At 50.2% G+C, this 60,948-nt stretch overlaps 1 protein-coding gene across 1 annotated transcript; it reads right to left on the bottom strand.

Moving 5' to 3' along the window:
* Positions 1 to 2,952: 2,952 nt before the first annotated feature.
* Positions 2,953 to 43,984, bottom strand: LOC141191742 (microtubule-associated serine/threonine-protein kinase 3-like). Its single transcript, XM_073661670.1, has 8 exons — positions 43,958 to 43,984; positions 43,294 to 43,459; positions 43,089 to 43,187; positions 42,724 to 42,846; positions 42,470 to 42,579; positions 42,276 to 42,367; positions 41,743 to 41,879; positions 2,953 to 3,044 (listed from the first exon to the last, which is right to left on the bottom strand). Exons 1-8 carry the CDS (start codon positions 43,982 to 43,984, stop codon positions 2,953 to 2,955), a joined length of 846 nt encoding a protein of 281 aa, XP_073517771.1.
* Positions 43,985 to 60,948: the final 16,964 nt, after the last annotated feature.

The following is a 60,948-nucleotide window of genomic DNA, read 5'->3' as shown; positions in this document are numbered from 1 at the left end:
ACCACCCTACAGCCTGCTTCCAATATATTAGACAATTTGTCATCCTGATATAATATGGGTAAGTGACTTGGAAATATCCAATTTTGCTACATCCAACGAAAGTTATTATCCCATTGCGGCGAGGATACCAGCTATGGATTCCTTTCAAGCCGCAATGGAAAGGGATCTAAATAATCTCTTGGATGATGGAAAATTGAGAGTATCAAATAATCTTTCCAAAAGGGAAAGGGAAGCAATAATTTCCCTAAGGGCTAATTCTACCATTGTCATTAGACCTTCAGACAAGGGGAGTTCGGTGGTGATTCTGGATTCAGGATTATATAAAAAATTGGTAGAGGATATATTATCTGATTCCACCACCTACCGCCCCTTAGTCTCTGATCCCACAAAGAATTTTACTATAAAATTAAACAGGCTACTGGAGGAAGGAGTAGCTCTTGGAGCCATTGATTCCAAAATGAAGGAATTTTTGTCTCCAGATCAGCCTGTTATTCCGATTTTTCATGCCCTCCCTAAGATGCATAAGTCAGTGTTTCCACCTCCCCTGAGGCCAATCGTGGCGGGTATACATTCCCTCCATGAGAGACTTTCAGGGTGGGTGGATTCCAGATTGCGTGTCTTACTGGAGGGATCACCAGGTATGATAAAAGATACTAAGCATTTAATGCAGGCCATTAATCTTATGTCTTGGCAGGAGGACTGTAATTGGATAACATGTGATGTTGTCCAGTTGTATTCCTCAATACCTCACGATAAGGCATTGAGGGTTGTGCAATATTTTTTGAATCTAACTGACATTTTTACTGATGGTGTCAAGGAATTTTTGCTTTTGAGTTTGGAATTTCTTTTGAAGAGTAATTTTTTCATCTTCAATGATAAATTTTACTTACAGCTTTGCGGTTGTCCGATGGGCTCTAAGTTTTCCCCTTCACTGGCCAATGTTTATATGAAAAGATGGGAGGAAGAATATATTTTCAATGAATGTTGTCCATATAGGAACAATATTCGGTGGTGCGGGAGATTCATTGATGACATGATCCTCATATGGGGTCTGTCATCGGGGTCTCCCGCACCACCTGTTACTGAATTTCTAAATTATTTGGAGAATAACAACTACAATTTGAAATTCACTATGGAGATTCACAAGGAGTCCACTCCGTTTTTGGATGTCGTATTGACTGGTTGTGTGAGTACAGGGAAAATTGCCTCTAAACTTTACCGCAAGCCCCTTAGCAGCAATTCTCTCTTGAGAGCTGAAAGCAGCCACCCAAAACATGTTATAAAAAATTTACCAGTGGGTGAGTTCATTAGAGCTAGACGCAATTGCAGTGAACAAGAGTGTTTTGAGGAGGAAACTAAAACCATGTCAGCGAGACTGAGGTCTAGGGGATATAAAAAATGGATGATCGATAGGGCTATATCTATAGCTATATCTAAAGATAGAGAAGGTTTGTTGACACAATCAGTAAAACATAGTTCCAATAAGGCTAAATCTTCATTAACTTTCTCTACGCCATATAGTGATCATTTTTACAACATTAAACAAATCTTTCTCAAGAACTTACCCATATTATATCAGGATGACAAATTGTCTAATATATTGGAAGCAGGCTGTAGGGTGGTTTCAAGGAAAGGTCAGGATCTACGCAATATGTTGTCACCCAGCGTATTTTTGGATAATAAAGTACAAAGTCCCACCTGGCTGAAATATGTCGGCATGTATAAATGTGGTGAAAATAGATGCTGTATGTGCAAATATGTCGCTATGGGTTCAAGTTTCTCTGATTTACATACAGGTAGAAAATATGACATAGAGTCTTATATAAATTGTAACACCTCCCATGTTGTCTATATGGCAACTTGTGCCAGCTGTTCAGAATATTCTATAGGCCGCACTACCAGAGCCCTTAAGGCAAGAATATCAGAACATATTACAGGAGCAAATCCTGCCTCAAAATCCATCAGGTTATCAGGTCTCTCCAAACATTTCAGAGAGGTACATGCGGGCAATATAAGCACATTAAATATTACAGGCATAGAGAGAGTACCACGTCCCCATCGTGGCGGTAATTGGGAAAAAATGCTCCATAACAAAGAAAAATTGTGGATATTGAAATTAAATGCACGGATACCGCAAGGTATGAATTATAGATCAGATTTAATGTTTTTTTATTGAATTATATATATATATATACTTGCATTTATAATATTATATGCATATTCTGTTCTGTGCATCTATATGGCAAATTATTTACAAAAAAGTTTTTTTTTTGTTTTTTTTTCCCCCTAAGTCTATGTCTGTATATTCTATGAGAATTTGTTGCACGCAAATCTTGTCTAAGTAGGAGTTAATATCCTAATGTGTATACTAATCTATCACACATGCTTAGGGGTGGTCACAGTTTTTATTATAAATGTGTTGTTTTTTAATTCATTTGTATACTGACGATTAAGGGGCTGTGTCCTCGAAACGCGTCCAGTTGTTCCCCTCCTAGGGACATGTGATTTTTAATTTTTGGAATAAAGGATTTATCGCTTGTGGCACCGGATTTTACTTTTTCTATATATCTTTACAAGTTTATGCTGGACACTAATCCGTGAGCCTGGGATTCCTGTGAGTATCAGGTGATATGAGCTAATTACCTTTTTTTCAGTCCACTAGCTAACAAGGACCTGCCCTGGAAATTAATAACAGGATACCAGGGACGTATATGAGATAATAACGTGAAAATGTTATAGGAGAATATATATCATATGAAAAAATTATATATCTATGATATATGATGGATAGTGTGACACCTATCATATAATATGACCCATACAGTGCAATTGTGCTAGTGAATATATAGTGAAAAATATGATGAGATGAAAAATATATTTATATAACAAAAAGGCATGGGGCACATAAATGCATGACATTATACATATATTACTAGAAGATATTTAAATTCTTTAAAATATAAAAAGAGGTTCAAATGCACTGGTGATGATGACGCTCAAGAAGATGACCAACTCTGAAAAATAGCAAACGTCAGGCGAAAGAACTAAGAAGAGAAGGAAAGAAGAAAACGTAAGTATAAACGAATAAAAACAATTAAAATAAGATTAAAAGTAAAATGACCATAATACAATGCACTCCACTAGGAACCACCCAACAATATTAAAGAAATGAAACAAAACTATTTGTCTCATTGAGACCATGGAGGGTTAAGGTGTTCAACACAGTGATCCCCCTTGCCTCCTTCTGTGCCAGGATTTTTTTCCAGTTACCTCCTCTAGTGCCTGGGTAGACCCTATCAAAACCACTCAACTGGAGACCAGAAGGGTCACTGTTATGAAACTTCATAAAGTGACGCGGTAATGTCTTGAGCTCATCCACATTGTAAATTTCTTTTGCTGCCTTGATATCCAAGACGCGTTCTCTAGTTCTTCTTCGGAGTTCTCTTGATGTAAGGCCTACATATATTCTGTTGCAAGGGCATTTTGCACTGTAGATCACCCCAACTGTGGTACATGTGATGGTATGAGTAACCTTATATTGCTTCGTACCATTTGAATTTGTAAAGATTTTCGTAGACTCTATATTGAGGCACGCCACGCAAGAGCCACATGGGTGGCAGCCCCAGCTTGGGCCCTTGGATCCAAATAAACCCTTAGCTGCTGGCCCCCCAAGGTGGCTGTTTACCAGAAGATATTTTAATTTTTTTAAGCGTCTATATGTAATAGCAGGATTGTTTGAGAGATGAGAAGAGAGAAATAGACTTCATCGCAAGAACTGCCGGTGTTCAGTCATACATGTGAGTGGCTGCTGTAAGCACACCCTAGCAATTTGACCTCTCGCGATGCAGTGCATCACTGTAGAGTCAGCTATCAGTCAAAGTGCCAGGGCGTGTGTGGCGCCCCTGAGGGTTCGGTCGCCAAAGGGGTACTGCATCTCTTTAATGAGGTGTGGTATCTCTCCTTCGAGGTAAGGATGGTGCAGCTGTCAGGACCCCACCTCTGCATTCAACACTACATCTCTCCCACCTGTAGGGGGGCTTTAAGGCACCAGGGTGCTGCCCCAGCCGGGATAAGTGGAGATGGGGGAACCAAAGTAAGGGTCAACCTAGTAGTGGGTGAGGGTGGAGGATACACTTAGAGGTTACACGTACTAAATTCATATTTAATAGCCAGCCATCTTAAGTTCAAGGTCTTTGATTGTGATCTTCATCGCTGAACGTGGCTTTCTGTGTGAACCTGCAGTTGATGGGGACACGGTCCTCGAACTCTGGCCTTGAGTCGAGGAACGGGCAAGAGTTAACGGCTGTCTCTACCCGGTCAAGGTCCTTACTTAAGAAGGTCTGGAGGGGAGCGGAGGAGTATAGCTCCGCAGGCAAAAGGATCCCAGGGGGATGAAGATGGAGCGGTATACGCCACCTGTCCTCACTATTCTGGCCTAGTCTGAGGGATTCCTGCTGCAAAAGGGGTACCGGCCCCCGATATCTGACTCTGTCATTACAAGTCTTAGTCAGAGAAGCCCGGAGGCTCAGTGGATCCCACCGGGTAACGGAGCGGAGTCGCCACCCGTACCCTTGTTCTGTGCATAGTCCAGAGGGAGACCCGGCCTTAGTAAACGCACCACAAACGGACAGGAGAGGACCTAGTGGGAAAGTCTAGGAACACTCTGGTGCGGGGTCCTGACCAAAGCACCTGAACTACCCGGAGGTTGTCGGACCCCCGGTCCTGGTGGCCGCAGCGCGCCGTGAGGAGCAGGGAGAAGCCTTGCAGCTGAGCATTCTACCGTGAGTAAAGCTTGGAGGACTACCCCTATGGCCTCCGGTTTCTTATTGCAACGCGGCACCGCACTACACCGCACAACATCTTCCACAACAGCTCCCATCCTCTTGTCCTCTCTGCCCTGAGGCCCTGCTCCGCCTGTGGGGAGTAGTACCATCTTCTGCTGCCGCTACATCCCGCTTCAGAGGACTGAATGCAGAGCTGGTGGAGAATCACCAGGCACCACAGGTGGTGTAGTCAATACAACCACTCAATTAACACCAACCCTGAAAGCCCATTAAATCTTTTAATGTGACGGCCCTGGGCACGGAACGGGTCCAGGCCACGGCTACATCCCCCAACATCTGACCCGGCTCTGAGTACCCCCCCATCTTCCCAGGGAGGGCTGTGAGCGTCACACGTGCTTGCAGGAGCCACTCGCAGTGCTATGGGCTGCAATTGTAGATGCTTTGTACACACCTGTATGACTGAAGGCCAGTAAAGGTTCTTGGAATGATTTAAATTCCATTTTTTTCCCATGAGCTGCACGTTCAGTACAGCGGTTGGGCACTTTTCTATACTATTAACCTGCACTGCAGGTCAATAATGTGGCGCCCCTGCGGGCTCAGTCGCCACAGAGTTATTGCACCCCACTTAAGGGTGTGATATCTCCTCTTCCAGGTAAGGATGGAGTACCATACAGGACCCCAAACACACACTCAACACTACACCACTCCAGTTCTGAAGGGGGCCTATATGCACCATAGTGCCGCCCCGGGCCAGAATGGAGGAGTTGGGGGGAACCATGTAGTGAGTGAGGGTGGAGGAAGCATTTATTTTGAGCACTTAGCTGGATCATATATATATGGAGGCCATCTTGGTATCATTGTCTTTGGTTGTGGGTCGTTGGTCGGTAGACAGCACAACGCTGCAGCCAGCTGAGGGTCCACGGTCCTCGGTCTCAGGCCTCGAGACGAGGAGCAGGGCAGAGTTGCTGTAGGCTCTGTCTCGGTCAGGGTCCTGAGAGTAGGAGGCCCAGGAGGGGAGCAGAGGAGTCAAGCTCCACAGGCGAAAGGATCCCAGGGGATATGGACGGAGCGGAGCCACCACCTGCATACCTTATTCTGGCCTAGCCAGAGGGACCCGGCCGCAAGAGGGGTAACCGGTCCCCAATCTGACTTTGTACTTCACGTCTCTGTCGGAAGAATCCGGAGGCTTATGTGGATCCCAGGGGGATACGGATGGAGCGGAGTCGCCACCTGTATGCCCTAATCTGAGTTTACCCAGAGGGACCCAGCCTTACGCCTCAGCCTCACCACAAGTCACCAAAAAGGGCGCCCAGTCGGTCCGGGAACTACACGTTGCCCATAGAGAGATTGCAGCACCCGTACGGGACTCAGTGGGGAACACACGGCGGGAGAAATTGAGCAAGAGAGGAACACACTAGAGCGGGGTCCTGGCAGGTGCTCCTGAACTACCTGGAAAGTGCTGAGCCCCACCCTGGCGGCCGCAGCTCGCCGTGTGACAGCAGAGAGAAGCTCTGAGCTGATAAAAAGTGAGTAAAGACTCGGATGACTTCAACCGCTATCTCTGCCTGTTCTTTCTACAGCGGCACAGCACCCGCCACCACTCTACATCACATCTACACTGCCCTGAGGCCTACTCTACCCGTGGAGAGTAGCACCAACTAAGCTGCCCGGAACACCGGCCTCAGAGGACTGTCGCAGCGCCAGTAGTCATTACCGGGTACCACGGGTGGCGTCACGAACATTTACAAACCTACCCTACTTCCCCTTTTTGGTTTACATTTTTATCCCCCCTTTTATTTTTGGACTGACCACCCTGGGTCACGGAATGGGCCAGCCACTGTGACATCCCCCAAATCCATCAAGGCCCGGTTGGCGAGTACCCCGCTGCCCAGGGGGCGCGTCAATAGCGTTTGAGGATATGGACATACTAGGTTCTCTTCACATGCCACTGTCATTCTGTGGTTGGGCTTCACAGGCAATAGTGATTTTATATGTAGCAATGCAAAAGTACTTTTGAATATAGACAAGTGATCTAACGTTCAGTTTCAAGTTGCCTAAGGGGACTAACAAAGTAAAAGAAATGTTAAAAATCCACAGCCATTTTCTCACGTTAAGAGAAGTAGAAGTAGACGTTCTGAGAAAAGTAGATGACAATCTGGTCAGAAGTGACTCGCATTATGTTTTTCAGGGTTTGTCTGCAGGAACTTCTCTCATGATTTGATCAATGGAACACGTGTCAGGACCAAGAAGCTCTTGGAGAAAGACAAAACAGAGATCCAGTGACTTTCTAGTAAGTGTTTCTCAAGTACACTCGCATTTGACACACACTTTCTTATCAATTTCACTCGGGGTTATTTAGTTTGGAAAAACGAAGGCTTAGGGGTGATCTTATTACTACCGTGTTTCCCCGAAAGTAAGGCCCTGTCTTACATTAATTTTACCCCCAAAAGTCCCACCCTGCCTTACTTTCGGGGGAGGCCTTACATTGGGAAAAAAAACAGGCTGAACAGTATGCAGCCTCCCCATACAGTGGTTCTGCCCCCCACTCTGCCACCACACACACACACACACACAGCCCCATACGGCACCCATACACATACCGTACACATATCGTATACACACACACACACAGCCCCATACGGCACCCATACACATACCGTACACATATCGTATACACACACACACACAGCCCCATACGGCACCCATACACATACCGTACACATATCGTATACACACACACACACACACACAGAGAGAGTTTCGGAACTTACCGTTACTTTCCTTCTGTTTCGATCTCCTCTGCGGTGCCGGGCTGACGATTCGGATGCCGGGGAAGCTGGACCAATCGGAGCGAGCCTGCAGGCGGTGACGTCGCAGCTGATTCGGCCAATCAGCTGCGAGCCGGCTAGGGAGCCTGTGGCGAACAGGCTGATCGGCCAATCAGCTGCGAGCCGGCTAGGGAGCCTGTGACGAACAGGCTGATCGGCCAATCAGCTGCGAGCCGGCTAGGGAGCCTGTGACGAACAGGCTGATCGGCCAATCAGCTGCGAGCCGGCTAGGGAGCCTGTGACGAACAGGCTGATCGGCCAATCAGCTGCGAGCCGGCTAGGGAGCCTGTGACGAACAGGCTGATCGGCCAATCAGCTGCGAGCCGGCTAGGGAGCCTGTGACGAATCAGCCTTACATTCCCCGGCCCCCCCCCCGCTACCCTGCCTTACAATCGGGGGGTGCCCTACATTGGCGGACCCCCCCGAAACCCCCCACCCTGCCTTACTTTCGGGGGGGTCTTACTTTCGGGGAAACACGGTATGTACAAGTATATGAGGGGACAGTACAAAGACCTTTCTACTGATCTTTTTACTCTGAGGCCTGAGACGGGGACAAGGGGGCATCTTCTACGTCTGGAGGAAAGAAGGTTTAATCATAATCACAGACGCGGATTCTTTACTGTAAGAGCAGTGAGACTATGGAACTCTCTGCCGCATGATGTTGTAATGAGGGATTCACTACTAACATTTAAGAAGGGCATGGAGGCCTTTCTTGATAAGTATAATATTACAGATTATATACAGTGCTGTGCAAATTAATTGGGACAAAGCATTTTTTAAGTAAAATCGTAAGTTGGTTACCAGTCAGTGATTCAAACCAGTTTTAACTTTTTTGAACAGGTGTGAGTGTACAACCGTGAGTAACAAAATGTGGTTTGACTGGTTTTAGTCAGAAAATAACAGCTAGCTGCCCCCTCAGCTTCAGTTGAGAGCTTGTTTCTGTGAGGAGTGGTTTAGTGTACTTTTTCTCCATGCCACAATTCCAAGTGTGTGAAGAAATTCCTGGAAGAAAATAAAGTAAAAGTGCTGGACTGGCCTGGCAATTCACCAGACTTAAATCCTATAGAAAATTTGTGGAGCATTGTGAAGAGACGTCTTGGCAAAATGGACTGTACAACCAAAGAACGCATGATAAACAGTGCCATACAAGTGTGGTTCCATGATGAAGAATTGAAGAATTTATGCAAAAACTTGGTAGAATCAATGCCAAAACGCATTGAAAATCTCATATCTGCTAAAGGAGGACATATTTCTTACTATAATTTGTATGTAACAGTGCATTATAACATTTTATTATTAAATATTCAAAAATATGGGTTTTTTTGGCTTTGTCCCAATTAATTTGCACAGCACTGTATACTAGATTCCTTGATAGGGCGTTGATCCAGGGAACTAGTCTGATTGTCGTATGGAGTCAGGAAGGAATTTTTTTCCCCAATGTGGAGCTTAGTGTTTGCCACATGGTTTTTTTTTGCCTTCCTCTGGATCAGCATGTTAGGCTATGGCTTGAACTAGATGGACTTATTTTTTAAGGTTGAAGGATGACTGTTACTATGTATATGTGTAAACAGATGTTAAGAAAAATTATTTTTTGCCTCATTTCTTTTAGGTATTGAAAATTCAAGCACAGCACATACCATCGTGTGTTTCCTCTTCAAAGTACCAGCCAAACTGTAAGTTACTCACAAAACACACAGACTGACACAGCAGCCATTTTTAGTTTTTACAATTACTTGAAAACTTTATGCCAATTTCCCCTTCAACTAAGGGGGCATTTACTTTTTTCCCTGTATGATGTTACCCAATAATGTGCAGGAGGTGTCAGGCAGAGGATAAAGCGCACAATCGCAGAGGATATGAGAGCTGGCTTTCTCTGTATATAATACTCATGTCTAACTAGTTAAAAAAAAAATCTGCCTTCTATTGATTGCTGTGCAGTGGTGTATGATTCTATATACTGCTCTGCATCCATCCCAGGCTTTGGGGAATAAATTTCAGGCACCTGGGCTAAATGCTGAGCGCTGTTTGTTACAAGTGCTGATGGCACATTACAGTTCTTGTCTCACAGCAGCAGGACATTACTGAGATGAGAGCTGCAGTGTCCGATCAGCACGTGTCACATACAGCGCTCAGCATCTACCTCAGGTACCAGGGCATTATTCCACACAGCCTGAGATAGATGCAGAGCAGTATATGGAATCACACACCTCTGCTCTCCTCCGCCTGCACAGTAATCACAGATAGTGACAGTTTTGTCACCTGGTTAAAGCCCCACTCCAGGGTTTGTTTTCTTTTATTTCAGCTCTGGTGTGGTGCAACTAAACTAGTGGTTCCTTAACCCTATTATTATACTTACTAGCCACTGTCTTCAGCTCTTCCCAGCGCCGCTTCAGTCCCACAGCCATGTTTTGACTGCAACTTTGGACTGACCTGAAGTAATGGTCAGAAGCTCTCAGTATAAGTGTGGGGGCCTGTTGCTGGCCTTGTTCTGGATCTCATGGGCTTAAATTGAGTTATGACTTCCTGATAGGCCAGCAAACACTGGAGCAAGCCAGCAGGTCACAAACTGCTGGAGAACGTCAGGAGCCTCACGGAATACAGATGAAGATGCCGGTTGGTAAGGATGAGACTAGGGGCAGGGAACTTAGATTAGTGGCTCTACTCCAGTGCCGTAATACAAAAAAACTGCAGTATTGCTTTAAACATGAGTCTTATATTACTCAGAAAAGGTGAGGTCTTGCCTTAATCTGTTGGTTTTTCTTTTTTTTTTCCTTCATGCCTCCAGTTTGGTTGGTCAACCTCATACAGGGGAAATGGGTGACACTTCCAGAGACAAATCTTTACTAACATCCCTAGGCTAAAGTTCAAATTAACCTATTAAATGTAGCAAGTAACATACCCCAAAACTATCTGGTATGCTGGAGCTTAGGCTTAGGGAGAGGATACTTTGCTTCTACAGTTTATGGTTCTGACAGCTTTTGAAAAATATATATTTATTTATTGTTATGCATTTGACACTTTTAGATATAATGACTGATGTTTCTGTTGTAATGGAAGTGTTATATTGTTAATGTTTTCTACTGTATTCTGTGTTTGTTGCACTATTGATATGAAAACCTTGTGAAAATTGGCAAGAGACTTGATTACATATTAAAGTTGGTCTGTTCAATACTATGGGTAAAGTATTTTTTTTAACTGAAGGTAAATTTTAGATTAATGGATGTTTTTTAGGTTAGTTTCACTCGGCAGCTATTTTTTTCAATAATAATGTTTCAGGTATATGGTGACCTCCGACCCGTCACGTGGGGGGGCCACGCGGGGCCCTGGCTATCCTTAATACACCCCTGATACCCAGGTCAGACTACATGCTGTTCTTCTGCACTGGAATTATTTTAGAAGGATGGGTGCGGTAATCATCACCATACTCCCACATGTCATTTACTTTATATAGAAGAATTACTAATCACGATAAAGGATTCTTCATAGAATGTGTGGTATCTGTGTTGTCAGTTACCCGATTTGTTCTACTAGTGATGGTATTGAAAAACTGCCTTAACCTCCCTTTGGGCCTGGCAAGTTCACCATTGGCTGGGCCTTCTTGCTCTGCTCCTGCCGGGGATGCTTCGTCCGGGGATTCTTCTTGAGCTGACTCTTCTGCAGCACTAGGCTCTTCTGCAGCACTTACAGGTTCATCTGGCTGTGGAGGGTCTTCTGGCTGTCGAAAGAAGTGGAGTACTGGGATTATGACTGCTCCTCCTATTTGAGGCCAATCTGCCGGGAAATCTCCTAAATCAGTATGTATTACTGCTTCTTCAGGTTCCTCCGGGGTGATGAGAGGCACTTCTTCTTGGGGCTTTAGCAGTTCTGGACACAACTTCAGGTGGTCTCTAGATACCGTTGCAGTTGTTCTTCCTTCATCTTTGCTAATCAAACACGTCTTCCTGTTATCAAACCTATAAATTCAACACAGGGTAGGGTTCTGTCTCCCACTGGTCATCAAGTTTGTGGTTTCTCCTTTTCCTTTTCAATACCACTTATCCTGGTGTGAAGGGTTCTGCTGGCGCACTCTTATTATAGTGGTCTTCCTGCTTGTCCTTCACCCTAGCGAGACTGTCTTCGACACAGGCTTGTACTCTTCTGTACTGCTCCTGTCTGGACGTGTCCCAGTCCTCAGTGGACATATCTGCTTCTGGTTCTGCAACACCAAGCTCCAGGTCCATGGGCAACTTTCCTGGTCTTGCTCGCATGAGATATGCTGGAGTGCAATTGGTGGAACTCATAGGTATGTGATTGTACAGATCTACCAGGTCAGGTAGTAGGTCTGGCCACTGATTTCTCTCCTCAAGTGGTAAGGTCTTCAGCAGGTCGATGACAATGTTGTTCATCTTTTCACAGAGACCATTGGTTTGGGGGTGGTACGGTATAGTTCTTATCTTCCTACACACATACAAATGGCAGAACTCTTTGAACAACTCGGCCTCGAAGGCTGGGCCTTGGTCTGTCAGCACCTGCTCAGGGTATCCATGGGGTCTGCAGAAATATGCTTGGAACGTTTTTGCTGCTGTTTCTGCCGTCAGGTCTTTGACAGGGGCGACCACCAGGAACCTGGAGTAGTGATCTACCATGGTCAGGGCATAGGAGTACCCTGACCTGCTGGGTGACAGCTTGACATGGTCCAGCGCCACGATCTCCAGGGGTCAAGCCATCTTGATGGGTTGCAGGGGCGCCTTCTGGCTGCTGTAGTCTTTTCTTCTGAGGCTACAGGATCCACAGTCTCTGCACCACTTCTCAATGGAGCTGCGCATTCCCACCCAGTAGAATCGACACTTTAGCAGGGTTTCTAGCTTTTTCCAGCCAAAGTGCCCCGCCTGATCGTGGTAGGCCTCCAACACCATCTGGATGTCCATCTTGGGGACCACTATCTGCCATACCATCTCGTGGGTCTTGGGATTGATGTACCTCCGGCACAGCTTCTCTCGATAGATGAACAGCCGGCTTCTCTCATTCCACAGCTGTTTTGCTTGGAAAGATGCATCTTTCTCCAGGGAGGAACCTTCTTGGGTTATCAGCTCCTTGATACGGCTGACAACCAGGTCGCTGTCCTTGGTCTCCTTCCAGCTGTGGTGAGGCAAAGGGTTTAACGTCTTACCACGCTGCCTCCTGGAGGCTCATTACTCGTGGATCATCCCATTCCGGTGAAAGGCAGGTAGCTCAATCTCCTCCAGGTCATCCACTTCTTCTTCTGTGTCTGACTGGTGAGGCATCCTGGACAGGGCATCGGCGTTGGCGTTCTTGCGGCCCGCCCGCTATTTAATTGTGAATTGGTAATTGGACAGCCGAGCCATCCATCGCTGTTCCATGGCTCCTTGCTTGGTTGTTTCAAGATGAGTCAGGGGGTTATTGTCAGTGTAGGCAGTGAACTTGCTGGAGGCTAAGTAGTGCTTGAACCTTTCAGTGATGGCCCAGACCAAGGCCAGGAACTCTAACTTGAAGCTGCTATAGTTCTCTGGGTTCCTCTCAGTCGGGCGGAGCTTCCTGCTTGCATAGGCTGTCACTTTCTCTAGGCCATTCTGCTTCTGACTTAGGACAGCTCCTAATCCTTCATTGCTGGCATCAGTATACAGCAAGAACGGTTGGCTGTAGTCAGGGTAGGCTAGGATCTCGTCGCCTGTCAGTATCTCCTTCATCTCTTGAAATGATTCGGCTTGCTCCTCACCCCAGTGGAATGGGGGATTTCTGCCTTTGGGGGGACTGTCCTACCAGGAGGTCTTGCAGAGGCGCTGCTTTCTTGGTGTAATCTTTTACAAACCTCCGGTAGTATCCTACTAGTCCCAGGAACTGACGTACCTCCTTGAGGTTCTTCGGCTCCGGCCATTTCTGGATGGCAGTGACCTTCTCCGGGTCTGGTGCCACTCCCTCTGGACTGACAATGTGCCCCAGGTACTGTACCTTTCTCTTGAGCAGGTGGCACTTTGAGGGCTTCAGCTTCATCCCATACTGGGACTGTGACTCAAATACCTCCGCCAGGTGCTTCAAGTGGTCCTCATACGTCTTGGAGTACACAATCACGTCGTCCAGGTATAGTAACACAGTCTCGAAGTTGTGGTGTCTCAGGCAGCACTCCATCAATCTCTGAAACGTTCCAGGTGCATTGCAGAGTCCAAACGGCATACTGTTGAACTCGCAGAGTTCCATCGGGGTGGTGAAGGCCGTCTTCTCCCTATCCTCCTCAGCCACAGCTACTTGCCCGTACCCATTAGTGAGGTCAAGGGTGGAAAAGTAATTTGATTTGCAGACTTTAAGGCAGCCAGGGATTCCTCTATTCGTGATAAAGGGTATGCATCTTTATGTGTAATGCGATTTACTTTTCTGTAATCTACACACATCCTCATGCTTCCATCCTTCTTCCTGACTAACACTAGGGGAGCTGCCCAGGGACTACAACTATCCCTTACTACCCTGCCTTTTTCATGTCGTGCAACATCTCCTTGGCTTTCTGGTAGTGTGCTGGTGGTATAGGCCTGTACCGTTCTTTGATGGGGGGATGGTTGCCTGTGGGGATGTGATGTTGTACCCCCTAAATCCTCCCAAAGTCAAGTGGGTGCTTGCTGAATACCTGCGCGTATTCCTGAACCACCCGGTGTACCCCCTGTTTCTGGTGAGCTGGAGTGGTGTCTGTCCCAACATGGATCTGTTGACACCAGTCCTCCACCTGGGTTGCCGGGTCATTATCCTCCACTTGGTCTGGGGAGGTTAAGGACTCCACCGTGTGGATGGAGTTGTTATTTACAGCAAGTAACTTGGCAACAGTGGTATATCGTGGTAATCTGACCTCGTCTTCCCCATAGTTGAGAAGACGGACGGGCACCCTCCCATTGCGTACATCCACTACCCCTCTGGCAGTTAAGAGTGTAGGTCTGTGCTCTGAGCTAAGGGGTTCTACTACCGCCTGGTAACTCTGTCCTTTAAGACCTATTGCTGCTCTACACCATATAAGCATTTCACTCATTGGGGGAATCACAATGGGCATCGGGTCTGCTACCCGCACATTACCAATCTCACCACCGGATAACTTTACTTGCTGCTGGTACATCAGGGCTCGAATCTCCTTCTGGAGGGCTCTCCTCTGCCCCGGTCTGGCGACGTCAGCGAGCTGTTGGAGTAAAAACACCACTTCCTCCAAACAGTTATCAACAATATTAGTACCTGGTACCATATACAGTCCATTCTCATCAGAGAGAGTCTCTACTACAATGAACCCCTGGTCCTTCAGCTCCACTCTCCCCACCTTTACCGCCACATCCTTAACCCCGACTAGGTTAAGAGGGAGGTTGTTAGAGGCATAAACGGAGAAATCTGTATCTGGGGGTTGGAGATTGTCCATGGACCAGAATCTCTTGTAAAGGGCATCAGGCATTATGGTTACCTGAGATCCAGTGTCCAGCAGGGCAGGTATCTCAATGTCGTCCAGGATTATGGACAGGAAAGGTCTTCCTCCCACGAACGTGCTGTGCCAGTCTGAGGGGCCTGCTGAGTCTATTCCCGGGTGTTGACCCTCGGACCGAGGGTTTGCTCTTTTAAAGGGCAATTGCGCACTGTGTGGCCTGCCTTCTGGCAGCGGTGGCTGACAAACTCTCGTTGAGGGTGGCGCTGGTTGTTGGTCCTTCCACGAGGTGGCGTTTTCCTCCTCCCGGGCGGCGTTGTCCTCCTCCGGGGCGACGGCGTCCTCCTCCTTCCTCTCATCCAGGGGACATCCTCAGGGCAGTCGGCTAGCAGGATCCTTCCCTCCGTCTCTGGCTCCGTCCGTAGCTGCAGGGCACTCATCAGAGTGACCAGGTTTTTAGTCAGCTGGCGCACTTCTGAGCCCAGACTGTCCAGCTCACAAGGGGGCGCTGCCTGCACTTTAGCTTCATTAGCCAGTGGGGAAAAGGTGGGTGCTGCGGGCGTTGGAGTGGCCCTACCCTGGTAATGTTGTATAGCAGTATCTGCTGTTTCCAGGGGTTGCAGTTCCTTTATAGCCATGTCCTTAAAGGTAGCATCTGGATGATCCAAGGACCACCAACGCACAGTCCTGCTCTCCTCTTGGGACCTCAGCCCCCGGACAAATTGTTCTTTTAGCATTTTACTTTCATCAGTTATGCTGGTTGGACTGACCTGTTTCAGAGCCCGCAGGGCCCCTTGCAAACGGCAGGCATAGTCCCGAACACTGTCCACCGGTTTCTGTGAGCTGTGGTAGAACCTCATCTGGAGGTCTGCCTCAAAGAAGTTTGTAACTTTTTGAAGATTACGGACACTGACTCCTGGTCTGCGGCCGACCAAGTCTCTACTTCTCTCTCCGCAGCACCAGTCAATTGTCCCACAACAAGTGCAGCTCTTTGTTTGCCCATCATAGAATACATGTCCAGTATGCTGCATATTTTTCGCTTGAATCCAGACAGGGTGTCTGGCTTGCCGCTGTACTGGGGGAGCCACTTTGCTCCAGGCATGTACTGTAAAGTCAATGGTACGATAGGCGCTACAGGCCCTGTTGATGGGGCGGTTGCTCCATCCCGCGCGGCATCATCCCCGGTGGGATCATCGGGGTTCTCGACCCGAACCCCGGTATCGGGCTGCTCCTGCGACATCCTGGCATCCCCCTAGCGAACCGTGGCCTACCTTCTTTTTCCGTAGGCCGCAGCTCTGCAGGTGACGGTCGTCGGATAGGACCTTGCGTCGCTTCTCGTCTTACGTCAGAGCGTGCGTTGGGGCTTCCTGCCAGGACCTGACGCTGCGTCAGTGCGTGGGGCGTGTCAGAGACTTCGCGCGGTTACACAGGTACGCCTCCTAGTTTTCGCGTGGTTACGCCCTTCTTCTCGCACAGTGACGTAACAATGGCATCAATCTTCGCCACAGTACAATATACAGTTCGTGAATAAAGGCGCACAGTACCCGGTGGCAACGGGCACAACTCCTTCCGTAGCCGCGGGCACGCTATCCTGTTCGTGACGCCAGGAAAGAGATGACGAGCCCAGGGGATGGGGATGTACTTGGCGCCTGGGCCTTGATGCCTGGCCTTGGGGGATGTCGCGGTAGTCGGCTCCCGGGCCCGTACCCTGGGCCTCTCTTTAAAAAGGTGGATAATTATGTGAAAGTTCGTGACGCCACCTGTGGTGTCTGGTGAGGATCACCAGCGCTGCGGCAGTTCGCTGAGGCCGGTGTTAAGGCAGCTTGGGTGGTATAGCTCCCCACAGGTGGAGCTGGGCCTCAGGGCAGTGTAAATGTAGGGATGCAGGACAGAGGGGACCCAGCCGGGTCTGAAGAAGGATTGGCAACCACACACAGTTCACTTCAGTACCTTTTACTGGTGGAAATTCAGTCACATTCCGGAGCACTATAGGGTGAAGGGTGCATATCAGGATTCTCCCCAGTGAGCAGGTATAGGGCCTCCTGTTTCTTGCCTTTGTGTAGTAAGTTTCTGACCTGCCTGGAGCTAGGCCTAACTTTGTCACTGTCCTGCACCTGCTGATCTTCTGATAGGGCCTTCTCTTGGAGTTCACACTCCCTGCTTGCGGGGCCTCCGTGACTCCTGGCTCTGGTACGTATCAGCTCTTGGGTGATCCTGGGACCTGAAGTCTTCCAGGGAATCCGGTTGTCTCTACAGGGGAATATATGGCCCTGTAGACGCGGACCCGGTGTCCGGTATATGTTTCTGGGGTGAGCTTGTACAGCTCCTCTGCCCCCAATGCTACTCACTCCACTAGCCTTCAGCCTACTCGGGGCCCTCACTAGGCTATACACACTAGCAGCTGGCAGGCTGCGCTTCACCTCTCTTATGGCGTTGGTACACCTTAAGCTCACTAACCTGAGCTACTTGAGTCTAGCTTGGCCTACCTCTGCAGACTGACTCCTGCAGGAACTGGCTGCAGACCTGTTTCTGTGTCTGAGCCTACACTAAAACACAACTAGACTGTTCTGCTCTGTGGCTGCAGCAGACTCACAGGCTGTACTTGCAGGAGCTTCCTGCTCTGTTCTGCCTGCCTAACTCCACCCTCCGTATATATATGTCCCTATCCGGGCTCCGTCTGGTGGTCTGAGGTAGGGTGGAGGTGTGTGTATGCTCTGAGGGCCTCTTGTGGAGAAATCCGTCCAAGCACCCCTCTAGGATCTGTGGCACTATTGCGCAGCAGGGCGCCACACATCCTCTATATATTACAGCGCACAGAACAGATCCTCTATATACTACACCACACAGGAGAGCCGACAGATACTCTATACACTACACCACACGGGACACATCCTCTATATACTACACCACACAGGACACATCCTCTATATACTACACCACACGGGACACATCCTCTATATACTACACCACAAGTGACACATCCTCTATATACTACACCACACAGGAGAGCCGACAGATCCTCTATACACTACACCACACGGCACAGATCCTCTATATACTACACCACATGGGACAGATCCTCTATATACTACACCACACAGGACAGATCCTCTATATACTACACCACACAGGAGAGCCGACAGATCCTCTATACACTACACCACACGGGACAGATCCTCTATATACTACACCACACAGGAGAGCCGACAGATCCTCTATACACTACACCATACGGGACAGATTCTCTGTATACTACACATCATGTGACACATCCTCTATATACTACGCCACAAGGGACACATCCTCTATATACTACAGCGCACAGGACAGATCCTCTATATACTACACCACACAGGAGAGCTGACAGATCCTCTATATACTACACCACAAGGGACACATCCTCTATATACTACACATCATGTGACACATCCTCTATATACTACACCACATGGGACACATCCTCTATATACTACACCACACGGGACACATCCTCTATATACTACACCACACGGGACAGATCCTCTATATACTACACCACACGGGACACATCCTCTATATACTACAGCGCACAGGACAGATCCTCTATATACTACACCCCACAGGAGAGCCGACAGATCCTCTGTACACTACACCACACGGGACACATCCTCTATATACTACAGCGCACAGGACAGATCCTCTATATACTACACCACACAGGAGAGCTGACAGATCCTCTATATACTACACCACAAGGGACACATCCTCTATATACTACGCATCATGTGACACATCCTCTATATACTACACCACACGGGACACATCCTCTATATACTACACCACACGGGACACATCCTCTATATACTACACCACACGGGACAGATCCTCTATATACACTGTAACATACCTGGTGGCGGGCTTGCATGGTGCACCATCTCTCACTATGCAAGATTGCAAACTTGATCTTCAGTCCAGTCTGCTAGCCTGGCTTCTATTCATGCTGTCTGTTTGTCTCTGTTCTGACTGCTTAGGGCAGCAGCCCGGTTACTTCCTGTTTTTTGTAGCTGTTGTGGGCACACCCCTAATGCGTCCTCAGCCTATTTCTGTCTGTCACTGGATATTTAAACCAGCTCCACCTTGAAGCTGGTGCCTGAGCAACTCTTATCCTCCGAGGGCTTCTTGCCTGATGTGACCGGTCCTGTTCTGTTTTTCCTGCCTGTCCGCCTTCCTGGAGGCTGTATTCCCAGGCCTGTCTGAACACGCTCCTAGCCTGTTCGTCCCGCCTTCTGGGGGCCGCATACCCAGACCTGTTATCTGTGTCTTCTAGCCTGTTTGTCCGCCATTCTGGGGGCCGCATACCCAGACTCGCTCCTGTATCTCGCTGCAGTGTCAGTTCCTGTCTGAACACTCAGTTCCTGTCTGAACACTCTCCAAGCCTGTTACCTGTTTTTCTCTATGTCCGTACCTTCCCTTTTTCTGCAGAGTCTGAACCTGCACCTAACTCCTACTCGTTGTCGCTGTACTTCCGTTTGTGAGTTAAGAGTCCACTCGCTACTTCATTGCAAGTATATTGTGTATATCTGGTTCTGCCTTTCCCTTCCAGTCTGTTCTGTGTGAACAGAGCCCTGTCCCCTCTTCTCTGCCTTGCTCACCGCTCCGGCGGTTCCTGCCTGCTCTGCCTTGCTCACCGCTCCAGTGGTTCCTGCCTGCTCTGCCTTGCTCACCGCTCCGGCGGGTCCTGCCTGCTCTGCCTTGCTCACCACTCGAGCGGTTCCTGCCTGCTCTGCCTTGCTCACCGCTCCGGCGGGTCCTGCCTGCTTTGCCTTGCTCACCACTCCGGCGGCTCCTGTCTGCTCTGCCTTGCTCACCACTCCGGCGGTTCCTGCCTGCTCTGCCTTGCTCACCGCTCCAGCGGTTCCTGCCTACTCTGCCTTGCTCACTGCTCCGGCGGTTCCTGCCTGCTCTGCCTTGCTCACCGCTCCGGCGGTTCCTGCCTGCTCTGCCTTGCTCACCGCTCCGGCGGTTTCTAACTGCTCTGCTTGCTCACAGCTCCAGCGGTACCTCTCTGCTCCGCCTTTCCCACCACTCCGGTGGTACCTCTCTGCTCTGCTTGTCTACCGCATCTGCGGTTCTGTTCCTGTATCCCATTCTGTACTGGACTCTATCCAGCCTGTGCTTCAACCTGCTAGTACCTCCCCGTCTGCACGCCAGCCGCACTGGTCAGTACCCTCCTGTCTGCATAACAGCCGTGCCTGCCAGTATCCTCCTGTCTGCACTCCAGCCGTGCATGCCAATACCCACCTGTCTGTGTGCAAGACTAACCCGCCTGTTCCTGTATTCCCCGGTGTGGGTCAACAGCCGTGTCCGGGATCTGGCCTGGAGTAGCACCTGGTCCCACTGCTCGGTTCCTCCCTGGTGCACGGCGTCGTTAGCCGTCGTGCGAACTTGGTCGGATCGGGTTGATACTTAGTTACGCCCATCCAGACACTCTCCGGTTCATGGCACAGTGGAATCACTAAATCACGCACATGCCAGTCAGCCCAGGTGTGTGCATAACATACTACACAACACGGGACACATCCTCTATATACTACACCACACGGGACACATCCTCTATATACTACACCACACGGGACACATCCTCTATATACTACAGCGCACTGGACATTTCCTCTATATACTGGAGCTGTGTGATGGCTTATTTTTGCCTTGGCTAGATGATGCTTTTATTAGTACAATTTTGGGTGAAATACATATACACTGCACAGTACCACTTCTCCTGTCCTGAATAGTGGATGTAATTCTCAGTATCTGTATTATTCTGTATATATACACTGCACAGTACCACTTCTCCTGTCCTGTATAGTGGATGTAATTCTCAGTATCTATATTGTGGCACCCCAGGGGTCTGGTTTCCACAGTAATAGCAATATTACGTCTGTGAGCAGGTGGGAGGTCTCCTGGTCAGGAATCCTATGCATGCCACACCTCCTGCCCAGTCCTGGGAGGGGAAGAACTTCCCCTATATAAAACTAGGGCTGAGGCAGGGTTAGAGAAAGAAAGAGCAGAGAACACAGACAGAGACACAGTCTGGTCTGTAGTGGAGCAGCTTTAGGGAAAGAAAGATCAGGAGCTCTGTGGGAGCTGTGCTAAAAGAGATCAGGGGCTGGAAGCTGTAGAGCTCGCCCTGATTGAAGAGTTCTTACCGGACCTGGAGTCCGAGGCTGTGGGGATTAATCCTTACCCAGCAGCAGAAACCGCCTGGCAGGGGATTTCAGGTCCTCTGGCCAAGAAACCCGAAGGCACGGTCACACGCAAGGGACCAGCACCGCGACGTGGAGCGGAAGCTACCAGAAGGCCCCGAGTCACCGGCCATACGGGTGAGCACCACACGGTACACTTAGGGACGTGGGCTACTTTTATCAGCCTCTAGCAAGGTAGCCAGAAGAGTACGATTAGTTGGGGAGGCCTACAACTCCGCCTGGCCAGGGGAGATCCCATCAGCTCACGGACTGACCAGGCCCCGATCGCTAGCCAGTACTCCGGGAGGGTCTACCTTGTCACCAGTAAAGACCCAAAACTACACCGCACCGTCTCTGAGTGGTTCCTGCTACCCCCTTCATCCACGTCGGCTGCCCTGAGGCCATACCCCTCCCGTTGGGGGTTATACCATCCACGCTGCACAATCCTTCCACCGGCCTCAGCGGTCTGCCCTGAAGCGGCAGCTCCATAGCTGCGTTCAACGGGTGGCGTAGTCCTCCAACATCTACTGCTAATACTCAGCCACACAGTTTGACTCCCTGGGCACGGACCGGGTCACCGCCACGAGACTACTACCCCCAACAGGCCCGGCTCCAGGTAGTCCCCGCGTGCGCAACGCTACACCAAGTAGGCCCAGGGGCGCGTCAATATTATTCTGTATATTATACTGGGTGTAATTCTCAGTATCTGTATTATTCTGTATATTATACTGGGTGTCATTCTCAGTATCTGTATTATTCTGTATATATACACTGCACAGTACCACTTCTCTTGTCCTGTATAGTGGATGTAATTCTCAGTATCTGTATTATTCTGTATATATACACTGCACAGTACCACTTCTCTTGTCCTGTATAGTGGATGTAATTCTCAGTATCTGTATTATTCTGTATATAAACACTGCACAGTACCACTTCTCCTGTCCTGAATTGTGGATGTAATTCTCAGTATTTGCATTATTCTGTATATATATGTGACACCCCAGGGGTCTGGTTGCCACAGTGATAGAGATATTACGTCTGAGAGCAGGTGGGAGGTCCTTTGGTCAGGGATCCTGTGCATGCCACACCTCCTGCCCAGTCTTGGGAGGGGAAGAACTTCCCATGTATAAACCCTGGGCTGAGGCAGGGTTAGTCAGACAAGGAGAGTGGAGACAAGAAGCAGCATAGGAAACAGCAGAGTTACAAGGAGTCAGGGGCTGGCAGCTGCAGAGCTCGCCCTGACTAAAAAGATTCTTTACCGGACCCGGAGTCCGAGGCTGTGGGGACTAACTCCTACCCAGCAGCAGAATCCGTCAGGCAGGGGATTTCAGGTCCTCTGGCCCAGAAGCCCGAAGGCACGGTCACACGCGTGGGACCAGCACCGCCATCGTGGAGCGGAAGCCATTAGAAGGCCCCGAGTCACCGGCCATACGGGTGAGCACCACACGGTACACTCAGGGACGTGGGCTACTTACATCAGCTTCTAGCAAGGTAGCCAGAAGAGTACAGTCAGTTTGGGAGGCCTACAACTACGCCTGGCCAGGGGAGATCTCATCTGCTCAAAGACTGACCAGGCCCCGTTTGCTAGCAAGTACTCCGGGAGGGTCTATCGTTGTTACCAGTAAAGACCCTGAACTACACCGCACCGTCTCTGAGTGGTTCCTGCTACCCCCATCATCCACGTCGGCTGCCCTGAGGCCATACCCCTCCCGTTGGGGGTTATACTATCACGCTGCACAATCCTACCACCGGCCTCAGCGGTCTGCCCTGCAGCAGCAGCTCCCTGGCTGCACTCAACGGGTGGCGTAGTCATCAACCATTTACCGCTAACAGACTGCCGTCCAGTTTGACTCCCTGGGCACGGACCGGGTCACCGCCACGAGACTACAACCCTAAACAGATCCGGCTCCGGGTAAGCTCACGCGTGCGCAACGCAGCGCGACACAGGCCCAGGGGCGCGTCAACTTTGGCGTAGTCGGCAGGATTTCGTGCCCGCAACCACCGGGTACTGCGTGCCTGAAAAGCAAAGACTGTTCAAACTTACCAGTGGTGAAGATTCCCGCTATCCGTGGAGGTTTCCCGCCATCCGGCGCCATCTTCTACCTTCTTCCCGCCATCGGTGAAGTTTCCCGCCATCCGGCGCCATCTTCGGCCTTCTTCCCGCCATCCGTGGAGTTTTCCCGCCGTTGGACGCCATCTTGAGGACGCCGCGCGGGAAGAAGAGGGGCGTGGACTCCGAAAGCGCGCGAGAACTGAAGCCCCGCCTCACGTCCGGACGTTGCGTAAGGTCCTGGAAGGAGCCCAGCAGACGCCGACGTCACAGGAGCGCGACGGAAGGTCCTCAACCCTGACGATCCACTGCGGAGCCGCGGCCTACGGAAGAGGATCATCGCAAGGTAGGCCACGGTCCACTAGGGGGGAGGAAGATGTCGGATACGGAGGAGAGCTTCACTGCCTCAACCCCCGCCAGCGCTACCGCTGCTGCAGTTATGCCCTTCACCATGCCCTATATCCCGGGAGCAGCTTGGCTACCCCAGTACTCAGGGGAGTCACATACCCTGCATGACTTTAGAGAAAAGCTGGATAGCCTCTTCCAGGTGTACCCCCTCACAGAAGAGCAAAAAGTGAGCATCCTGGTGGCCCAACTAACCGGGGCAGCCAAAAGGGAAGTAAAATCCTGGCCACCTGGGAGGAAGACTGTCGCAGGGATACTAACCCGGCTGAAGGACACCTTTGATACCCGCACCTCAGCCGAGATTAAGCTTAGATTCTACGGGTGCAAGCAGCGAGCGCATGAGAGTATAAGGGACTATGCACTAAACCTACAAGAGGCCCTGAGGGCCATAAAGCAGACCGACCCTGATGGGGTGGGAAACGAGGACAGGCTGTTGACTGAACAATTTATAGAGGGTTTATATTGCAATGCCCACCGAACCCAGTTGCGGGCAATGGCCTTACAGGATCCCCATCTGGACTTTGCACAGTTCAAAGACAGAGCCATCCGGGTGCTCCGAGAACCGGCACCAGGTGGCGTTGTGACCCACAGACGCCCCACTACCACTTACTACCAGGAGGCGGCGCCCTTGTCAGCAGGGCCTGTGGGAGCTGATGCGCAGGCTTTGGACAATGACCCGGCTCCAGACCTACACCATCAGGTCCAAGAGCTAGCTAAGAGCGTTGCTGCGCTAACCCGAACTGTGCAGTCTTTACAGGCTTCCACCCCAGGGAAGATCCAGCTGGCATCTGGACCGGAGGACATCCCGTGGCGTCGACCAAGGAGGACCCCACCGGCCAGAGGAAGACCCAGTGACCGATACAGTGAGGACGGACGACCCATCTGCCGCCGCTGCAATCAACCCGGACATATGGCAAGGTACTGTTCTTTAAACGGGCACAACCTGGGGTAGAGGGCCAACCCCCAGGAAAAAGATCACCAGGCCCATCGAACTGGCGCGACAGATATGTGGGAGGACGTCCAGTCTTGCCTGTGGTACTGGATGGCATTCCCATGAGTGCCCTACTGGACACCGGGTCACAGGTCACCACCATCCCGTACGTGCTCTTCAAGCAGTACTGGAATGACTCGGATATTACCCGCTACCCTGACGACGACTTGAGTATCATCGCCAGCAATGGTCAGCCCGTGCCACAGATCGGATTTAAAGAGGTGACCATCAAAATTGGTAGAGTCGAACTGGCCGCACAGGGACTGATCATTGTAGATATTGACAAACATGAGAGTCACCCAAAAATAACTCTAGGAACTAATGTAATTGAAAATTGTCTTGCAGAGGTGATTTTCCTTTTACAGCAGGTTGCCAAGAATGCCAGCTCCGGCGAGCAGCGGGTGCTCCAGAAAGAGATCCGGGCACTGATGCAACGGCAACAAGTGGAACTCTCCGGCGGTGAGATTGGTAGCGTAAGAATGTGTGACCCTTTTCCTATTGCCATGCCCCCAAAAAGTGAAATGATGATTTGGTGCCGGGCAGCTATTGGTCTGAGAGGTAGAGATTACCAGGCAATGGTAGAACCAGTTTACTCAGACAGTAGGCCCACCATTTTGACAGCACGGGGGGTGGTCAATGTACGCCATGGGAGGGTGCCCGTTCGCATAATAAATATCGGGGAGAGGGAAGTGTACCTGCCCCGGTATGCCACGCTAGCCAAATTATATACCACTAATCAAAATTCTATACAATCTGTGGAACCCTTGCCTCCATCTCACCCGGAGGAAGGTAACGGCTCTAAGAAAGACATGGAGGACTGGTGTCAGCAACTACATCTGGGTACTGACTCCACTCCCTCACATCAGAAACAAGGAGTCTATCGGGTGGTTCAAGAGTATGAGAGAGTGTTTAGTAAACACCCGTTAGACTTCGGGCGAGTCAAGGGGGTAGAACATCGCATCCCCACGGGAGATCATCCTCCCATAAAAGAGAGGTATCGACCCGTACCCCCTGCACATTACCAACACGCCAAGGGGATGCTTAGAGACATGAAGGAGGCTGGGGTAATCCGGGATAGTTGTAGCCCCTGGGCAGCCCCATTAGTTTTAGTCAAAAAGAAAGACAACACTATGAGGATGTGTGTAGATTACCGGAAAATCAACCGTATCACACACAAGGATGCGTACCCCTTACCAAGGATAGAGGAGTCATTGGCTGCTTTAAGATCTGCTAACTTCTTCTCTACCTTGGATCTCACTAGCGGGTACTGGCAGGTTCCTGTAGCAGAGGCGGACCGGGAGAAGACCGCATTCACCACCCCGATGGGACTTAGCGAGTTCACCTGCATGCCGTTCGGACTCTGCAACGCACCAGGAACCTTCCAACGCCTAATGGAGTGTTGTCTGGGCCACAGAAACTTCGAGACGGTCCTGTTGTACCTGGACGATGTCATCGTATATTCCAAGACGTATGAGGACCACCTGAAACACCTGGCGGAAGTGTTCGAGGCTCTGGCGAGTTACGGCCTAAAGGTGAAACCCTCCAAGTGTCACCTCCTGAAACCAAAGGTGCAGTACCTGGGACACGTGGTGAGCGCTGACGGAGTGGCTCCCGACCCTGATAAGATCACCGCAATTAAGGGATGGCCAAGCCCCTCCAGCGTAAAAGAAGTGCGGCAGTTCCTCGGGTTGGTAGGCTACTACCGAAGGTTTATTCCCGGTTTCACCAAAAAGGCAGCACCTATGCAGGACCTCCTGATAGGCCAGTCCCGGAAGGCCAAGAACCAGAAGCCGCCCTTCAAATGGGAGGAGCTGGAAGAAGAGTCCTTCCGCCAGCTGAAGATGGCCCTCACGGGGGACGAAATCCTGGCGTACCCGGATTATAGTCAGCCCTTTATCCTCTACACCGACGCCAGTAACATCGGGCTAGGAGCCGTACTGTCCCAGATTCAGCAGGGGAGAGAACGAGTAATCTCCTATGCCAGCCGAAAACTGCGACCCACCGAAAGGAACCCCGAAAATTACAGCTCATTTAAGCTAGAGTTCCTGGCCGTGGTATGGGCAGTCACCGAGCGCTTTAGGCATTACCTCGCTTCTTCCCGGTTCACCGTATACACGGATAACAACCCGTTGACACACCTGGACACGGCAAGACTCGGTGCCCTGGAGCAGAGGTGGATGGCCCGTCTGTCCAACTACGAGTTCACAATCAAATACCGGGCAGGACGCTCCAATACTAACGCGGACGCCCTGTCCAGGATGCCCAACCTGCCGGACGAAGGAGAAGATCCGGAGGGACTGGAAGAAGTTGAACTCCCTGCGTTCCACCGTCATGGGACTATCCAGTATTCCCACCGGGTAAGGGGTAAGCAGGCTGCTACGTTGAACCCCTTACCCCACTACAACTGGGCGGAAACGCAAGACAGCGACCCTGCCGTCCGACTGGTGAAGGAGATGCTGACTCGGCCGGAGGCTCGCCTTGAACCAGACGCTCCGGAGGAAGCCAAACAACTATGGGCGGAGAAGAGTCGACTATTCCTTTACAAGGGGAAGTTGTGCCGCAGAATGGTCAACTCCCGGACGCATGAACTACTCTGGCAAGTAGTGGTGCCACGAAGAGACGCAGCCATGGTGATGGAGGCATACCACGACGGAGCTGGACACTTCGGGTGGAAAATGCTGGAGTTCCTGCTGCGCGAGCGGTTCCACTGGGTAGGCATGAGGGGAACCATCGAGAAGTGGTGCAGAGACTGTGGCCCGTGCAATCTGAGAAGGAAGGACTGGGCCAGCCAGAAGACTCCCCTGCAGTCCATCGTCACCCGGCAACCGTTGGAACTGGTAGCCTTGGATCATGTAAAACTGACCCCAAGCAGAAGTGGCTACGTCTACGCGTTAACCATCGTGGATCATTACTCCCGGTTCTTGGTTGTCGTCCCCGTCAAGGACTTAACGGCTCAAACAGCAGCTAGAGCCTTCCAGCAGCACTTCTGCCGTCCACACGGGTACCCGGACCAAGTGCTGACGGACCAGGGACCTGCCTTTGAAGCGGAGGTCTTTCAGGAATTCTGCAATCTGTATGGCTGCCGGAAGATAAGGACGACACCCTACCATCCGCAGACTAATGGACTTTGTGAAAAAATGAACCAGGTGGTAATGGATCTTCTAAAAACGTTGCCCCTGGAAGAACGCAGTCTGTGGCCTGAAAAGTTGCCCGATCTGGTGGACCTATACAACCACATCCCGGTAGGTTCCACCAACTGTACCCCGGCTTACCTAATGAGGGCAAGACCTGGTAAGTTACCTGTTGACCTGGAAATGGGAGTCCTGACCCCCGAGGACACTTCACCAGAAACAGACTGGGACACAGAGAGGCAGCAGCAGTACCGGAGAGTACAGGAGAGCGTGGAGCGAAGTCTCTGTCAGGCTAGGGAAAGACAAGAGAAAACTTACAACCAGTATGCTCCCGCTGTTCCCCTGGTACCCGGAGAGCAGGTCTTGAAGAGGAAGAGACGGCTCCACAAGTTGGACGACCAGTGGGAGAAGGACCCGTACACCGTACTGCCCTCAAGCCACGAGAACCCGAAGGTCTGTACCATCAGTAAAGACGGAGGGGAAACCACAGCCATTGTATCCCGGGACCACCTGAAGAAGTGTCCCGAACAACTGAGGAACCCTGAAGAGGAACAAGAAGACCATCGACCCGTGGGAGAAAGGGAAGATATGGTTAGTACCGTGCTCGGGGACTTCCCTCGGTCTTGGACTCAAGTCAATGGTGCAGTTGTGGTACCCGTACTCACCTTCCTCCAACCATCATCCCAAGAACCTACGGAGCAACGGGTAGAGCTGGAAAAACAGCCGGTCCAGGAGGCAGAAGACTCCACACAAGTAGAACAGGAGAATCAACCCTCTGCTTATAGTGAGCCTGCCGTACCCCTAGTGAGACAAAGAGCCGGTAGACAGCTGCCCAGTTTACCCTTGACAGCTCCTACACCCTGTAGTTCAGGGCCAGACAGTCAGCTCCGTAGGTCCACTAGGTCCACTAGAGGCCAGTTACCCGCACGCTGGAGAATTTGAAGTGTAAAAATAGTTTTATTTATGTTTATTTGTGTATTGTTGCTTGTGTATAATTTTGTGTTTCCAGTTGTTTTTAGGAAACCTTGGTGGATTTACCGGGAATCCTTGTATATAGTTGGCGCGTAACCCAGGATGGACTAGAGACTGTTAAGGACTCGGGGTAGGACAGACCCCTACCTGGTTACGTCTCCCTGTGTTGGTGAAATGGACACCTTTGCTTTTCTTCAAAGACTACACCCGGTTGCGGATATGCCGTGACCATCTTATTGTGTTTCCTTATTGTATTTTATTGTTATTGTTATACCTTGGTATATTTTTCTAAAAAAAAAAAAAAAGTGTTTAGTCCCGGAGTACTAAATTTCACTAGGGGGGAATGTGACACCCCAGGGGTCTGGTTGCCACAGTGATAGAGATATTACGTCTGAGAGCAGGTGGGAGGTCCTTTGGTCAGGGATCCTGTGCATGCCACACCTCCTGCCCAGTCTTGGGAGGGGAAGAACTTCCCATGTATAAACCCTGGGCTGAGGCAGGGTTAGTCAGACAAGGAGAGTGGAGACAAGAAGCAGCATAGGAAACAGCAGAGTTACAAGGAGTCAGGGGCTGGCAGCTGCAGAGCTCGCCCTGACTAAGAAGATTCTTTACCGGACCCGGAGTCCGAGGCTGTGGGGACTAACTCCTACCCAGCAGCAGAATCCGTCAGGCAGGGGATTTCAGGTCCTCTGGCCCAGAAGCCCGAAGGCACGGTCACACGCGTGGGACCAGCACCGCCATCGTGGAGCGGAAGCCATTAGAAGGCCCCGAGTCACCGGCCATACGGGTGAGCACCACACGGTACACTCAGGGACGTGGGCTACTTACATCAGCTTCTAGCAAGGTAGCCAGAAGAGTACAGTCAGTTTGGGAGGCCTACAACTACGCCTGGCCAGGGGAGATCTCATCTGCTCAAAGACTGACCAGGCCCCGTTTGCTAGCAAGTACTCCGGGAGGGTCTATCGTTGTTACCAGTAAAGACCCTGAACTACACCGCACCGTCTCTGAGTGGTTCCTGCTACCCCCATCATCCACGTCGGCTGCCCTGAGGCCATACCCCTCCCGTTGGGGGTTATACTATCACGCTGCACAATCCTACCACCGGCCTCAGCGGTCTGCCCTGCAGCAGCAGCTCCCTGGCTGCACTCAACGGGTGGCGTAGTCATCAACCATTTACCGCTAACAGACTGCCGTCCAGTTTGACTCCCTGGGCACGGACCGGGTCACCGCCACGAGACTACAACCCTCAACAGATCCGGCTCCGGGTAAGCTCACGCGTGCGCAACGCAGCGCGACACAGGCCCAGGGGCGCGTCATATACACTGCACAGTACCACTTCTCTTGTCCTGTATAGTGGATGTAATTCTCAGTATCTGTATTATTCTGTATATATACACTGCACAGTACCACTTCTCCTGTCCTGAATAGTGGATGTAATTCTCAGTATCTGTATTATTCTGTATATATACACTGCACAGTACCACTTCTCCTGTCCTGTATAGTGGATGTAATTCTCAGTATCTGTATTATTCTGTATATATACACTGCACAGTACCACTTCTCTTGTCCTGTATACTGGGTGTCATTCTCAGTATCTGTATTATTCTGTATATATACACTGCACAGTACCACTTCTCTTGTCCTGTATAGTGGATGTAATTCTCAGTATCTGTATTATTCTGTATATATACACTGCACAGTACCACTTCTCCTGTCCTGAATCGTGGATGTAATTCTCAGTATTTGTATTATTCTGTATATATACACTGCACAGTACCACTTCTCTTGTCCTGTATACTGGGTGTAATTCTCAGTATCTGTATTATTCTGTATTTTATACTGGGTGTAATTCTCAGTATCTGTATTATTCTATATATTATACTGGGTGTCATTCTCAGTATCTGTATTATTCTGTATATATACACTGCACAGTACCAGTTCTCTTGTCCTGTATACTGGGTGTAATTCTCAGTATCTGTATTATTCTGTATACTAGATGGTGGCCCGATTCGAACGCATCGGGTATTCTAGAATAGGTATGCGGCCGACGGGGCGCAATTAGCAGAGCGGCGTTTAAATTTGGCGCCCAAATCGCTGATTGGTCGCGTTCGGCAACCGCGACCAATCAGCAAAGCGGTGTTTAAATTTGGCGGCAATATCGGTGATTGGTCGCGGGCGGCGGCCGCGACCAATCTGCGAACCGTGTTAGTGAGGACTGGAGAGCGTGTTTAAATTTGGCACCAAAATCGCTGATTAGTCGCGACCAATCAGCAGAGCGGTGTTTAAATTTGGCGCCAATACTGCTGATTGGTCGCGGCCGCCGACCGCGACCAATCAGCAAAGCGATGCAGCGCGGGGTTTAAATTTGGCCCCAAAGTCGCTGATTAGTCGCGTCTGACGGCCGCGACCAATCAGCGATTTTGGCGCAAAATTTAAACAACGCTCTGTTGATTGGTCGTGGTCGTCATACGCGACTAATCAGCGACTTTGGGGCCAAATTTAAACCCCGCTCTGCATCGCTCTGCTGATTGGTCGCGGTCGCCGGCCTCGACCAATCAGCAGAGCGTTGTTTAAATTTGGCGCCAATCTCGCTGATTAGTCGCGGATGGCGGCCGCGACCAATCAGCAGAACGGTGTTTGAATTTGGCGCCAAAATCGCTGATTGGTCGCGGGCGGCGGCCGCGACCAATCAGCGAACCGTGTTAGTGAGGAATGGAGAGCGTGTTTAAATTTGGCACCAAAATCGCTGATTAGTCGCGACCGCGACCAATCAGCAAAGAGGTGTTTAAATTTGGCGACAATACTGCTGATTGGTCGCGGCATTTGTGTTAAAATCGCTGATTGGTCGCTGGCGCTGCCCGCGACCAATCACCAATTTGGGCGCCAAATTTAAATATCGGACGCGACCAATCACCAATCTTGGCTCCAGATTTAAACACCGCTGTGCTGATTGGTCGCGGCCGATATTTAAAATTGGCGCCCAAATCAGTGATTGGTCGCGGGCAGCGCCAGCGACCAATCAGCGATTTTTAACACAAATGTCCGGATCTTTGTAACACCATGCGCATACTGTGGGGAGATCAGCGGTTAGGGTGTGAAGGGAGGACCGGGGAGCGGCGCTGCGGGTCGGGATACTTCTGCTGCGAGCAGTCGCTCATGTCCCGGGTTCTCACAGCGGAAGTAGCCGCACAGGCAGCGGCGCTCCCCGGTCCTCACTAATACGATTCCGCTCCCCGCTCCTCACCAATATGATTCGCTGATTGGTTGCGCTCTCCGCACGCAACCAATCAGTGATCTTGGCGCTAAAGTTAAACACCGCTCTGCTGATTGGTCGCGGCCGCTGCCCGCGACCAATCACCGATTTGGGCGCCAAATTTAAATATCGGCCGCGACCAATCAGTACAGCGGTGTTTAAATGTGGAGCCAAGTTCGGTGATTGGTCGCGGCCGATATTTAAATTTGGCGCCCAAATCGGTGATTGGTCGCGGGCACTGCCGGCGACCAATCAGCGATTTTTAACACAAATGTCCGGATCTTTGTAACACCATGCGGATACTGTGGGGACATCAGCGGCTAGGGTGTGAAGGGAGGACCGGGGAGCGGCGCTGCGGGTAGGGATACTTCTGCTGCGAGCGCCCTCTCATGTCCCGGGTTCTCGCAGCGGAAGTATCCGCACAGGCAGCGCCGCTGACATTCATGCGGCTAGGGTGTGAAGGGAGGACTGGGGAGCGGCGCTGACATCCAATTGGTCGCGGCCGCTATTTAAATGTGCCGCACAAATCGGTGATTGGGCGCGGTCTTGGCCCGCGACCAATCACTGATCTTGCGGCTAAAGTTAACCACTACTGTGCTCATTGGTCGCGGACGCTGCCTGCGACCAATCATCCATTTGGGCGCCAAATTTAAATATCGGCCGCGACCAATCACCGATCTTGGCTCCAGATTTAAACACCGCTGTGCTGATTGGTCGCGGCCGATATTTAAATGTTGCGCCCAAATCGGTGATTGGTCGCGGGCAGCGTCGGCGACCAATCAGCACAGCGGTATTTAAATCTGGAGCCAAGATCGGTGATTGGTCGGGTCCGAAGACCGCGACCAATCATCGAATCGTCTTGGTGAGGACCGGGGAGCGGCGCTGCCTGTGCGGTTACTTCCGCTGCGAGAACCCGGGACATGAGCGGGCGCTCGCAGGAGAAGTATCCCGACCTGCAGCGCCGCTGCCCGGTCCTCTCTTCCGCATGGAGGTCAGCGACGCCGGCGGTCCTTCCGCTGCTACCGGCCGGGAGATGAGCGCCTCGCGCCGCTCATCTCCCGGCTGCATCTCCGTCCCGCAGATGGGTCCGGCGGTCGGGTTCCTTCTGCTGTTGCCGGCCGGGAGATGAGCGCCTCGCGGCGCTCATCTCCCGGCTGCATCGCCGCTCAGCTCCGTCCCGCAGATGAGCCGCTAACGGCCGCCATCTTTTTTCAGAAATCCCGCGGTGCTGATTGGCTGCTGCCGGACCAATGAGCGACGCGGGATTTCCTGGACAGACAGACACATAGACACACAGACACACAGACAGACAGACGGGATAAGACGATTATATATATAGACTAGATGATGGCCCGATTCTAATGCATCAGGTATTCTAGAATAGGTATGCGGCTGACCGGGTGCAATCAGCAGAGCTGTGTTTAAATTTGGGGCCAAAATCGCTGATTGGTCGCGTTCGGCGGCCGCGACCAATCAGCAGTGCGGTGTTTAAATTTGGCACCAAAATCGCTGATTAGTCGCGACCGCGACCAATCAGCAAAGAGGTGTTTAAATTTGACGACAATAGTGCTGATTGGTCGCGGCCGGTGGTTGCGACCAATCAGCAGAGTGAGGTTTACATTTGGCGCCAATACTGCTGATTGGTCACGGCCGACAACCGCGACCAATCAGCAGAGCGGTGTTTAAATTTTGCGCCAATCTCGCTGATTGTTCGCGGCTGGCGGCCGCGACCAATCAGCAGAGCAGGGTTTAAATTTGGCACCAATAATGCTGATGGGTCGCGGCCGGCGACCGCGACCAATCAGCAGAGCGTTGTTTAAATTTGGCACAAAAAACGCAGATTGGTCGAGGCCGGTGGTTGCGACCAATCAGCAGAGTGAGGTTTAAATTTGGCGCCAATACTGCTGACTGGTCACGGCCGACAACCGCGACCAATCAGCAGAGCGGTGTTTAAATTTTGCGCCAATACTGCTGATTGATCTCGGCCAGCGACCACGATCAATCGGCAGAGCGTTGCTTAAATTTGGCGCCAATCTCGTTGATTGGTCGCGGCTGGAGTCCGCAACCAATCAGCAGAGCATTGTTTAAACTTGGCGCCAATCTCGCTGATTGGACGCGTCCGGCGTCCGCGTCCAATCAGCACAGCAGTATTTAAATGTGGCGCCCAAATCGGTGATTGGTTGCGGGCAGCGGCCGTGACCAATCAGCAGAGCGGTGTTTAACTTTAGCGCCAAGATCACTGATTGGTCGGGTGTGGAGAGCGCGACCAATCAGCGAATCGTATTGGGGAGGAGCGGGGAGCGAAATCGTATTAGTGAGGACCGGGGAGCGCCGCTGCCTGTGCGGCTACTTCCGCTGCGAGAACCCGGGACATGAGCGGGCGCTCGGAGCAGAAGTATCCCGACCCGCAGCTCCGCTCCCCGGTCCTCCCTTCACACCCTAGCCGCTGATGTCCCCACAGTATCCGCATGGTGTTACAAAGGTCCGGACATTTGTGTTAAAAATCGCTGATTGGTCGCTGGCGCTGCTCGCGACCAATCACCGATTTGGGCGCCAAATTTAAATATCGGCCGCGACCAATCACAGATCTTGGCTCCACATTTAAACACCGCTGTGCTGATTGGTCGCCGACGCTGGGCGCGACCAATCACCGATTTTGGCGCCACATTTAAATTTAAATAGCGGCCGCAACCAATTGGATGTCAGCGCCGCTCCCCGGTCCTCCCTTCACACCCTAGCCGCATGGATGTCAGCGCCGCTGTCTGTGCGGATAGTTCCGCTGCAAGAACCCGGGACATGAAAGGGCGCTCGCAGCAGAAGTGTCCCGACCCGCAGCGCCGCTCCCCGGTCCTCCCTTCACACCCTAGCCGCTGATGTCCCCACAGTATCCGCATGGTGTTACAAAGGTCCGGACATTTGTGTTAAAAATCGCTGATTGGTCGTTGGCGCTGGCCGCGACCAATCACCGATCTTGGCGGCAAATTCAAACACCTCTGTGCTGATTGGTCGCCGACGCTGTGCGCGACCAATCACCGATTATGGCGGCACATTTAAATAGCGTCCGCGACCAATCAGTACAGCGGTGTTTAAATGTGGAGCCAAGATCGGTGATTGGTCGCGGCCGATATTTAAATTTGGCGCCCAAATCGGTGATTGGTCGCGGGCAGCGACAGCGACCAATCAGCGATTTTTAACACAAATGTCCAGACCTTTGTAACACCATGCGGATACTGTGGGGACATCAGCGGCTAGGGTGTGAAGGGAGGACCGGGGAGCGGCGCTGCAGGTCGGGATACTTCTGCTCCGAGCGCCCGCTCATGTCCCGGGTTCTCGGAGCGGAAGTATCCGCACAGGCAGCGGCGCTGACATCCATGCGGCTAGGGCGTGAGGGAGGACCGGGGAGCGGCGCTGACATCCAATTGGTCGCGGCAGCTATTTAAATGTGCCGCACAAATCGGTGATTGGTCGCCGACTTGGCCCGCGACCAATCACTGATCTTGCGGCCAAAGTTAAACAGTACTGTGCTGATTGGTCGCGGACGCTGCCCGCGACCAATCACCGATTTGGGCGCCAAATTTAAATATCGGCCGCGACCAATCACCGATCTTGGCTCCATATTTAAACACCGCTGTGCTGATTGGTCGCCGACGCTGGGCACGACCAATCACTGATTTTGGCGCCACATTTAAATAGCGTCCGCGACCAATCCGCACAGCGGTGTGGAGCCAAGATCGGTGATTTGTCGCGGCCGATATTTGAATGTGGCGCCCAAATCGGTGATTGGTCGCGGGCAGCATCCGCGACCAATCAGCACCGTAGTGTTTAACTTTTGCGGCAAGATCCGTGATTGGTCGTGGGACAAGACCGCGACCAATCACCGATTTGTGCGGCACTTTTAAATAGCGTCGGCGACCAATTGGATGTCAGCGCCGCTCCCCCGTCCTCCCTTCACACCATAGCCGCATGGATGTCAGCGGCGCTGCCTGTGCGGATAGTTCCGCTCCGATAACCCGGGACATGAGCGGGCGCTGGCAGAAGAAGTATCCCGACCCGCAGCGCCGCTCCCCGGTCCTCCCTTCACACCCTAGCCGCTGATGTCCCCACAGTATCCGCATGGTGTTACAAAGGTCCGGACATTTGTGTTAAAAATCGCTGATTGGTCGCTGGCACTGCCCGCGACCAATCACCGATTTGGGCGCCAAATTTAAATATCGGCCACGACCAATCACCGATCTTGGCTCCACATTTAAACACCGCTGTGCTGATTGGTCGCGGCCGATATTTAAATTTGGCGCCCAAATAGGTGATTGGTCGCGGGCAGCGCCAGCGACCAATCAGCGATTTTTAACACAAATTTCCGGACCTTTGTAACACCATGCGGATACAGTGGGGACATCAGTGGCTAGGGTGTGAAGGGAGGACCGGGGAGCGGCGCTGCAAATCTGGATACTTCTGCTGCGAGCGCCCGCTCATGTCCCGGGTTCTTGTAGCGGAAGTATCCGCACAAGCAGCGGCGCTGACATCCAATTGGTCGCGGACGCTATTTAAAATTGCCGCACAAATCGGTGATTGGTCGCTGTCTTGGCCCGCGACCAATGACTGATCTTGGCGCCAAAGTTAAACACTATTGTGCTGATTGGTCGCGGACGCTGACCGCGACCAATCACCGATTTGGGCGCCAAATTTAAATATCGGCCGCGACCAATCACCGATTTGGGCGCCAAATTTAAATATTGGCCGCGACCAATCACCGATCTTGGCTCCACATTTAAACACCGCTGTGGTGATTGGTCGCGGACGATATTTAAATTTGGCGCCCAAATCGGTGATTGGTCGCGGGCAGCGTCGGCGACCAATCAGCACAGCGGTGTTTAAGTTTTGCGCTAAGATCAGTGATTGGTCGGGTCCGAAGACCCCGACCAATCATCGAATCGTCTTGGTGAGGACCGGGGAGCGGCGCTGCCTGTGCGGCTACTTACGCTGCGAGAACCCGGGACATCGCGGGCGCTCGCAGCAGAAGTATCCCGACCCGCAGCGCTGGTCCCCGTTCCTCCCTTCCGCATGGAGGTCAGCGGCGCCGGCGGTCCTTCCGCTGCTACCGGCCGGGAGATGAGCGCCTCGCGCCGCTCATCTCCCGGATGCATCTCCTTCCCGCAGATGGGTCCGGCGGTCGGGTTCCTTCTGCTGTTGCCGGCCGGGAGATGAGCGCCTCGCGGCACTCATCTCCCGGCTGCATCGCCGCTCAGCTCCGTCCCGCAGATGAGCCGCTAACGGCCGCCATCTTTTTTTAGAAATCCCCCGGCGCTGATTGGCCGCTGCCGGACCAATGAGCGACGCGGGATTTCCTGGACAGACAGACACACCGACAGACACACAGACAGACAGACAGACAGACAGACGGGATAAGACGATTATATATATAGATATACACTGCACAGTACCACTTCTCTTGTCCTGTATAGTGGATGTAATTCTCAGTATCTGTATTATTCTGTATATATACACTGCACAGTACCACTTCTCTTGTCCTGTATACTGGGTGTAATTCTCAGTATCTGTATTATTCTGTATATTATACTGGTTGTCATTCTCAGTATCTGTATTATTCTGTATATATACTCTGCATAGTACTACTTCTATTGTCCTGTATACTGGGTGTAATTCTCAGTATCTGTATTATTCTGTATATATACACTGCACAGTACCACTTCTCCTGTCCTGTATACTGGGTGTAATTCTCAGTATCTGTATTATTCTGTATATATACACTGCACAGTACCACTTCTCCTGTCCTGTATACTGGGTGTCATTCTCAGTATCTGTATTATTCTGTATATATACACTGCACAGTACCACTTCTCCTGTCCTGTATACTGGGTGTCATTCTCAGTATCTGTATTATTCTGTATATATACACTGCACAGTACCACTTCTCCTGTCCTGTATACTGGGTGTAATTCTCAGTATCTGTATTATTCTGTATATATACTCTGCACAGTACTACTTCTCCTGTCCTGTATACTGGGTGTCATTCTCAGTATCTGTATTATTCTGTATATATACACTGCACAGTGCCACTTCTCTTGTCCTGTATACTGGGTGTCATTCTCAGTATCTGTATTATTCTGTATATATACTCTGCACAGTACTACTTCTCTTGTCCTGTATGCTGGGTGTAATTCTCAGTATCTGTATTATTCTGCATATATACACTGCACAGTACCACTTCTCTTGTCCTGTATACTGGGTGTCATTCTCAGTATCTGTATTATTCTGTATATATACTCTGCACAGTACTACTTCTCTTGTCCTGTATACTGGGTGTAATTCTCAGTATCTGTATTATTCTGTATATATACACTGCACAGTGCCACTTCTCTTGTCCTGTATACTGGGTGTCATTCTCAGTATCTGTATTATTCTGTATATATACACTGCACAGTGCCACTTCTCTTGTCCTGTATACTGGGTGTCATTCTCAGTATCTGTATTATTCTGTATATATACTCTGCACAGTACTACTTCTCTTGTCCTGTATACTGGGTGTAATTCTCAGTATCTGTATTATTCTGTATATATACACTGCACAGTGCCACTTCTCTTGTCCTGTATACTGGGTGTCATTCTCAGTATCTGTATTATTCTATATATATACACTGCACAGTACCACTTCTCTTGTCCTGTATACTGGGTGTAATTCTCAGTATCTTGTAATGCAGCAGCTTGCTAGCATTACTGTAAATGGTCCAGGATGTGTTTTACCTGACCATGTACCTTCCCCTTTAACTGACTGGTCACATGACTGTGACATCACACAGGTCCTGTATGCACAGTAAAGGTCTGTACACATGACTGGGACAGCACACAGGACCTATATACACAGCTGACTGATCACATGACTGTGACATCAGCAAGGTCCTGTCAGTATGGGTGTATGTGTGCACAGGATATATAAACCCCGGTAATTGGAGACAGGTGTGTTCGGTGTGAGGCGTGAGGCCTGTGCTCCGTGTGTGTGGGACACCGTTTGTGAGAGGCCTAGTGAGGCCGAGTGAAGCCTGGCAGCCTGAAAGGCAAAGACTGGATAATGTGCGGATGCTAGTGGCCTTGGAAGGCAGCGGCTTTGGAGTGAAGCCTGGTACCTGAAAGGTCGAGCCTGGATCCTGTGTGGATGTCAGTGGCCTTTGAGGGAACGACGGCTGGAGACCCCTACCTGGGAAGCCGCAAAGCCACAGTGGTGGCGGATTATTGAGGAAGAGTCCTGAAAGGCAGAGCCTGGATCCTGTGTGGATGTCAGTGGCCTTTGAGGGAACGACGGCTGGAGACCCCTACCTGGGAAGCCACAAAGCCACAGTGGTGGCGGATTAAAATGGACTGCAGCAACTAAACCGGCAAAGGTAGTACACTTTGTTACATGGACTGTGTTATGGTCATTGATAATTTATTACCTTGCCGTAGGCTGTAACCTGGAGCAAGTGGGCCTGTGTGCCACTTGTCTCATGAATGTTGTAGATATGTGTGTCGGCGTGCCACGGAGTTGGACCTGGTGAACTGTGGCTTATGATGTAATAAACTGCAACATTGTGAGAAAAATGTAAAGACATTGCACGTGTGCATTGATTGACGCAGCGAAGCGAGTAACCCCCAGTATGATGACTAGCGCTGCCTTACAATCTGTATTATTCTGTATATTATACTGGGTGTCATTCTCAGTATCTGTATTATTCTGTATATATACACTGCACAGTGCCACTTCTCTTGTCCTGTATACTGGGTGTCATTCTCAGTATCTCTATTATTCTGTATATATACACTGCACAGTACCACTTCTCTTGTCCTGTATACTGGGTGTAATTCTCAGTATCTGTATTATTCTGTATATATACATTGCACAGTACCACTTCTCCTGTTCTGCTGAAGAAGAGGTGGCATTGGCTTTGGGGAGGGTCAGTACTGATGGGTTTATTATTTTCTATGTCTACAATCCTATGGTTAAATAAAAATTAATCCTGAACAACTTGTTTAAAGGGGTTATCTGAAGGTTGGAAATTGTCCTCTATCATTGGGATATGGAATAATTTTCTGATTGCTGGGAGCCCAACAGCCGGGACCCCCACTGTTTCCGAGAACCAGGGATCTGAAGAGCTCTGGGTGAATGGAGCGGTAGTCGATCATTCGCACTGCAGCTCCATTCACACGTGGCTTAATAAACATCCCCTATAATGGAGTGGTGAGGGGCATGAACAAGAAAGCAAAATGTGCTGAACTTTTCATTGTGCCTCAATGGGATGAGGGGGGCGGTGATGTGGTATGTGGGCTGGTGGGGTTTGTGTGACAGGCGTGCTTTTTCATTTTTCATCCCATTCCAGCCCTGATCTATATATATATATATATATAATTAAAATTCTTTTAAAAGCAGAAGTGTTAATATGTATTTTTTATCGCTTAGCAGAATGCAGAGTGAAGTTTGATAGATATAAGAAAATCTCAATAAATATAGGAGTTGTTTTTTTTTTTTATTAGGGATAGGGTAGAAGGATAAGGGATGAACAAAATCAGGGACAGAATCAGTAGACAAAATCATAGTCAGGAAGAAATCCGGATCAGATACCAGGTGATCAGTAAAAAAAGCCAAGTCAGGCGAGCAGTTTGGATACAGCGGAGCCTGGTGACAGAGGCATTACCGAAACAAGTCCGGGTAGAGATGTTACAGTTAGAAGGCCACAGGTAGATGGTGAAGGTCCTTCTTTACAGGTCCAGCAGTGATGGTGGATCGGCTGTACTCCGCTAGATGCGGAGCTTTTCCGTCTTTTAGATGACACTTGGGCAACAGCGACAGCATGCAAATGCGTGAGCTGCCCTGGATAGTCCACGCCGGCAGGATGATAAGATCCGGCGGAAGATGGAACCTAAGAGAAGAGAAATAAATACAATGTAAGTGATGGGACTCCAGATTACATGATACTACTGTGCGGTCAGTGTGGCCGGCCGGACAGCAGAGGAATCTTATTCACACAGATGTCCGGGGTCATTGTCAGCCATCATACATGTGACAATCCCATCACTGACAGATGACATCTGCTCCCCATGACTTATTCTCATCACTAACATCACACAACATGGAGATGATTCTCACACTTACCTCGTCTCTTTTTCCCCTTTTTCCCATTTTCTGAGTTTTGTTGGTCTATACTCAGATTCATTTCAGATTTTCTTTCCTCTTCAGTTGTAAATTCTGATCAGAAAGTAAAAAAAACTCAGTAAAGAAATATTCTTATAGGATCTGCTTTGTGTACTGTATATAGAAGAATTGTTCTAGTCCTGTCCCCTATAGTCCTGATAATCTGGCATTACATTATTTTAGGGCAGAATAAGTCCTATATACCGTTCATGACCTAATCTGAGGGGCATTAGATGTATCACTGATATGGAGCAGTAAGCGCCCTGTGTGCCGCCACGTGGTGCATCACTAATGAGCGATATTCTACTATAGGAGACGATGTCTCCTTATATTGAAGTGAGTTCCTGGATGCTAAAACGTATTTTACAGAATCCATGAAAACAATTCCTGGATAAAATGAAGGAAATAGAAATACAGTATGGGCCCATGGAAAATATAATTGGGATCCATGAAACCTGGACAACATAGGAGACCTAATACAGAAAAACCAAATATTTGAGCCTTGAAGTCAACATTCACCTTTTGATGCTGTACATACATACCTGATGATGGGGACGAGGAGGGCAAGCTGTTTATAGCATTGTCGCTATCAGATTCAGAAAACGATTCTTTCTGCCTGTCAGGAAGAATCAGGGGGTCGGACCAGAAGACCCAGGAGGTAACTTCCAACTCTCCCATTCTATGATTTAAGAAAAACATGTAAATCACAAGTCAATGCAGAATAAAAGGGGTGGTCTCACTAGAAGAACACCGACTAGAGGGCCTAATAGGACATATGACAGTCATAGTGAGGAAGGTTTTATGCTCCAATCTACCTTCTATGGATCAGAGCGAAAAACAACTAGCAATAATGGCTGGCATGTCATACTACATCTCTCCTACAGTATGGGCAGCTCTAATACGCGTGAATGGCTGCAATTATGGGCTATTATCACCAACGGTTTCTGAAGCCAAAAGCACAATGACTGCTAATCATTGAGGCTGAATTTGATATTATGGTATTTATGTCCTATATTATGTGTTGTGCATATATATCAGCCTGGAACTCCCAGTAATGACCCCATAATCTACTCACATTTCTGAGATATTTGTATTGGTTGCTGGCGTACACTCTGGAGGAGACTTCTGGTCCTCATCATTCATCTTTCTGGTAGTGATGGTACAGAGCTAAACATGGACAAAAACAAGATATGAAATACTTTTTTTTTACTTTTAGAGGTCTTTTTTGTTTCACATATTTTGGATTTATTGCGCACATACGGTACTTACTTTAGAAAGCCTTTCAGAAGAAGATGTAAAATTTTGGAAGTCAAGGTTCTCATTGTTCACACTTGTACCCTCCTCATCCTCTGAGACCGAATGGTCTATTTCAGAGTGATCTACAAAAGTAATGAAGTATTATTAGAGGTTGTTAGTATAAAACAGGCGTCATTTATCACAATATTAGTGGGTACTGATTATTACATTTTATGGAAGACAAGACAAACAGCCGCTTAGTCTAGATGATGTCTTCTTCTACTTACCGATAAATAAGCTGTTGTCCACATCTGAGGCAAGCTGAGGAATGTACTCTGGCTTCTGACTTAGAAGGTTGTTAAAATCTAAGTCACTCAGGAATGGATGACTCTTGATCTCAAGTGATCCTCCTGGAAAAAGAACAAAACAAAAGTGATGTGGACATTGTCAGAGATTGCTTCACATCTGAACAGTTTAACTTAATCTGAATTAATGACATAACTGAGTCAACATGAAGGAAGAAGACTGAAAGTCATAGTGTGGAGAACTAGAAATGGACAATCTGATAGAGAAGTGTTGATCCTCAAGGACATGAGTGATAAGTGTGATAGGTGAATATTAATACTAATATGAATAGTATTATATCTCTTACCTGTCCCAAGTCTATCTGCAGGATTTGTTCTGAGCAGCTCAGTAATCAGGTTCTGTGCATTGGGAGTAGGAGCGGAATTACAATCCCAAATTATGTCACCTGTTATACAGAAAATAAAATCTCTTTACTGGACTGTAAGGTAAAGCAAAGTAAACACCTAAACCAATGTAACTGATCAAAGCAATGGTCGGATCATTCCACTTACCAATGACAATCCTGTCATAAAGCTCAGCTACAGAATCTCCATCAAATGGTACAGATCCCGTGAGAAATTTATGTAGGATTATCCCCATTGACCACCAGTCAACAGGTCTTCCATAGCCTTCTTTCAGGATGACCTCTGGGGCGATGTAATATGGGGTGCCACATAACTGGAAAACAGAAGATAGAGATGAAAATGATAAAATGGTTATTATAACACGTTCTCGCCATAAAAACACAATGACAAAAGATAAAATATCAATGGAAACGTTCTCTAGAAATGAAGAATGTAGAGAAGACACAATAGTGTGATGAGATTTGTAAAGAAAAAAAAACATATGCCAAAGGCAAGGTGAACAGATGGGGTATATTAGTTAACCAAATACCAAAGCAAAACAAAGAAAACCCCTTAAAATATAATCTTTAATAGCTACATTTAAAAGCACCCATATCAATATATGAAGACAAAATGCATAAAATGTACAATATATGGGTAGTGGGATAAACGTAGGATAATTGACATGCAGGCTTGCCCTAGAGATCCCAAATGGGCTGAGATCCCGCATGCCAGTGGAGGTTGACACCCTAGCTAATCGGTTTGGCGCCCCCCTCCACATCGGCACTCCCTCCGTGACGCTATCCACCCCTAGACAGACATACACATATACAGATAATGATGAAAGGCAGACAGTCATGTCGCTGCTAACATGCTGAATGAAAAAAAGGCAATATTCAATGTATCAATTATATGGAAACAGGGAAGCTGATATAATGTAGTTCCACTAGTACAGATAGGATATCAAATGCACCAATCTATACACAATTCAGTATGATATATAAACCATCATTCAGAAGCCTATTATAGATACATAAAGTACATTAGTGCTGGCAATTACGGGCAACAAGAACAATATTATAAAAGCACGTGTGCTCAATTAACGGTAAACATAGGAACATAAATATGTCCAAAGTAGTAACAAGTCACCTATATAATGACATTGAGCATGAAGATAATAGTCTAGGACAGACGGTATATATAGACAACCTCAAAATCCCCCTGGCTAATCTATAATCAGGACTGATCTACACAGGACACGTCCAAATGTTGGGACAGAGCATTATCCAGTGTGCGAATTACAAAAAAAGTTGCCAAAAAAGCATTTTAGTCAGCAGTAACCAGAGGACTTATCTGTAAATTGTCCCAACACGTTTCTCCCCCTCCTAATTTGGGGTTCATCAGGGGATCATATTAGGAGATAGCCACAATGAGTCAGTGGACAGACGCGGGAGATAAATACACCCCGATCGGAGAATACTGCTGCCGCCACATTTTATGGATTTTGTCTTTATATATTGATATGGGTGCTTTTAAATGTATCTATTAAAAGTTATATTTAAGGTCTTTCTTTGCTTTGGTCCTTGGAGATTTGTAAAGAACAAGCTAAATTCCTGTAAGTGTTACCCACCTCACGGTCCAGGAACTCCCTGGTGATGTCCTCCGCTAATTCCTTGTAGGTGTTGGTTTTTGGTATCATGACACCAACTTTTGAAATCCCAAAATCGGTAACTTTTATGTGTCCAGCAGATGTAATCAGGAGGCTGTGAAAGAGAAGATGGTTTTAGCCTCACAGACCGTATGATAAATGATAACTTCCCCCCTTTATTATACTACGAGGGGCACTTACTTATCCGGCTTCAGGTCTCTGTGCACCACACCGTAGCTATGGAGGTATTCCACAGCAAGAACCGCTTCTCCAAAGTATAAGCGGGCCAAGGGGACAGATAGAGGACCCCTGGTGCTTAGGAGGGTCTCACAGTCACCACCTATAGAAGAAAGGAAATATGACCGGTGTGTGGTTTATACAGCAGATCACCATGATGTATAATGGGAAGTGAGCGGAGACATTGGGATAGGAGAGAATATAAACAGATATAATGTATAGTGCACATAATATTAGTCTGAATCGATGGAGAAATGTCCTCCATGTAACTAATAACATAAAGTGATGTCACATCTCGTCTACAGCTGGAGATACTGACATGCTCAGTGCGGACTTACAGGGAGATCACACAGACTGTGGCGTACAGAGAAATCTCAGGGCCCCATAGCAAAAGTTCTAACTGCACGCCCCTTCAAAAAAAACCCTTACTGAAGTCAATCGATGTTCTCAACAGCAATACACCTTTTATAGCCATTTTAGCATATGATGCTCCCAAAAATGCCCCCACCCACAGACTGAGTTAGATATCCCCACAGTGAAATCTTAATCCAGTTTCACCTTACAGATATAATGTAGCACCTGTCTATAATGTCCCCACTCAGTATGAGGCCAGTCACAGCCCCCTACTCAGTATAATGGCGCCCACAGCCCCCCCTACTTAATATAATGGCCCCCATAGCCCCTCAGACAATATAATGGTCTCCACCACTGCCCACTCAGTATGATGGCCCCCAAAGCCAATCAAACAGAATTAGGATCCCCACACTGAATAAGGACCCCCACTGCACACCATTCAATATGAGGACGCCCAGGGGGTGTAGGGGCATGTACAGTCACCAACTCAATATAGCGGCATTCACAGTCCCCTATAGCCCCTCACACGGCACACCATTCAGTATTATGGTACCCACAACCCTCAATTCTCAGTATTATGGCTTCCACCAATCTCGCAACTCAGTATTATGCCCCCACCAGCCCAACAACTAAGTATAATTGCTCTCACCAGCCCCACCACTCAGTATTATGGCCCTCAGCAGCCCCACCACTCAGTGTTATTGCCCCCAACAGTCCCTCCACTTAGTAGTAAGGCACACAATAGCCCCACTACTCAGTATTATGGCCCCCACCAGCCTCAACACTCAGTATTATGGCCCTCACCAGCCCCACCACTCATTGTTACGGCCCCTACCAGCCCCACCACTTAGTAGTAAGGCACCCACCACTCAGTACTACCACCTCCACCAGCCCCACCTCTCAGTATTATGGCCCCCACCAGTATCAACACTCAGTATTATCGCTCTCACCAACCCCACTACTCAGAATTATGACCCTTATTAGCCCCACCACTCAGTGTTATGGCCCCCACCAGCCCCACCACTTAGTAGTAAGGCACCCACCAGCCCCACCATTCAGTACTATAGCCCCCACCAGCCCTACCTCTCAGTATTATGGCCCCCACCACTACTTAGTGTTATGGCCCCCATCAGCCTCACCATTTAGAATTATCGCCCTCACCAGCCTCACCACTCAGTATTATGGCCCCAACCAGCCCTACTACTCAGCATATGGTCTCCACCTGCCCCATCACTCAGTGTTATGGCCCCCACCAGCCCCACCTGTGCAGTGTAAGTACTGAGACTCCACACTACAGATGCAATATTGTGGCGACATCGAAGAACCTGCAGTACACGGAGTCTCGGACCCATCTGCGGAGGCTGAATGGTGGATTTAGGAACCTTTGGCTCCCTGATCCACCATTGTTTTCATCGGTATTCATATTCTGACAATGTGAATACCACTGAAATTGTGATGACAGGTGGTGGAATGGGGCCCAGTGCCGAGCGGTGCCAGGCCCGATCTGACTCACTGGCACCATAGCACTGCTGCACACAGATCAATGAATTTCCAGGCATCTTGGTAATAGAAAACCTACAGTAAACGCACTGTGAGGATGTAACTGTCCTAATTATCCTAATTATAAGAGCAGTGATAAGATGTAAGCAGACATGGGCTGAATATACTACAATATACATGTCCTACCTCCTACATACTCCATGACCATACACAGGTGAGATTTTGTTGGAAAGGAGCAGAGCATGGAGACCACGAAGGGACAATCAGCGAATGTTAGGATGTCCCTCTCCAGAAAGGCCAATGCCACTCTTTTTGGAGTGTTCAGGTTTCGCTTGAACATTTTCTTCAAAGCAAAGATCTGGTGTGAGTCTTTATGGTGCGCTAAGTAGACGGCACTGGAGAGAAAGAGAATCAATGGTTAGAATGAATCTTTACTACAAGAACATCTATAGAAGTCATTATATAATGTTTTGTACTAATGTTTAATGCTAGAAGTCTGTCCGTCACTGGAAGTCCATGTCTAGAATTTGATAAAAGATCACTACATAGATCACCTATGGGAGGTGTCCACAATGCCACGTCCGCCGGAGCCCTCACCCAGGTCACATTACAGATGAGAGAATCTACTGAAATTATTCTTGGGCAGATTCACTACATTAGACCAGTAGATACGATTCAGTGCAAATAAAAGTTGGTCCAAATTAAAAGTGGTCCAATTGCCATAACATGACGTTAATTATGCTCCCGCATACCCCAAGACATAACAACATAATAAATGGAGGGGAGCGAAGGAGTTACAAAAAATGAAACCCATTATAGCCACTTGTCCTCTGTGCCAGTCTTTATTGCTGAGACCAGGGAGTAGACTCACATGGTCATGGTGGAGGTTGGGGGGTGCAGATGTCATTGATGAAATTTCGTGTCACCCCCTCACTTGACCATGTGTTGCCAATTACTCTTATCAGTTCGCTAATGGATTCCGAAAAGAACAGACCGGTGCGGAGGATCGGGAAGCTCTGATGGGGGTGGCAGTGTAAGAACAGATGAGGGTCTAGGACAGGCAGGTGTAATATATTATTCTATTTTAATCCCTTTCCTTAATAGTTTGTTTTCCTACAGATCATATAATTTCCCTATGATAACACTGAAGGGCAGAGCACAGAGTCTGGAGCATTGTCATTGGGAACCTTGAGAAATGTGGATTATGCCAACAGAAAACTCACCCAAAACTTCCACTGCTGATCAGTTTGGATGTCCCATAGTCGCTCTTATGCGGCTGTCTTGACGGGGTCAATGATTTGATCACGCTCTATAAAAGAATAAGAAATTATATAAAGATATAGAAGCTGCTGGAAAAAAGCTCCAGATGCAAAAACGTCTCCCTTCTGTCATCTCCTCTTAGAATAGAGACATCCCATGGTTATATGGGAGACAATACTGGAGGTGTCATTCCCACCCCATAATCTGGTGATACACCATCATCTCTCTCCATGATACTTACACCGTCAGATTGTTGGATCTCCGGGATCTCACAGATTCTACTGTCAGCATCCGCCAACACAGTTGTTTCTAAAAGAGTGAAAAAATTATGAAGAAATAAAATGTATTAGACGATATTAATCCTACATATATATTACAACAATATAACTCAGACATGACAAGATGTCTGTAAATGGGAATAATACTTATTATATAGGGATTCCAAATATGTGAACGTACGGCGCATCCATGAATAAATGTAATGGAAATGATGAAGGACCCCCCAATCATCACATGAATGAGGACCCCCCCACCCTCGCTGTACATGTGAGTGATGGTAAGAGAGCTGAAGCGTAGGAGCCATATGCAGATTATCCTGGAAGTGCACTGGGGGCGTGTCACAGTATGGATTTCTTCTTCCACGCCCCCAGTGCACTTCCATGCTGATTTGTATACGGCTTCTACATTAGATTTCCCTTGACTGAGACATTGGATTTCTGCAAAAAATTATTACAGAGAAATGGCCAGTACAGTCATACCACAATATGCAAAAATGTGCTGACAGGTTCCCATTACACAGAATATACAGAGTAAATGTAAGATTATTCCCTGTTCTCTATAATATCTGGATATTTCTTGTAGGAGGTCGGGTGATCGGCTTACCTGTAGTCAGATTGCTGTTCAGTCCCGGGATTAGATTTTGCTCGTCTTTGGTGTCGCCTTCTGCTGTTTCCTGGTAGATATAATATATATAATTAACATGTGGAACCTTACACTAAATCAACACATAGATAAATCAGGAAGGACTAAACCTGCATTTACAGATGCAGCCAATTGTAACTGTACAAATCAGACGTGTGCTAGAGAAGATGACGGCTCCTTACCAGGCGTTCCAATGAGCGAGCCGGACGCTCCAGTACACACAGGACTTTTTCGGCCAGGTCTTTAATAAAAGCCAAATCTCCATATTGAGATCTTTCTTCAGCCTAAAAAGAGGAAAAGAAACAAAAAGGAAAATTTTGAGATGAGAAAGGTCACAATGGAGGAGGCCGCCATTGTATGTGACATTTGCTCCTCTCTGCAGATACAATAACTCTGGGGACTCATCGTGTTTTATATTGGAGGAAAGAAACTTCTATCCCACCATTATCTATAATATAACCAGGGATGGGTCCTTCTTTCCGAAGCCTCTATAGACTGCGCAAGCGCACTGTACCTGCACAATGTGGCCGCAGATAGAAGAACACATCCAGACCGGGAGGCGGATGGGGATGGAGGAGGAGTGTGGTGCCAGAAATAGAGGTATGCGTCATTTCATCATGGCTATGGAGGGTCTCCTGCTAAAAGTGGGGAGGCTATGGAGGCAGTGGCGTACCGCCAATGGCGGCAGGCCACGCCACTGCTATGGGGCCCGTGAGCCGGGGGGGGGGGCCCATAGCAGTCGCCTGCACCGTGTATGCCCCGCAGCGGGGCCCTTGCAACAGGCTCCGCTCCCAGGCCCGGCGTTAGCACCCGGGCAAGTGCCGGGTCCCTGAGCAGGCGGGGGGCCCCGCTCCGCTCAGGGCCCCGGCACAATACTTACCTCTCCCCGTGCCTCCGCAGCTCCGGTGTCTTCCGCGTCCTGTGCTGTGACGTCTCAGGTTAGAGGGTGGGATGACGTCTTTCCACCACACCCTCTGCTGAGCAGTCACAGTGCAGAGCGGGAAGACAGCGACGCTGAGGAGTCCAGAGCAGAGCAGCGGCAGCAGGTGAGGTAAGGTGAGTATGTAATTTTTTTTTTTTTTAATGTATGGAGGCCTGGGGCCCATACACTATATAAGGGCTCGTACACTGTATGGAGGACTATATGGGGGCCCATACACTGTGTGGAGGACTATATGAGGGGCAGTATACTGTATGGATGACTATATGGGGGCCAGTATTCTGTAGGGAGGACTATATGGGGGCCAGTATTCTGTAGGGAGGACTATATGGGGGCCCATACACTGTGTGGAGGACTATATGAGGGCCATTATACTGTATTGAGGACTATATGGGACTATATGGGGGAAGTACACTGTATGGAGGACTATATGGGGGCCAGTATTCTCTATGGGGGCCAGTATTCTGTATGGAGGACTATATGGGGGCCAGTATACTGTATGGAGGACTATATGGGGGCCAATACACTGTATGGAGGGCTATATTGGGACCCATACACTGTGTGGAGGACTATATGAGGCCAGTATTCTCTATAGAGGACTATAAGGAGGCCGGTATACTGTATGGAGGACTATATGGGGGCCAGTACACTGTATGGAGGACTATATGCAGGCCAGTATACTGTATGGAGAGGACTATATGGGGGCCAGTATTCTGTATGAAGAATGTCTTATACTGTGTGGAGGACCATAGGGAGTGCATTATACTGTGTGGAGGACCATAGGGAGTGCATTATACTGTGTGGAGGACCATTGGGAGTGCATTATACTGCGTGGAGGACCATAGGGAGTGCATTATACTGTGTGGAGGACCATGGTGAGTGCATTATACTGTGTGGAGGACCATGGCGAGTGCATTATACTGTGTGGAGTACCATGGCGAGTGCATTATACTGTGTGGAGAGGTGTGGGGCCATTATACTACATGGAGGGCTGTGTGGGGGTCACAGTTGGGGGATCATACTGTGTTGGAGTCACCATACTTTGCCTTGAGAGTTGAGGTGGGGTACGGTAGAGTCATTATACTGTGCATGTGGAGGAATTCACCATGGGGGTAACATACTGTGTTTAGGGGGGGCACTGTTGTTGGCATCATACCTTATGGGGAAATAAAAGAGGAATCTAGGACTTCAGCAGGAGAAAAATTACTGTGTAAAGGCTGGAAAGTTATGAGATATGCTCTTCCTTGACCCCCGACAATTTTCACTTTTTTGGAGGGGCTCCATTTAGCGCTTCTGCTATGGGGCCCCATGATTCCTATGTACGCCTCTGTATGGAGGTCTCCTGCTGGACGTGGGGAGGCAATGAAGGTCTCCTGCTGGACGTGGGGAGGCTATAGGGGTCTCCTGCTGGATGTGCGGAGGCTATGGGGGTCTCCTGATGGACATGCAGAGGCTATGGGGGTCTCCTGATGGACATGCAGAGGCTATAGGGGTCTCCTGCTGGACGTGAGGAGGCTATGGCGGTCTGCTGCTGGACATGCGGAGGCTATGAGGGTCTCCTGCTGGACATGCGGAGGCTATGGGGGTCTCCTGCTGGACGTGCGGAGGCTATGGGGGTCTCCTGCTGGACGTGCAGAGGCTATGGGGGTCTCCTGCAGGACGTGCGGAGGCTATGGGGGTCTCCTGCTGGACGTAGGGAGGCCATGGGGGTCTCCTGCTCGATGCGTTGAGGCTATGAGGGTCTCCTGCTGGATGTGGGGTGGTTATGGGGGTCTCTTGCTGGACATGGGGAGTCTATGGGAGTCTCCTGCTGGACGTGCAGAGGCTATGGGGGTTTCCTGCTGGACGTGGGGAGGCTATGGGGGTTTCCTGCTGGACGTGGGGAGGCTATGGGGGTCTCCTGCTGGACGTGGGGAGGCTTTGAGGGTCTCCTGCTGGACCGGGGAAGGCTATGGGGGTCTCCTGCTAGACGTGCGAATGCTATGGGGGTCTTCTGCTGGACGTGGGGAGGCTATCGGGGTCTCTTGCTGGACATGCGGATGCTAAGGGGGTCTCCTGCTGGAGGGGTGGAGGCTATGGAGGTCTCCTGCTGGACGTGGGGAGTCTATGGGGGTCTGCTGCTGGACGTGCAGAGGCTATGGGGTCTCCTGCTGGACGTGGGGAGGCTATAGGAGTCTTCTACTGGATGTTGCGAGGCTATGGGGGTCTCCTGCTGGACATGAGGAGTTTATGGGGTTCTACTGCTGTACATGGGGAGGTTATGCGGTATCTTGCTCAATGCATTGAGGCTATGGGGGTCTCCTGCTGGACGTGTGGAGGCTATGAGGGTCTCCTGCTGGACGTGAGAAGTCTATGGGAGTCTCCTGCTGGACGTGCAGAGGCTATGGGAGTCTCCTGCTGGACATGCAGAGGATATGGGGGTCTCCTGCTGGATGTGGGGAGGCTATGGGGGTCTCCTGCTGGATGTGCGGAGGCTATGGGGGTCTCCTGCTGGACGTGTGGAGGCTATGGGGGTCTCCTGCTGGATGTATGTGTGGCACCCCAGGGGTCTGGTTTCCACAGTAACAGCAATGTTATGTCTGAGAGCAGGTGGGAGGTCTCTTGGTCAGGAATCCTATGCATGCCACACCTCCTGCCCAGTCCTGGGAGGGGAAGAACTTCCCCTATATAAACCTAGGGCTGAGGCAGGGTTAGTGAGTAGAGAAGAAGTAGAGAAGAGAAGCAGCATAGGAAGAAACAACAGGAGCTCTGTGGGAGCAGTGCTACAAGGAGTCAGGGGCTGGCAGCTGCAGAGCTCGCCCTGACTGAGAAGTTATCACCGGACCCGGAGTCCGAGGCTGTGGGGACTAACTCCTATCCAGCAGCAGAAACCGACCGGCAGGGGATTGCAGGTCCTCTGGCCCAGAAACCCGAAGGCACGGTCACACGCGTGGGACCAGCACCGCCGTCGTGGAGCGGAAGCTACTAGAAGGCCCCGAGTCACCGGCCATACGGGTGAGCACCACACGGTACACTCAGGGACGTGGGCTACTTATACCCGCCTCTAGCAAGGTAGCCAGAAGAGTATCGTTAGTTTGGGAGGCCTACAACTCCGCCTGGCCAGGGGAGATCCCATCTGCTCAAGGACTGACCAGGCCCCAATCGCTAGCCAGTACTCCGGGAGGGTCTATCTTTGTCACCAGTAAAGACCCTGAACTACACCGTACCGTCTCCGAGTGGTTCCTGCTACCCCCATCATCCACGTCGGCTGCCCTGAGGCCATACCCCTCCCGTTGGGGGTTATACTATCACGCTGCACAATCCTACCACCGGCCTCAGCGGTCTGCCCTGCAGCAGCAGCTCCTTAGCTGTACTCAACGGGTGGCGTAGTCGTCCAACATCTACCGCTGATACAGCGCCACTTAGTCTGACTCCCTGGGCACGGACCGGATCACCGCCACGAGACTACAACCCTCAACAGATCCGGCTCCGGGTAAGCTCCCGCGTGCGCAACGCTGCGCGACACAGGCCCAGGGGCGCGTCATATGGAGGCTATGGGGGTCTCCTGCTGGAGGTGGGGAGGCTATGCGGGTCTCCTGCTGGACATGCGGAGGCTATGGGGGTCTCCTGCTGGATGTATAGAGGCTATGGGGGTGTCCTGCTGGATGTGGGGAGGCTATGGGGGTCTCCTGCTGGATGTATGGAGGCTATGGGGGTCTCCTGCTGGATGTGGGGAGGTTATGGGGGTCTCCTGCTGGATGTGTGGAGGCTATAGGGGTCTCCTGCTGGACGTGGGGAGGCTATGAGGGTCTCCTGCTGGACCAGGGGAGGCTATGGGGGTCTCCTGCTGGATGTGCAGAGGCTATGAGGTTCTCCTGCTGGACATGGGGAGGCTATGGGGTCTCCTGCTGGATGTGTGGAGGCTAAAGGGGTCTCCTTCTGGACGTGGGGAGGCTATCGGGGTCTCTTGCTGGACATGCGGATGCTAAGGGGGTCTCCTGCTGGAGGGGTGGAGGCTATGGAGGTCTCCTGCTGGACGTGGGGAGTCTATGGGGGTCTGCTGCTGGACGTGCAGAGGCTATGGGGTCTCCTGCTGGACGTGGGGAGGCTATAGGAGTCTTCTACTGGATGTTGCGAGGCTATGGGGGTCTCCTGCTGGACATGAGGAGTTTATGGGGTTCTACTGCTGTACATGGGGAGGTTATGCGGTATCTTGCTCAATGCATTGAGGCTATGGGGGTCTCCTGCTGGACGTGTGGAGGCTATGAGGGTCTCCTGCTGGACGTGAGAAGTCTATGGGAGTCTCCTGCTGGACGTGCAGAGGCTATGGGAGTCTCCTGCTGGACATGCAGAGGATATGGGGGTCTCCTGCTGGATGTGGGGAGGCTATGGGGGTCTCCTGCTGGATGTGCGGAGGCTATGGGGGTCTCCTGCTGGACGTGTGGAGGCTATGGGGGTCTCCTGCTGGATGTATGTGTGGCACCCCAGGGGTCTGGTTTCCACAGTAACAGCAATGTTATGTCTGAGAGCAGGTGGGAGGTCTCTTGGTCAGGAATCCTATGCATGCCACACCTCCTGCCCAGTCCTGGGAGGGGAAGAACTTCCCCTATATAAACCTAGGGCTGAGGCAGGGTTAGTGAGTAGAGAAGAAGTAGAGAAGAGAAGCAGCATAGGAAGAAACAACAGGAGCTCTGTGGGAGCAGTGCTACAAGGAGTCAGGGGCTGGCAGCTGCAGAGCTCGCCCTGACTGAGAAGTTATCACCGGACCCGGAGTCCGAGGCTGTGGGGACTAACTCCTATCCAGCAGCAGAAACCGACCGGCAGGGGATTGCAGGTCCTCTGGCCCAGAAACCCGAAGGCACGGTCACACGCGTGGGACCAGCACCGCCGTCGTGGAGCGGAAGCTACTAGAAGGCCCCGAGTCACCGGCCATACGGGTGAGCACCACACGGTACACTCAGGGACGTGGGCTACTTATACCCGCCTCTAGCAAGGTAGCCAGAAGAGTATCGTTAGTTTGGGAGGCCTACAACTCCGCCTGGCCAGGGGAGATCCCATCTGCTCAAGGACTGACCAGGCCCCAATCGCTAGCCAGTACTCCGGGAGGGTCTATCTTTGTCACCAGTAAAGACCCTGAACTACACCGTACCGTCTCCGAGTGGTTCCTGCTACCCCCATCATCCACGTCGGCTGCCCTGAGGCCATACCCCTCCCGTTGGGGGTTATACTATCACGCTGCACAATCCTACCACCGGCCTCAGCGGTCTGCCCTGCAGCAGCAGCTCCTTAGCTGTACTCAACGGGTGGCGTAGTCGTCCAACATCTACCGCTGATACAGCGCCACTTAGTCTGACTCCCTGGGCACGGACCGGATCACCGCCACGAGACTACAACCCTCAACAGATCCGGCTCCGGGTAAGCTCCCGCGTGCGCAACGCTGCGCGACACAGGCCCAGGGGCGCGTCATATGGAGGCTATGGGGGTCTCCTGCTGGAGGTGGGGAGGCTATGCGGGTCTCCTGCTGGACATGCGGAGGCTATGGGGGTCTCCTGCTGGATGTATAGAGGCTATGGGGGTGTCCTGCTGGATGTGGGGAGGCTATGGGGGTCTCCTGCTGGATGTATGGAGGCTATGGGGGTCTCCTGCTGGATGTGGGGAGGTTATGGGGGTCTCCTGCTGGATGTGTGGAGGCTATAGGGGTCTCCTGCTGGACGTGGGGAGGCTATGAGGGTCTCCTGCTGGACCAGGGGAGGCTATGGGGGTCTCCTGCTGGATGTGCAGAGGCTATGAGGTTCTCCTGCTGGACATGGGGAGGCTATGGGGTCTCCTGCTGGATGTGTGGAGGCTAAAGGGGTCTCCTTCTGGACGTGGGGAGGCTATGGGGTTCTCCTGCTGGACATGGGGAGGCTATGGGGGTCTCCTGCTCTATGCGTTGAGGCTATAAGGGTCTCCTGCTGGATGTGGGGAGGCTATGGGGGTCTCTTGCTGGATGTGGGGAGGTTATGAGGGTCTCCTGCTGGACCACGGGAGGCTATGGGGTCTCCTGCTAGACCTACGGAGGCTATGGGGGTTTCCTGCTGGACGTGGGGAGGCTATAGGGGTCTCCTGCTCGATGCATTGAGGCAATAGGGGTCTCCTGCTGGATGTGTGGAGGCTCTGGGGGTCTCCTGATGGACGTGAGGAGGCTATGGGGGTCTCCTGCTGGATGTGGGGAGGCTATGAGGGTCTCCTGCTGGACTGGGGGAGACTGTGGGGGTCTCCTGCTAGACGTGTGGAGGCTATAGGGGTCTCCTGCTGGACGTGGGTAGGTTATAGGGGTCTCCTGCTTTATGCATTGAGGCTATGGGGGTCTCCTGCTGGATGCAGGGAGGCTATGGGGGTCTTCTGCTGGATGTGGGGAGGCTATGGGGGTCTCCTGTTGGAGGTGGGAGGCTATGGGGGTCTCCTGCTGGAGGTGGGGAGGTTATGGGGTTCTCCTGCTGGACATGGGGAGGGTATGGGGGTCTTCTGCTGGACGTGGGGAGACTATGGGGGGTCTCCTGTTGGAGGTGGGGAGGCTATGGGGGTCTCCTGCTGGACGTGTTTAGGCTATGGGGTCTCCTGATGGACATGGGGAGGCTATGGGGGTCTCCTGCTGGACGTGGGGAGGCTATGAGGGTCTCCTGCTGGACCGGGGGAGACTATGGGGGTCTCCTGTTAGACGTGCGGAGGCTATAGGGGTCTCCTGCTGAACGTGGGGAGGTTATAGGGGTCTCCTGCTTGATGCATTGAGGCTATGGGGGTCTCCTGCTGGACGTAGGGAGGCTATGAGGGTCTCCTGCTGGATGTGGGGTGGCTATGGGGGTCTCTTGCTGGACGTGGGGAGTTTATGAGAGTCTCCTGCTGGACGTAGGGAGGCTATGGGGGTCTCCTGCTGGACGTAGGGAGGCTATGGGGGTCTTCTGCTGGACGTGGGGAGGCTATGGGGGTCTCCTGTTGGACGTGGGGGGGCTATGGGGGTCTCCTGCTGGAGGTGGGGAGGTTATGGGGTTCTCCTGCTGGACGTGGGGAGGGTATGGGGGTCTCCTGCTGGACGTGGGGAGGCTATGGGGGTTTGCATGTGCGCATACTACGCTATCCGGCTGCATTTTATTGAAGACACTCTATGTGTGAATTCGCAGACACAGTGTCTTTAAAAAAATGGTGCCGAAATTGTACCAATAAAAATGCTTGTCACTAGGGTGTAGAACGGGTTCAATTATCTATATGGAGAAGTTTTGTGCGGAGTGTCCGCTATTTACCTGCTGTAGTAATGTCCTGATGTTATGAAGTAAATCCGTCACATACTCTGAGGTGAGATGACCTTGTTGGTATTTGGTCAGGCAGTTCCTTACTAGCTGCACCACCAGCCGGTGAGTGAAGCTGAGGACGCCATCGGGTGGTAGAAGCACAATGTTAGGGCGATTGTTGATAAGAATACCCCATAGCGCTTGTACCTGAAAATTATCCAGAAAAAATCCGGCCATAGTGAGAAACTGTAAGTGCGCTCAGTAACTAGCTATGGAGCCAAAATGGCACCCGCTACCCTGTGTACATTGTAGAAGTAGTGACTGTGAGCTGTGATGTCATAATGGGCGAGCATCACCAGTGATGTCATGATAGAATCTTGTGATAGAATCTTCAAGAGGCGACTCTGCACAAACAGATGCTGCCGAGCAATGTGTACAGTGGAAACTCCATAGAATAAAATCCATCTCCATGTTATCATGACCGTTCTCTTTTATTTCCAGTTAGAACACAACCAGTATAAGGGTATGTTCACACGCTGCATTTTTGCAGCATTTTTTGCTCAACAAAAACCAAACTGGTGGCAGGAAAAACACTGAGTAAAATACGCACGTTTTTGCTGTGTTTTTAATTGTTTTTTTTCTCATTCATTTGAATTGGTGAAAAACGCTGCAACGGCCCTAAAAGGATTGACAAGCTGCAGAATACAAAAAACACTAGAAAAGAAATGCAGCATGTGAATGAGACTTCAGAAATCTCATTCACTAAGCTCGTACTTTAAAGTGCAGTGTTATTGCCGCAGAAAAACAGCCAATTGTGAACACACCCAAAAGATATACTCCGTCATATGGGAAATAATGTGTAGGTTTATTCCTCATTTGTCTTTTTTTTCTCCATAGAACATTTTAGTTTACTATTAACAACTGTGACAAATATTGAAGGTATTGAAGAATTAATAAAAAGTGATAAATCATTTACATCATTGTCATTGATCGTTGTGTCTTTATAAAGTTCAATCCTTTACCTTGTTGTGTTTAGGTCGCGAGATCGTGCAGCTGCAGGAGCGGTGAGCCGCTGTCAGTCGGCCAGACTCCCTATAAAGCCGGTTTCACACGTCCATATATTTCCAGTACCGGAAAGGAAAAAACGGTACCAGAGATATCCGTGTCCCGTGTGTCCCTGTTTGTCACACGTGTGGCAACAGTGTGCCGCATCAGGATCACACGTACCGGCACCTGGGAATTAGCGTTACATTTTAGTGGGTTTGATATGGTTATTTCTGCTAACATCCATCCACAGTTTTAGTAAAGTGCCGTGAGCAGCAGAAAGTGCACACAGTGTAAGATCCTCACCATGGTCCTCCACACAGTGTAAGACTCTCGCCATGGTCCTCCACACAGTATAAGACACTCGCCATGGTCCTCCACGCAGATTAATGCACTCCCTAAGGTCCTCCACACAGTATAATGCACTCCCTAAGGTCCTCCACACAGTATAATGAACTCCCTATAGTTCTGACGCGCCCCTGGGCCTGTGTCGCGCAGCGTTGCACACGCGGGAGCTTACCCGGAGCCGGATCTGTTGAGGGTTGTAGTCTCGTGGCGGTGACCCGGTCCGTGCCCAGGGAGTCAGACTAAGTGGCGCTGTATTAGCGGTAGATGTTGGACGACTACGCCACCCGTTGAGTACAGCTAAGGAGCTGCTGCTGCAGGGCAGACCGCTGAGGCCGGTGGTAGGATTGTGCAGCGTGACAGTATAACCCCCAACGGGAGGGGTATGGCCTCAGGGCAGCCGACGTGGATGATGGGGGTAGCAGGAACCACTCAGAGACGATGCGGTGTAGTTCAGGGTCTTTACTGGTGACAAAGATAGACCCTCCCGGAGTACTGGCTAGCGGTTGGGGCCTGGTCAGTCCTTGAGCAGATGGGATCTCCCCTGGCCAGGCGGAGTTGTAGGCCTCCCAAACTAACGATACTCTTCTGGCTACCTTGCTAGAAGCGAGTATAAGTAGCCCACGTCCCTGAGTGTACCGTGTGGTGCTCACCCGTATGGCCGGTGACTCGGGGCCTTCTAGTAGCTTCCGCTCCACGACGGCGGTGCTGGTCCCATGCGTGTGACCGTGCCTTCGGGTTTCTTGGCCAGAGGACCTGAAATCCCCTGCCTGACGGATTCTGCTGCTGGGTAGGAGTTAGTCCCCACAGCCTCGGACTCCGGGTCCGGTAAGAAATCTTCTCAGTCAGGGCGAGCTCTGCAGCTGCCAGCCCCTGACTCTTTGTAACACTGCTCCCACAGAGCTCCTGTTGTTTCTTCCTATGCTGCTTCTCTTCTCTACTTCTGGCATGGCCCAGGAGCTGGGCCCAGCCGGAGCCACAGCTCCCTGTCAGCCCTCCTGGCTGAACTCTCCCTCTGAACCCTCTAACCCTGCCTCAGCCCCAGGTTTATACAGGGGAAGTTCTTCCCCTCCCAGGACTGGGCAGGAGGTGTGGCATGCATAGGATTCCTGACCAAGAGACCTCCCACCTGCTCTCAGACATAACATTGCTGTTACTGTGGAAACCAGACCCCTGGGGTGCCACAGTTCTCCACACAGTATAATGAACTCCCTATGGTTCTCCACACAGTACATTGCACTCCCTATGGTCTTCCACTAAGTATAATGCACTCCCTATGGTCCTCCATGCAGTAAAATGCACTCCCTATGGTCCTCCACGCAGTATAATGAACTCCCTATGGTCTTCCACGCAGTATAGTTCACTCCCTATGGTCTTCCACACAGTATAATACACTCCCTATGGTCATCCACACAGTATAACGTACTCCCTATGGTCCTCCACACAGTATAATGCACACCCTATGGTCCTCCACACAGTATAATGCACACCCCATGGTCCTCCACACAGTATAATGCACTCGCCATGGTCCTGCACACAGTATAATGCACTCCCCATGGTCCTGTACGCAGTATAGTGCAGCCCCCCAAAGAGTAAAATGCGGTCCCCCACCATAGGGTAAAATGCAGCCCCAGTCCTCCAGTATTATCAGGACACACTGATTTAAAAATAAATAAATAAATAAATACATACTTACCGCTCCTCGTTCCCTGCTGCTTCAGTCTCTGCAGCTGATCACCTCAGCAGCTGCCAGCTCCACTGTCTGACACAGCGTGGCGCGTCATCATGCCGCTGCGTCAGACGCAGAGGAGGAATGATGGGAGAGGGAGTGTCACATGAAGCTCCCTCCTCCATCATTGCTTTCAACCAGGGCCGGCTCCAGGTTTTCGTGGGCCCTGGGCGAAAGGGTCTCAGTGGGCCCCTGTAACACTGTAAAATAATACTCTTTCTGTATTATTTTTTTCTACTGAGGACTTCGCAAAGTATCAATATCACGATATTCTTATAAAAAAAATGTATCTATTTATTCTTGGATTGTCCATTAACCCCTTAAGCCCCGCGGGTGGTTTGCACGTTAATGACCGGGCCAATTTTTACAATTCTGACCACTGTCACTTTATGAGGTAATTACTCTGGAACGCTTCAACCGATCCCCCTGATTCTGAGATTGTTTTTTCGTGACATATTGTACTTCATGATTGTGGAAAAATTTCTTCGATATCACTTGCGTTTATTTGTGAAAAAAACGGAAATTTGGCGAAAATTTTGAAAATTTTGCAATTTTCAAAATTTGAATTTTTAAGCCCTGAAATCAGAGCGATATGTCA

Source organism: Phyllobates terribilis, unplaced genomic scaffold (genome assembly GCF_046119375.1).
Source record: "Phyllobates terribilis strain yellow unplaced genomic scaffold, ASM4611937v1 Scaffold_52__1_contigs__length_9100884, whole genome shotgun sequence".
Taxonomy (NCBI): Eukaryota; Metazoa; Chordata; class Amphibia; order Anura; family Dendrobatidae; genus Phyllobates; species Phyllobates terribilis.
This window is presented reverse-complemented; position numbering and strand designations above follow the sequence as displayed.

Coding starts and splice junctions, on each gene's coding strand:
- LOC141191742 (XM_073661670.1), bottom strand. CDS start 43,984: ATGACTGTCTGCCTTTCATCATTATCT. Junction 43,188..43,293: donor TTATGACAGGATTGTCATTG/GTAAGTGGAATG, acceptor TCTGTATAACAG/GTGACATAATTTGGGATTGT. Junction 41,880..42,275: donor AATACAAATATCTCAGAAAT/GTGAGTAGATTA, acceptor CTTAAATCATAG/AATGGGAGAGTTGGAAGTTA.